Raw genomic sequence first — 72089 nt, forward strand, 5'->3', positions numbered from 1 at the left:
GTGGCTGATGCCTGTACCTGGCTGTCTGTTGTGGCGTCGTTTAATTGTGTGACAGCACAGCGTGGCCGGATACACATGGTCGGGAGCAGTGGGTAGATAGCTGTCTGGTTCGCGGGTGTCTGCCTGTCTCTACAACTGGACGCGTGATAACTGGACAACTAGACAGTACCCGTCTGTGGATACGTCTCGGCTACTGAGTGCCTGGATAACGGCTACAAAATATGGCAACAAATCTCATGTCATTATAAAAACCGGGACTTCTAATTCTCAACTCCTATAATGAAAACTAGTGTCTACCATTGCACTTAAAGGGGTAGTAACTGATCAGTGGGAATCAGTAGGAATGCTTGCGGAAGATTGTTCCAATTCTTGTGGGATTCATTTAAGAGTACGATATATATCTCTTGTTGTTTAAAAATTATTTACTTCATAATGGTCTAATATTGAAGTAATGTGCAGTTTAATGGTTCCAGGCTAGCATGCCTGTACAGTGACGGTGCATTAAACTGTACACTTGAATATGACACCGTTTTGAAGCAAACAATTTTCACACAAAAATAGATGTATACTGAACTCTTAAATGAATCCCACAAGAATTGGAACAATCATGCCCAGCATTCCCACTGATAGCCATTCCCTTTAAGTGCAATGGGAGACACTAGTTTTCGTTATTAGGAGTTGAGAATTAGGGATCGTATAGTTTTGGTTGAGACCTAATTTCAGGTTTCTAACATTTTTAGTGCGATAATGAGAAATCTCTTATGAAATATGAAAGAGCATGTTATTCTATGAGAGATCAACGTTTATTTGATGAAAATTGGTTTTGAAATGGCTGAGATATCCAAAAAAAAGAGCGATTCTAATAAAGTGTGGGACCCACACTTTATCACGATCGTTTCGTTTTACTTTGTTTTTGGATGATTCAGTCATTCCAAACCCGATTTCCATCAAGTTAACTTTGAATTCCTCTTAAAATGGTATGCTCTTGACTATATCATAAGTGTTTTCTTGGTATCTTGCAAAAAGTTAAAAGCCCAATTCTCATCTCCACCAACACTGTGCTATCCCTTTAATTGAAAAGTCACAATATTACAGGGCGGTTACTAAACATCCAGCTATCGAATTAATCTACCAAAAGTACACATCTCTCCGAGAAACAGTCACTTCTTACCGGCTTCTGCTACTAACTCCACATTCCTGCTTTGTACAATGAGTCTATTTTGTTTCTAGTGTTTACATCATAATTCCACACAAAATTTACTTTCATTTCTGAATCAATTCACCTCCACTCTTCATCTATCCGGAAGTGTATCGTAATCATCGTATATCGTATGTATGCATACCGATATATGTAAATCGAATTATCATACATCGTAATAATTGCGAGTATATCGGACTAAAATATGAACACCGGAGTAATTGCACCATAAACTATCACTACGAATAAAAACCTCACTCTCATTTCTTCTATTCAAACGGTTTCACTTTTGTACGGAAGCTTTGAAGTGCCATTCGACTTGGATACTTGGCGAGATAATTTATCTTGTCAAGTCAACATAATAGCTCTATCATGTCGACTTATCTAACTTTATAAGTTGACATGGAGACAAAAATTATCATGTCAAGTCGATTTCTAAAAATTTAAATGTCGTCATGGCAACATAACATATCTTGCCAAGTCACATCTAAAAAGTGACATGTCGTCATGATGTGATAATGTATCTTGCCAAGTCGACATCTAAAAAGTTACATGTCGTCATGGTGAGATAAGGTATCTTGCCAAGTCGACATCTAAAAAGTTACATGTCGTCATGGTGTGATAATGTATCTTGCCAAGTCGACATCTAAAAAGTTACATGTCATCATGGTGACATAATGTATCTTGCCAAGTCGACATCTAAAAAGTTACATGTCGTCATGGTGAGATAAGGTATCTTGCCAAGTCAACATCGAAAAAAGTTACATGTCGTCATGGTGACATAATGTATCTTGCCAAGTCGACATTTAAAAAGTGACATGTCATCATGGTGCGTAAGGTATCTTGCCAAGTCGACATCTGAAAAAGTTACATGTCGTCATGCCTACATAACGTATCTTGCCAAATCGACATCTTAAAAGTTACATGTCATCATGGTGACATAAGTTATCTATCCAAGCTGAATAAATTTGCATGAATTTGCATAAATGAATTTCACTATTTCGTGTAGAAGTTTGGAAGCCCTTACCAAGCCCTATGAGATAAAACAATCAAAATCAAAATCGGCCATGAAATGACGGAGATTAGAAGTAGCATTTTCTAACATTTGAGCACACACGCGGACAGAGGCACGGACGCATGGACGGACACACACACACACGCATTCACTTGTTAAATTTGATGGTTTTGATTTCATTTTTTGGTTAAATATATACCATGGTATTAATTTTGATCATCTTCCTCCTCATCTTCTCTCACCCTTTTTATAGGTCCTGATCAAGCAAGAATCACAAGGATTGTGTGGGATATGCTGTGATAGAAAGAAAGACAGCTTTTTCATTCCATGTGGGCACATACTCTGCCTTCCATGCAGCACATTCCTTGAAGAGAATGAAGGAAGAGATTGCCCATTTTGCAAGCAGAAAATACAGTCTGTTCGCAGTTTGTATTATTAGCTACCTTAGACCCTTAGTTTGTGTCTGAAAGGGATGCATTAATGTATATATATATATATATATATATATATATATATATATATATGCATAATGATCTCCCAGTTCATACCTATGTCGCAGTCCTCGATAAAAGGGGAATTCCACCCAAGTCAGTCCGTGGTTTCTACAGTGTGTTCCTTAAAAAGGGAAACCAAACCTCAAAGGTAAATTATATCACAAATGCATAGTTGTTGGGGTTTTTTTTTGTAATTTGTGTGCTGGATTAAAAAGTAGCTCATTAAGTTGAATTTGACACCTTGCTTGCGTCAACATTGCCATGGGTTTTGTTACAGATCGAGTAAGGTTTCTTTGAAGGAAAATGATACAACATCTACTTTTTCCAAGTTTCAAAGAACCCTAACTCTCTAACTCATGTCAACGTTGACGCAAGCAAGGTGTTAAATTAAAGCTGGAGAGCTACTTTTTATTCCATTATACAAATTACAAGAAAAAAAAAAACTATGTATTGTTCAGTTGACTTTTGAACTTGCCTTTCCTTTTTAGGAACACACTGTATGGAAGACGATGAATTAAAAAAAAAATAATTGATCGAATCATGAGTGAATAAGGAAACTACACTCATTAACATTATCTAGTACTTCATTGTCAGTTATGCAAAATGGCAATGCTGATGAAATCACAGTATTTTTAGGAGTAGTTCTCCATTCACATTTTACACAAAATTTCTCATTTTTCAGAGTATGTATTTTCACATCTTAAACTCTGAGTATATTTAGAACAGTTGTCACTCTTTGTCAAACAACTCCTTAGAGTATAGGGTAGAAAAAAAAATGTAGCTTTCAAGAAAATTTAGAAAATGGGAAATTCTTATGTACAGAGAACGCAATGGAGACTTGATGACCCATGCACCATAACGACATGTAATTTTTTGTAAGTCAACTTGGCAAGATACCTTATGTCACCATGACGACATGTAACTTTTTAGATGTCGACTTGGCAAGATACCTTATGTCATCATGACGACATGTAACTTTTTAGATATCAGCTTGGATAGATAACTTATGTCGCCATGATGACATGTAACTTTTCAGATGTCGACTTGGCAAGATACGTTATGTAGGCATGACGACATGTAACTTTTTCAGATGTCGACTTGGCAAGATACCTTATGCACCATGATGACATGTAACTTTTTAGATGTCGACTTGGCAAGATACATTATGTCACTATGACGACATGTAACTTTTTTCGGTTTATAGTGACCTCGTCTACAGCCACTATGTCTATTTTCCAATTGGTCTACTGGCATATCGTCTATTACCGATTCGTCTAATACCCATTTGGTCTACAACTCGTTTTGTCCAGTACCCATATTGTCTAATAGTCACTTTGCCCACTACCCGTACTGTCTAATACCCAACTCGTCTAAGGAGCATTTCGTCTACAAAACAATTGATCTAATAGCCAAATCGTCTACACTCACAATGTCTATTTGCCATGTCGTCTAATATCTATTTTGTCTACTACTAGTTAGTCTACTCCCACCTCGTCTACAAGTCATTTAGTCTACATTCACTTTGTCTAGTTATCATATCGTCCAACCCTTAGTTTGTCCATACCCAATATGGTCTATACCCATCTGGTCTACTCCCAACTCGTCTACTCCCAACTCGTCTACTCCCAATTGGTCTACTCCCAATTGGTCTACTCCCAATTGGTCTACTCCCAATTGGTCTACTCCCAATTGGTCTACTCCCAATTGGTCTACTCCCAATTGGTCTACTCCCAATTGGTCTACTCCCAATTGGTCTACTCCCAACTTGTCTACTCCCAATTGGTCTATACTCGTCTATACCCAATTGGTGTACTCCCAACTGATATAGTGTAAATTACTCTCAACAATTTACCCAAACTGATCATTTCCATCTGGTCGTGCCAATACTGAATATACCACTTTGTCTAGTGTCCAGTCCGTCTCACTGTCATGAACTATTCATATTAAACCCTGCCCTTGATTAGCACAAAAATCAATATTAGACTATTCTAGTTGTTAATTATTCCGCACATGCTGAATATAAAGACATACCAATCAATGGTGAGACATGACTATCCAGTCTACATTCTGGCCGTAAAATAACTAAATAATGATAAACTAGCTCAGTTACAATCCTCCATCACAAACGAATTGTCAGTCATACGAAACAGAATTACATTTCGACCGACCACCCCAGTCCACCCGTACCTCCGTGCGCATGCATGCAGCGATCTTGGCGGGATCCCGAATGAGGAATTATCGAGTACGAGTGTAATTTGATTTTCATTGCGTTTGGTACACTAGTTAAATTACACATCCACCACAAAAATAACACCGCAAGTTTTTCACACTGTGACATTATCTTTTTTTCCTAAAAAATTGTCATAATTAGAACATAAAAATTTAAACCAAATGGGGCACCAAGAGTGTTCAACCTATTTCACTGGGAAAAAAGAAACTGGATGATGTAGACTTAAATAACAACAACAACAAAACTATAACTAGTAGTAGACCAGTTGGGAGTAGACTAGTTGGCAGTAGACGAGTTGGCAGTAGACGAGTTGGCAGTAGATGAGTTGGCAGTAGATGAGTTGGGTGTAGACCAGTTGGGTGTAGACTAGTCGGGAGTAGACGAGTTGGGAGTAGACCACATGGGTGTAGACGAGTTGGGAGTAGACCAATTGGGAGTAGACGAGTTGGGAGTAGACCAATTGGGTGTAGACCAGTTGGGATTAGACCAATTGGGAGTAGACCAGTTGGCAGTAGACCAGTTGGGAGTAGACTGTCTGGTTATTAGACTAATTGACTATTAGACAATGAGTTGTAGACCAATTGGCTATTAGACAAAATGAGCTGTAGACTATTTTATTCATAGACCTTATGATTAATAGACGAAATGGTCAATAGACATAATGGGTGTTAGACGAAATGTGACTTAGACAAATTGGACATTAGATAAAATGGCTAGTAGACGAAATGACAATTAGACTAATTGGCATATAGACAAAATGGTTGGTAGACGAGTTGGTAGTAGACGAAGTGAGTTTAGACGAGATGGCATTAGACTAGGTGGACAGTGGACAGGGTGGTTGTAGACGAGGTGCCAATTTACCCTTTTTTCGATGTTGACTTGGCAAGATACCTTATCTCACCATGACGACATGTAACTTTTTAGATGTCGACTTGACATGATAATTTTTGTCTCCATGTCAACTTATAAAGTTGATAAGTCGACATGATAGAGCTATTATGTTGACTTGACAAGATAAATTATCTCGCCAAGTCTCCAAGTCGAATGGCACTTTAAAGCTTCCGTACTTTTGGCATAAAAGAAGCAACCTAACCTTCTCACTGTAGCAGACTAGTTTTCTTTCTGGCTCAAATATTTTTCGGCGCATTACGTACACAAAAAGCATCATATATCGAGCTACTTTCGTCCATCTATCATAACCTACCCCTATTGACAATCAAGCGAAACAGGAAAGTTCGCGTACATTTTGAATTCGCCAGAACCAAGATTCACGAAATAAAATGCACAAGGAAGTTCTCGTATACACCATTGCATTGAATGCTAGTGGCAACTTGTAAAAATTTAATGACGCGAAAATTTTTTCTTTACTTTACGAATTTTAGCTTTTTGAACGAAGCGCCGTCTATTCGAGCACTATTCGTTTTATATTGTAACCTTTTTCTTCAACATTTTCTTTATCACTATAGTTTGCTTTTATATCTTATGTGCTTTTTGTTTTTTGTTTCAAAATTTCTTATGTATTTATGGGTGTATATTATATATCCATGTAAACGTATTTCATATTCTTTTTTCCTTTGATTGTTCTTCCATGCTACATATAAATCATAAAAAATGTTTGTAGTAAATTGGTCGCTCTTATTGAAACATACGTAACATTATTAAATCCTTTAAGAATCCTACTGGCATACTGAAATGCCGGTAAAATCTACTTTTCAAGGATGATATACAGGTACTGCATCTCGAGGAACTACAGAACATGGTCGTGGAAAAGGTCATTTCTTGCCGCCTCGATTTCAAAAGCGGAGAGGACAATCCATACTGGTATGACTTGAGCATACGCCTGTCGATTGGCGCATCACTCAGCATAGGTCTGGGTGTCAGACTCCATGGTAAGAGGGTCTATCAATATTCAGTCTCGAATAGATTGGTCACGTTTGTAGATTGAAAAATCATCATTATCTGTCCGACCCATACCAATTTAATCTGACGTTGAACGTGTTGTCTACATTGAAAAACAAGAAAGATTATTCCATTTTCATCGATATCCATTAAATTATTGTTTGGGCTCTTCGAGATAAACTATCACGGAATATGGTAAAGATAAGAGATAGGTATATTTGGGAACATGATAGAAAAAGACTTACTTGAGATAAAAGTGTACTTTAGGTCAAGCAATGTGTAACTTATTGTGGTTATATTGAAATATGTGTTTATGTTTGAATATACAATTATATGTGTATGTATATATATATATATATATATATATATATATATATATATATACACACACACTTGACAGACACACACACACATATTTTAGTGTAATATACGTAGGTATAATTGTGTAAGCCATGAATAGTATCATGTCAAGGTCAGTATGGGTGACTACATTAATTACGTTAAAAAGGAGGTAATTGAAATCAGTAATGAAGTGTGATCATACTTTGCAGATTCCTACTTGTATGAAGACGACCGTGCATTTGTTCGTGCGTACGTACATACGCGCGAAAGAGCGGTAATCCATCGGATTACTGTCGAGCCTTTGCACCTGGCACCATCGAAAGGAGAGTCTGATAGTACGGCATCCGCGGGGTCTGCCTCTATGACATGTACACGTGTGAGTACGACCTATTACGTACTTCTTCTTTTTTTTTTTGTATAACTCGTCAGCACGAAAGTTAAAAGACGTTGATTGTCATTTCATTACATTTCGTTTCATTTCCTTATCTGTGTGAAAACAAAGAATTCCAATATTTACAACAGCACATGACTGTACATTTGGTAAGGTAACAAATCGTCGCGTCGTCGGCCGTTTCACGAACTGACAAATGTGTTAAAGTTCGAGCAAATTTTCACTTTTGAGTTTTTCATAAATTCGTAATACACATGCTAAGATCTACATGTGCGTTGAATTTAGTAGCGTAAAAACACATGGAAATACGAAAAATAGCTAACGCCACTTTGACAAAGAGACCCTTTAGTCGAGTTGAGTGCTTCACGAACTGACGCAAAGCAATGCGTCTTTTTGGGAAATATGCTTGCGGCGTAAGTTCGCGCACAGCGAAACGACTCGGACAATTTCAGGTACGGTGTCCTTAAACTCTGACACGACAAGGCCGCAACATTACACGAGTTGACTTCACGGCTGATAGGGTGTACATGCCATAGGCAATCGATGAATGAAAATTCCGTCCGCCAATGCTTGATACATGCCCTCATTTTATTTGCTGTCTCACACAATCATTCTGGTGGTACAACTTACGTTCCACTTAACTTTCAAGGGATATAGAGATAAAAATTGTTTCATGTTTTAGAAGAGAACAGGAAATGAACAACTCATTTTCTTAACAACCTCGAGTAGGCCTGCACCAAGATAAAGCTACTCTTAGATGAGTTTTCCCGTAAATAGATCTAATTGCGTTATAACTTTGCCTTAGCTTGCACTTGTGGATCTAGTTTTCCCCGCACTCTGTACAAGAAGAAAGTGAACAGTTCTTACTTTCATATTTTTATTATGACTGTAATCAACACCATTCAAATTCAATATAAGCGTAGATGAAATTTAAGCAAACTCAATACTTTAAGTTTAATTGCCCGGTGCGGTAAGATAAGTTTCACTGTTATGTATAAATGGACCATTTTTTTTTTTGCTTTTGTCAAGATACAAAAGCAAAAACTGAAAAAAAAAATGACCATCTACCATTGTTGTATTAATGTTTTTCGCAAAATTCTGCAGATTTTTAATGCAGTGATCGATAATTATGGTGGCCCAACAAGATATTAAGTCCTAAGGAAAAAAATACAATTGTGAAGAAAAAAACATACTGAGTTTATGGAAAGACGCATTAATTTCTGATAATTTTCTTGTGCCATTATAAGTCATGCAAACGTTTATCATGCTGTGTTCTACGTTTTTGTGTGACATGACTGCATTTTGGTTTGGTTAACTTTGTTGAGGAATTAAGGAATGTTCACTTTAAGGCCTACACTTTTGACCAAATGAAAGGAATGTGTTCTCTCGTACGTTAGGTTTCGATTTCTTTAAACACAACTGAAGTTCCCTCAGATTGATGTATGATTTATGAATTTCCATAAAAGTCTGTAGATGACCATACAAATTTGTACTTTCTTGATTTTTTTTTCTGCTGTGTATGGAATTATAATTCATCCAATACATTTGTTTTTTATTCTTGTTCCATATTCCACACTTCGTAGAAGTTCTATATTCCATTTGATTTTAGAAAAAAAAAGTTTATCACAACAGTCAATTTGAAACAAAATTGCACAAAAATGTATAAGGACATAATAAAGTGATGTGTAATAAGACATGAGGAACCCACAAAAAAGCAAAGCTTGTAGGATGTAGATTCACTGCAATAGACCTATAAAGTATACAAGCGAAATCAGCTTCAATTGTTGTAGTTGTAGTTGTAGTATCTACCTGTAACTGTGTAATTGCATCTTAACTACTGGATTCCATTTGACATCTCAAAGGGGTATTCAGTAGATTTCTCAGATTTTCTGTCATTTTTCTCCAGAACTTAGTTTAGATGCAATTATAGGCACCTATTAAGAAAATATTTCGGCATAGCATGTTCTATTCTAATTCCATTCAGTGCTTGTAAAAGCAACAATGGTAGCAAGAATTAAATTAGTTTTTGATGAATTAAATGTTCTGAAATTCTCAATTTGGTCCTAAAGCCATGATACTGCCAATGAAACTTTTCTATAAGTTCAAACACATTCAAACTATAGGACTCTTTATCATAAAATCCTTACAAGTTAGCCCGTGAACAGGCTACTAAATGCTGCAGTTGGCAGAAGTAATATTATTTAGGCAGTAACACTGAGATGTTTACAGATTATAGTCCGTTTTTTTTTCTTTTTCTGCATCACATTATATCATTTTCAGGGGATGCAGGTCACCAGTAAAGATGCTCAGGAAATGGTTCAGAAAGAGTACATCAAGTAGCAAATTGGTCCTATATGACTGCAGTAGCGGTGATTTAATGGTTAAATATCTCTTCCATCTAAATATACCTTCTACCACTTGTCTACTAATGATCATCGAGTACTCCTCTATCAGGGATGATTACTTGTTTCCAAAATATCAAAGGTATTATGATTGTCCGTCAAAACACTGCGACAAGATGTAAAAGAATCAAATGATTGTGACGATGATAGATCGCAACGACTTAAATACCGTATGTTTTCGGGGGAACAGTTGCGTTGTTTGTTTGTTTTTTTTTTGTCAAGGATAAAGGGGATTAAATCGGTGTCGAAAGTCCGTGAGAGACAACAAATAGAGATTTATTCATGTTTTTCTTGTCCCGTTTCCGATGTTAACAATATGAGAAGAAAGCTGGTCAAAAGAAATTTGTGTTTATTTGATTTGAAGAAGTTTTGCTTCTAATTGTGATGTAGTGAAACAAGCTTGGTGTGAGGATGAGCACTCCTAATATGTATTAAACATTAGTGACATGCTTTCCAAATAAAAACGTTATGAACTTGAAATTAGGACTGGATATAGTTAAAAAATGGATGATAATTTTTCAGTTTTCTCATAATGATTGACAAATTTGTAGCGAAGTGAATACATTTTGCAGGCATCTTTCAGATTTAATGTCTGCATTTTTTTTTCAGATAGCATAGAGATGGGTCAGGTTTTATTCCAATTCGTGTTTCTGTGTATCGTGTTTGAGCGTTGTTGTTGTTTTTTTCGAGGGGGTGGAAGAAGGGTAGAGGAAGATGCCTGCTTCTATGACAAAACGAATGTCTCGAGTTTTGGCTTATGATATGTATAGAGTACACAACATAGGTAAAAGGACATGTGGCTGCAATTGAAATTAAATTCAGATTCTACCACTGTATTGCAAAGACTACAACTTTTTTCTGAACGGACGGAAGACAACTCAAGATTTCCTATTCAAGTCGCCGGCAGACAGAGTAAATAATCCCGGTGTAGGCCTACTTTTATCAACTACCGGGTATCTTGAGGCAAGGGATAAACCCTATAAAGAGTGGACTATTTTGACGCACAGCAAGGCGGGGGGGGGGGGGGGGGTAAGGTTCCCACAAGATCTGATTGGCCGTTGATCCCGCGATCGCACCCCCCCCCCCCCAAAAAAAAAAAAAAAATGGCACGAGTGTCACCCACAACGTACTCTACAAAACTAAATCGGCAATCTTTCTGCGATTATTTCATTTCATTTTATTTCAATTTATTTTCATATTTTTCACATATATCACAATAAAGTATATAAATACGAAAATTATACAAAACATAATTTAGATGAGGCTTCATCGGAATGTACAGAAGTTTCATTTGGTATAAACACAAGGTCTGTATACATGCGAATTAAACTGTGGTCATGATGCGAAAAAATATGATGGAACCTGCGTAAAAGCATTAGCTTGTACAACCGCAGGTCCCGTGAAAAATGAGATTTAAAGGGAAGTTTAAAGTGCGGATTTTTTTTTAAGACCAAAAATAATTGGGGAAACCGATTAAAACAAACAAAACAAAAAAATCTAATTGAATAAATGTCACTAAACAAAATACTGAAAGGTCACATGTTGCAGCAATATAACCTATATAACCTATATACCAAAATATATATCTAATTAACTAATCATGTTGATTTACCCATGGATGATAAAAATGGCTGTACATTACCTTGTAAATAAAGTTGGAAAAATACAATCTTACTCTGTTTTAGATATTCTCTTAAGGCTTCTTATTGAATGTATACACTAGAAAAAATGGTATCGGAACTTTTTTCTTACATATTCATTACTTTTTGAATTTCTAATATATTTCATTGTTTTTTTGACAGTTTAATTTCTAATGGTTTCTTTTCCCGCTTAAATCGTCGAGGACACTTCCAATTATAAACAGCATAGAACTAATTAATTTCAATGCGTGAGAATTGAAATAAGATACATGTGTGAATTTTGGCAAGAAACAGAATTTGCATTGCATTTGTGTTTGTACATGAAATAACGTTTTTGAGCAATTTTGGGTCTAATACGTACTAACGAAATATTGCGTAACTTCGGAACCGCATGCCTTGGCGTCCCTAATTTGGTATAACAAGTTGCGCGAGACTTGCAAAACAAAAACGAAAAAAAAAATCTGAAAGGTCGAGGCGCGAGATTTTTACGTTTACATACGGATTTATTGTCGTGAAAAATGTTGGAATTTGGAGGTTCAATCAGCCCAAGTCTTTTTTCGGGATAAGTAAATTAAAATTAAGATTAAAATTAAAAAAAGTCGTCAGCCATTCTTCTTTATATCCGATCAGAGCCAAAACTAGTGCGAATTATTTTTAGCTGGTAGGAATGAAACGAAGTTTAGCAGGAGTATGGACCTCACAGCAGATCCAAAACATAGTAATGTAAGCATTACTTTGTTGTTGTTGTTTTCTTTTTTTTTACCAGAGATATTACTGTGATGCCATGATTACTCCGCCTAGGGCTTTATTTACGAAGGATGCTCATGTCGAAAAAGTTATAAAGTTCACGTTTGGAGGTTTCTCCTAATGTGTCCCGACAACAGAATCACTGGTTGCGTGGTTTGTGTTAGAAGAACTTTCCGCCTCCCTTTCTGTGCGTAGTTCTAACAATGTCTAATGTTGCATATGCGTAAACGTCGTGTGTACCATAGCTGATCTACGGCCAGTCTGCACACATGAACTACGCAATGCTATCGCAAAATATCTTCAAGGGAATTTATAGCTGTCTTGAGTATAAGCTAAACATGACCTCTTCTCCGTAATTCTTCATGTCTTTTAAATCTTCTTGTTCTTGGGTTTTCGTTCTTATTCGGGTATAGTTGCGTGCGCTGAGTGTGTGTATGCGCACATGCACGCGTGAATGTGTGTGGACTTCTATTGTGAGGGCGTATCCCACCAAAACCAAAGTTTACTTACAATGTAAAGTAATATATATATATATATATATATATATACATACATGTATATATATATATATATATATATCTGCATGTGCAGATGTATGACACAAATATAGGTAGTGGAAAACTTAATAGATTACATTAAAGGGATGATTTACCATTTGCAGATGAAACAAAAACAACCCTGCATTAGTGCTTCAAAATAGTTTTAAAATGTGAGTTAGTGATTTTTCTAAGGAAAATGTGAACCAGTTTATTCGATGTTAAGTGTTGTTAAATACATAAAATCTGAACAAAAGTTATAATAATAATGATATTAATAACAAAGATTTTTTCTAGACTAACCCTTGTAAAGATATAGTGAAATAAGAAAAATTGTGACATCTCCTTATATTTTAGGCTTTACTGCAAAAATCTTATATGGTAGGATGTTTTGTGATACAACTGAACTACACATATGCATCAAATTGACATCTTTATTATCTTTTAAATCACTACTCTCAACGGTAAACAGGACCGCTAAATTAAACGAAGTCAATATGAAGTCAAGACACCTGTCGTGCTTGTTAGGTCAGACGTCACGTGATGCGGACATACCCTCAAGCATGTACCAAACATTCGTGAGAATGGCTCAAAATTATATTTATGCAAATAATTCGCGGATAGGTCGAAAAATGGCTGGAAGATATTGGTTGTTTTCGCAGGACATTATGTGCCAAAAAAACCCCAAAAACAAACAAACACTATAATCTAAACCATCGGCATCTGTTTGGGGTTCCGCAAAGGTGTCCGCATATCGCGTATAGATCTGACGGTGTTTCCGCACGTCCGCACTGGTGAGCCCATTACAATATTTACAGCCTAGACAAATTTTGGACTTACCTTTCGCAAATCGTTTGCATAGTCCGTGAAAACAGCCCTTAAAGACGAAACTTTTTATTCTTCTTCGACGATAGATCATAAATCAATCTTGGCCCGAAATGCGTAAGGAGAATGTGGAACGTATATATGTAGAACATTAGACCAAGCTTTCAAACCCTCTTTCCTCATTTAGAGATGTCTCTCAGCCTGAAAATCATTTGACTTTAGCTTCTTTTCCGAAATTTGCAGCTTTTGCAAATCGTTCGCGTGCCCCGTAAAGACAGGCCTTAAAAATGTTAAGTAGTGCATCACTGGGTACTTGATTGGAAATTTATATTTACTTGTTAAACTCTTTGTATATGATTGGAAAATATTATTAACTTGTTAAACTCTGTGTATTTAAAATACTCGTACTTGTATAATACCTTAAGATTTTTTTCTATGTCAGCGTCAAAGCTGACGGTCTGTTGCATGTTCTCCTTCTAAAAAGATCCTTGTTTAAATCTATTCACTATTTGGAAATAGTATTTCCTATGTGTATTTGTCCAATCCATCAGTGTACCTTGTTTATCCAACTTGCATCGCATTTATCTTTCTTAGAATTGAAGTTCTTGGCCGGCAACTGAAAGTTCGTACTTCTGACCAGAAATAAACGTCATCGATCCTGGCATGTCGTTTTGGTATATCATTGAACAGCTTACTACACCGAGGTTGTATGACATTATTATTCGATGCTTACTAGTTTAAGTTTGGCACCATATTCTTTAGGACATTGATCACCGTGGAGGCGAGCTTCGGAACGGAACGTCTGGCATCTCACTCTCCATCCCTCCCGGAGCTCTGGCAGAGGGTACTAGCGAGGTCATAACACTCACCATCCTCACGGAGAAACCTGAGAGTCTCAAACTACAAGACAATGAGATTATCATCAGCTATGGCTTCCAGTGTTCTCCACAAGGACTGAAATTTCTGAAACCTGTGCACCTCCAGATTCCTCACTGTGCAAGTTTATATGGTATCTCCAACGTGCAATCTGTCCTTTACCTCGGTGGTGAAGATGGTAATGATATTGGCGTTTAATTTTATTCCAAAACTTTTCGCTTATAAGAAACTTGATTAAAAAATCATAACTGCATATTTTATTTATTTACATGCTACCTCAAGTTTACATTCAATCAGGCTATCAGAATATTTAAGATTGAAGAGAAGAAGATCCCTTCGACATCTGAGCAACGCTGATATTCTAACAATATCGAGTAATTAATAGACAGTAAAGTATCACATTCCTTAAGTCATCATCCCGCTCCCTTCAAATTAACTAAGAATATTCTAATCGTAATTAATTTACTGAATGATTCTTCAATTATTATATCAAAGTTTCTATGCGCACTGTTTGATGAAATTTATCGGAATACTCTTCCTATACAAACCAAATATCTAATTTTGAATTTCAAGCTAATACATCATTCTTATTGCTGGGTGTGTGTGTGGTTTTTTTTTCTGTAATCATTGTCATTATCATTGACGGCGAAAGTCTAAGTTCAGTGATGTTTTGGTATGTCAGTTGTAAGCCATCCCGTCATTTCGGATGTCCTGTGGTAGTATGTTTTTATCATATGTTTAGTTCGCAAGAGGATAGTAAAGTTTAACAAGGCGCTGAAAGTTCAAATTTAGAAACGTCAAATATTGAGAACATTTGGAACCAAGTAGTAGGGGAATAGTTTGCTGATTGGTCACATTTGCCGACAGTGTGCAACCCATATGCCATCCGATTGTCAAGACACAAACACATACACACAAGCACAAACAACACAAATTGATTTTTTAAAAAAAAAATCTGGCAATGAAATTGCGACTGCTTGTAAAGAAGTAAGCAAATTTCCATAAGAGCATGGAAATTGATGAAAATGGCTCTGCTATCAATATTGATGGAAGTCAAGATCTTAAAGGCCATGTCACACCTTTCCGGGCAAGCTACGCGGGCTTAATTGTGACGAGGAGGTAGTTTCTAGCACGTAGAAGATTTTCCGCGGGCGAACAAGAATGTTTGCAATTTTCGCATTTGTTTTGTTGGTTTTTTTTTTTTTTTTTTTTTTTCAGAGAGCAATATTGGCTACCCGGAGATCCCCGCAAATAGTCCACACGTGACAGTACCTGGAACATACCTCGCCCGTAGTAGCCCGGAGGTGCGCACGCAAATCCTTTTTACCCGCAGCCATATTTAGGCCATGTCACACCTTTCCGGGCAAGCTATGCGGCTTGTTGCTTGTGGCGATTTTCCAGCATACCGGACAATTTCTGAGAGCGGACAAGGATTTGGGCAAGTTTTGCATGTGTCTTACTTGCGGGATGTGTGCTACTTAAGTTCTACCTGCGGATATTCTGTGTGCTCTGTGTGTCAGACGCGTTGGGGCTGACATTACTCAGTAAAGTAATTCCTCTGAAGAAACATTAATTATTTGGCAGATGTTCCAGAGAATGTCATTATCCTGGCCGCAGCCGAGTCTCAACTCTCAACCAGCAGAAAGGCAGTATAGTACAGGACCCTTAACATGCACGCAGGTTAACTGCCTGTGACTCGCGGCAGCTACGGGCCTGTTACTGGTGTTCTGCATGGGCGTCTGCTGGCATTCCCCGGGGGGCACAAGGAAAATTTTTGAGCATGCTCAATACTTGGCTGCGGGTAAATCAGACTTACGTGCGCAACTACGGGCGGGTACGTGTTAGGTACTGTCACTTTTCAGGCAATCTGCTGGGACCTCCGGGTAGCATTGAAAATTGCTCCCCGCAAGTCACAAGCAAGGCTCTATATGATTTGTCCGTTATAACTGTCAAATCATTTTCTTTTTTGGTGTATGCACTGATATTTCCGATCATTTTCCAATTCTTCAGTTCACTCATGATACGGTAAATGGTAACCTTGTTAAATCACCCCTTTTTTCACACAACTTTACAGAGGAGCTAAAGTCAGTTGACTTTACAACTGCAACAAACCAGTCAGATGTTAATTCTGGGCATGATACATTCGTAGACCTTTTTACCGGTGTCTGCAAGAAACATACTTGATCTAGATATAAAGATAAAGAAAAGAAATGGGCAAAGAAACCTTCGATCACAACTGGTATTCTGCGGTCCATGAATACGAGGCAGAGATTGTATAAGAGGTATTTGAAGACAAAACAGTTGTATGATCACAGACGTAACATGCATTTTTGTAACAATTTACCCGATGGTATGAGATTCTCAAGAAAGTCGTATATTACGCACATCTGCAAACTTATCGAAACAATTTGAAAAACAAGTGGAATGTTCTGAAAGAACTACTCGGTAAAACACTCATAAACATTTGCCCTCTTTCGTTTTAAAACATAATAAAAAGTGTTTAGTGAAAATGAGATTGCCAACTGGTTTAACGATTACTTCAGTCATATTGGTTAAAATGTCGCCTCAAATATTGAAGCCTCAGAAGAACACTTCATATCTTTTTTTTTTAGCTTAGATTATATTATGTCAATATCTTTGTATCCAACTGATGAATGTGAAATTTCGAAAGTCACCTAGAAATGAAACGATCTGTGTACACAGGTACCGATGGTATTAACTCTCAGTGTTATAAAAGACGTTTTATCTTATGTCGATTCCTATCACCCTTATCTGCAATTTGTCTTCGAAGAAGATGTCAACTGTTTTTTTTTTCAGAAGCGATGAATGTCTCTAAGTAGTTCCTGTTATTAATGGAGAATAAAACTGCCTCTGCAGATGTAAAACTGACACTAAATAACGATGATATTTCACAGGGTGACAATGTCAATTTCCTTGGTTTGATTATTGATCAGAAATTAACCTGGACCAGTCATACATAATATTATTTCCCGCAAACTAAGCATGAATATTGGTGTTATGCATGAGATACGTACTATGTTACCATTAAATGCCCTGCACGCACTGTACAACACCACTATATTACCTAATTATAACTACTGTAACATTATGGCGTCGTGCATCTGCCTACCTTTTATAGAGACTAGTGGTGTTACAGAAGAAGGTTATCGTCTTTGTACTGGCTCACATTATCGTGCGCATACACATGATCTATTTCGACGCCTCGGCGTCTTATCTCTGTCTGAGATGGTTTTGTATAAGACTGGATTATTTATGTTTAAGTTAATTCACAATTAACTTCCATCTGTTTTTATGGATTATTTCAAACGTTGCAAACACACACGGCATCAATTTGATATTTATCCATTTTGTTTCTGAACAGCTCGTGCCCCAAAACAGTTGATCAGGATTTATGGATCTAATATTTGGAATATTCTGAAAAATCTTAAAAAGCTGCCTTTGTACAATTTCAATCCAAAACTATTATATTCTCTTGCCTTCTCCTCATTCTAGTCAAAATATGAAATTTGAATTACATCTTTTTATCATGTATTTTGCATGTGCTGCAATCGATGCTTTCTCGTATACTTTTAACAAGTATATTTGTAGTCTCGTTCTATACCTCGTTTTGTTTGCTTTGCTTCATGTGGTGTTATTTGTTTTGTCCTCTGTCTCAGTAGGTTTAATTCTTTCCATGTTCCCTTGATGTTATCGGTAACTTTTGTCAATCTTAATTTTGCGCTTGTTTTAATACGTTTCATTCTCTCTGTGCTCCTTTTATATTGTTGATAACCCTTTTCATTTGGTATTTCAATGTTTCAATTGCAATATGTGTGTGATTTGTTTTCAAGGGTACATCCTTTTTTAACATGCGTCTGGCTTTCTCAGAACTATACCTACTAAATTTTGTAAATATTTTACATCCAAACGATTTTTATTAATTTCATTTCATTTTCATTTTGATTTCAATTTCTTTTCATATTTCTCACATATTTCACAATAAAGTATGTAAATACGAAAATTATACAAAACATAATTTAGATGAGACTTCATCGGAATGTACATAAGTTTGATTTGATATAAACACAAGGTCTGTATGCATGCGAATCAAATTGGTTATGATGCGAAAAAGTATGATGGGGCCTGCGTAAAAGCATTAGCTTGTACAGCCGCAGGTGGTCCCGTGAAAAATCAGATTAGGGGAAGTTTAAAATGCGGTTGTTGTTTTTTTTAAGACCAACTATAACTGGGGAAACCGATTAAAACAAACAAAACAAAAAATCCAATTAAATAAATGTCACTGAATAAAATAGAGAAAGGTCATATGTTGCAGCAATATATACTACTACTTAGTAAGGACATTGGTAGAACAACAACTGGGATTGCAAAGATTCAAGGGGTGTGTTGCAAAGATTCAAGGGGTGTGTTGCAGAGTATAGAAAATGGCATAACTGTATGGCATACATACAAAAGAAGAAGGTGGAATGAATAAATGAATGAACTGAATTGAAACGTGTGAGGTCCATATACATTTCTGTGGAAACCAGTGGACGGGAATTTTATCCACCACAAACAGTGCTGGTCGCTGGAAGTATGTGCCGTCTTCACTCTAGTCTGGTTTTCAGACCGTCTTTTCACACTAATTTCCTTTTCAGAACGAATCCCTTCTAACAACAAAAGAAGTAGCAAGTTTGGCTGATGGACCTTAGCCTTTGGCAAAAGTGGTGACTTCGTCAAGGGCTGCGACGAAATCCGCGAAGGGCACATTTTGTAAAAAGAGTAGGGCCTACAGTTGGCAAAGGGTCTGAAAACCAGACTACGTTCAGGCCGTGTTTGTGCCGAGACCGTTGAGAGTCCCCTCGTCTAGACTCGTGCTAAGGCTGTGTAGCACGACATTCACCCCAGACTCACGCCAGACTCACTCCAGACTCGTGCTAGATGATTTGTACTGAGACCGTTTAGAGTACCCATCGTCGGGCATGAACACGGCACAACCTCGAGAGGTTGTGCCGTGTTTGACGGAACTCTAAACGGGGTATAAAATACTAGAACTAACTCTCCTGTTGTATTCAGCGGGACAGAGAGGAGATCAAACATTACTGGGTTCATGACGTTAGTCCACGGATCACACAAACATGCTGTTTCGTGGCTAGCATGGTAATGGGGAAAAAGAAACCCTAAGTGATGCCCTTTTACTTCACATTGATTGATGTGGATATATTTCATGAGGAGTTCGTCATCTAGGACAGTGAAAGAACGATTCGGGTGATTTGATGGATTAGGACACACGTGAAGGATGGAGAATGTAAGGTGACTAGTTATGGTAAAGTCGGTTCTAGATCTGAGCATTGATAAATCTCAAGCATCGTTTCTAAAGTAATATTCTTCAGTTCTGATAGCATTTTTCCTCTTTTTTTGTTTTAGGATATGGTATGTATTAAAAGAAGTAAGGGCAGAATAAATACCGAACATTTTGGTTTCCTTTAAGGTTGTCTGCTAAGCTGTCCATAACAAAGGACTGTGACGCCTGACCTAGCACCTCTTCCTTTAAGTAAAGAATTGTGCTCTCTATTGCTTTCCTGGATAAAGTAGAACATGAGAGTTTTGACGTCATCCGCCTACTTCACACTCCGAACCTTTAAACCCCTTAAATGGAAATTTCGAGGTATTAATTTGTTTTACATATGTCCCTGTAGCTGTGCTATACTTGATTCAGTGTAACATTCCCTCCTTGTTATGCAAATCAAAACAAAGCTTGTTTTTGTTACGTAATTCATATCTACATAATTTGGAGGAATTAATGAAATGGCAAGACATGACATGACATGACATGACATGACATGACATGACATGACATGACATGACATGACCTAATTCCGTCATACAATGTAGGTCAAGGCAAAATGTACATCCTTACTGTCTGTGTTGAACATCGGGAATTCAATATGCAATTTAAAACAGGCAGTACAAAAAATATTGCCGCAAGCGAATTGATATTTTTCCCCTTCTTCAATGTGACAATTTTTTCTCTATGGAGAAAAAAAAAAAGATTTATCAATGTGTTCTAGCCTGTAAAATACGAAGTTGTATCGCATCTAGTTTAAAGATAATAAAAAAGTTGTGGTACCTCAAAGCTTCCCTGAATTTCCTTGTCTTGGTTTGTGTTTCAGGTTAAAGTACGTTGTCTGTGAGAATTACTCGCCCCATAGTGTTCTCATGTCTTAGTAATCATGCAATAATGGTTTCGTACCAGAGCCGACGCTGTACAGCGTCGATAAATATTGTACGAAACCACTGACTGCGACCAGCAGCGTGCAGCCCATTGTACGCATAGCTAACTGCGACCAGCAGCCCCATACGCATAGCGTAATGGGGCTTCGCATTGTAGCATTCAGGATCATGAGAGAATTAGTATCGCGGGTAAATGTCAACTTAAAATCCAAAGATTTCTTCGATTTGAAGACTTACCAATTAAGTTGAAGTATTGAAAACAGGCTTCGAACAACGTTTGGTTCTGCCAATAGTCCCTTTCTATTCGAATTGATGACTGAATGTGACTCGGTCGAGAGGACCTTGGGAGAGCTACATACACTGGATACCATGGCCAGCGCATGCGCACACAAACATCTTATCCATTCATGGATTTGAAATTTGTGTGCATGTGATGTGTTCGCATGCACTGGCTGTAGTATTCAGTGTACTGTATGTAGCTCTCCTAAGGTACTGTCGACCGAGTCACATTCAGTCATCAATTCGAACAGAAAGGGACTATAGGCAGAACCAAACGTTGCCCGAAGCCTGTTTTCAATACTTCAAGTTAATTGGTAAGTCTTCAAATTGAAGAATTTATGGAATTTTAAGTTGACATTTACCCTGCGATACTAAATCTGTCATGATCCTGAATGCTACAATGCGAAGCCCGATTACGCTATGCGTATGGGACTGCTGGTCGCTATGCGTATGGGGCTGCTGATCGCAGTTAATTGCATGATTACTAAGACATGAGAGCACTTTGGGGCGAGTAAGTCTCACAGTGTTAGTTATATGAAAGGTACTTTAACCTGAAACACAAACTAAGACAAGGAAATTCAAGGACACTTTTGAGGTACCAAAACTTTTTATTATCTTTAAGGTCGTAGGGAACTCCGTATCACTTGAAGTGTCTCAAGCAAGAGATAGATTCCTATTCGCTTTTGTTGTCTTAGCAATCTTGGGTAATAATGATAACGGCACGGCCTTCAGGGAGAGTAGAGAATATTGTGCTGTTGAAGATACTGAAGGTTACAATCACTTTTAACATCATAATCATTGTTATAATCATTAACACTTGTGTTATACTATACTACCAGTATGTTAATGAACATTTCCTTTCATTTCAATGTTCGAAGGGATGATGACACGTCAGAAGACACCTTCGCAATCAATCGTTGCTGGTGATCACTCATTCGATGTCTCTCTGACACATTTGTCCTACGGATGGCCTACCATCGTACACAGCATGGAAAGAGTACGACTACGGTGTGAGCCCCTTCTACCGAGGACAACACAAGCGCATGGCCGGAATACTTTGGACGTGTTGATTTACAAGGATATTTGGGGCTGCTGGATGGAGGTAAATCATTAAATTTGGTAATCATGATCGAAGAGAAAGTATTGCACATTTCTAAGTGTTCTCAGGATCGTTTTTGATATGATATTCATTGAACGTGCTCGATGGCTCCATCTGTCTCGCTTGCAAGTTGCAATAAACATATTTAAAGAGGTCTATAAGAGCATATTTAAAGATTAAGAAGCCAATGTGAAACCATTTGAGCAAGTTGCAGCTGATTGACAAATTGCCCTTCATCGACTTAGATAAGCAATTTTTTTTTTTTGTTTTAGGAAAAGTCATGATAAAGAAAAGAAAAAAAGACATGGCCATAGGTTACCGGTTTGGGGAATTCATTAATCAGTTGTAAGTATTGAGCGAATGTTCTGTGTCATGATGATGACCAAAGTGTACTGTTTGGATGTCTCGCTTTTTTTTTGTATATAGTAGGGCAGATAATCAATGTAGCAAAAATTGGTCGAGACTCTCACATCCACTGGAAAGAATGAAACTTTACATATAGGGGTATTTTGGGGTGCTTATTCTAACAATTGCTGGATACAAGAGATCTGACCACGGGGTCGACCGCCATTTTGAATTCCAATATAGTCGCCATCACAAAACAAATTTAAAGATCCCTATCTTCAGTTCTGAATGACCCGTGGCACCAAACTTGGGTACACAAGAGCATATTATTTGATGACAGATTAATTTGAAGTGTCTGACAAACATCGAATGGCCGCCATTTTGAATTCCAATATGGCCGCCTCGACGAAATATTCAAAATCCCTATCTCGAGTTCTAAGTGGTGAGTGACGCTAAAATTAGATGCAGGACAAGTATCTTAACATACTGAGTTAAAATGGACCAGTGTGACGTGTCTGGCAAACGCAATGCCAGCTATTTTGAATTTCAATATGGCTGCGAAGACAAACGTCACGACTAACATTCACGGACATGCCAAAAAGTGCAACAAAAATGAACCAAAATGCACCTTTCACTCACGTCACAATGTAAATACAGCAGCGCGCACTCAAATCAGTTACAAACGCGCGCTCAATCATGTAGCCTAATTATGTTGCAAACCCGAGATAGAGATTTCCTAGACTCCAACATGGCAACTATGTAGGAAAATTCAAATTAGCTGCCTTGCAGCTCGTCAGACATATCAAATAATTCTGGTACTGAAGTCATCGTACCACTACACTTTTATGTATCAGATTTCAATGACTTATTTCAATCAGAACTGAAGAAAGGAATCTATGACCGCGGCCATTTTGGAATTCAAAATGGCGGCCGACCCCGTGGCCAAATTTCTTGGACCTGGCATTTCTTTAAATCAGCGCCCCAAAATATCCCTGTGTGCAAAATTGCATACTTTCCGCCGGATGTGAGCATCTTTTTCATATATCTGCCCCACTAATATGCCCATCGCTTGTGTGCAATATATTATGATGTCTATTGGCCAGTCTCAGAGTTCATGTCAGAGTTTCCCCTTTTTTTTTTCGTTCCTTCCTGTTTTCCATTTTATGTCAGTTGACACTGGTTTCTACGATTTTGTTTCATGTATTTGTCTGTAGTTTCATGAAGTCACTATTCGTCCTCTTATGTATTTCTGAGGGTCCCACGTCGTACAAGCTTGGCTTTTTAGTGGAACCCTCCATTTCCATTCCCATCCTTGTTATACTATGCATATTATAATCTACCTTAAAAATTCAATTTTGTTGTTACTCATCACCTGCTCATGATCACGTGTATTTTGTTAATGTACTTTTTTGAAATTATTATAAATATGTTCTGTTAATGCATTGTATATAATTATATATATTCCCTGTTTATTTAATGGAAATGAAAATTAAGTTGAATTGAATTGAATTGAAATAATCAATTTCATAATAGTTGGTTCTTAAAGAAGATGTTTCTGAAAACAGTTGAATCTTAACGAGAGTCCCAACTTCTGTTACTTCAATCAAACCACAATCCATGGAGCGCATAAGATATTTACACTGATTACTATAGCTTCATTACAAGCGGATAAAAATTAAATAAGTTATACAGTTTGTAAATTGTGTTAATTTTTACAAAAGAGATCTTTAACAGCCAATATGAATATACAAATGAGTGAGTTGATGATGTCATCGCCTCACAGCTTGCCATATAGTTTGTACCAAAAATCTTGAAATGTCCAAACCACATAAGCCCCTGTTTTAACACCTAAAAATCATGTCCGAGTGATAATTATTTCGAAGTTATTGCAGCCAGGAATGACATCATATTTTGCACTTTTACAGCAGAAATACATGTAATATTGGATTTTCATCATATTTCTTTTTTTACATGATCTGAGGGAAATTGCGAGGGCACGTACGACGTCATCAACCCACACCTTTGAATATTCAAATCAAATTGTTCCATAAGTGTTCTGCAAAAATTGACATCCCATAGATTTAGGAGGTTTTAACTCGAAATTTGGCAATTTCATAAATTCTCTGATTTTCATCCCATTTTCATAGGGCTTTTTAGATTAACTTTTAACTGGGGTGAAATTTTCCTGTAACACTTATGTTTGACGCCGGGTTTGACGTTTTCTTTTGCGTTTATTCAGACCCAACAGTACAAGCGGAATGAAAGCAAGCTGCTGCTCACAAAAATGCATTTCTCCCGGTGTTTGGACTTGGACACTGACGTGGTAGTCTTGTACGGGCTTACTGGAAAGCATGTGGAGAAAAAAGTACATCTATCTCTGCGGTATCTGTGTTGCGAATTGAATGAGCGGACATAGTGTAGGAAAAAAAAAAGAAACCCTGAATAGTGTACTAACCTCCCGCTAAGCTTACACGAAATAAAAAGGTATTGATATAACATTGGCGTCATCAAGAACGCAGGAGCCCTGGAACGTCTTTTGAAAGTGTTTTTCTGTGTGTTTGTGTGTGTGTGTGTGTGTGCGCGCGCATGTGTGCGTGCATGTGTGCGTGTGTGTGTGCGTGTGTGCGTGCGTGTGTGTGTGTGATAGAGAAAGAATCTGTGCTTGTGTGGTGCCTCTCAGTCATTAAAGACTCATAGGTAATTTGATCTTCTTTTTTTCGATTACGGGATGTGTTCGGGGGGGGGGGGGGGTGGGGGGGGGAGGTTGTATTTTTTTCCCTTAAAAAATGGGGGCTGCAGACCATCCCCATTTCTCCAGTTCCGCGGCCCCTGCAACATGCCTGGTAGGCTTTCTGTTTCATTGAAATATTATAAAATCAAAACGTAAGAAACTTGTTCCGTGGCCCTCATCAAAGAGATACGAAAGTTTTCATATAATTACGTTATATCCCTACGATAACAAAGTGCAAAAATATAAACTACTACTAATAATAATAATGGTAATAATAATGATAATAATAATAATAATAATAATAATAATAATGATAATGATAATAATAATAATAATAATAATAATATCACTCAATGGTCTTTAGAACTTGTGCATTAAAAGTCTCTCAAGAGAAATAAGATTTTCAATAAAAGTCACATCGATCTTCTATAACTGTTGACGGTAGAGTCCAGCACAAACACAGACATGCACATGTATGAACAGATGGATAGGAATGTAGCTACTTCGATGCATGGCTTGGAGTATAGGAAGCACAGGTCATTATTTCATGCACACATTGAGATTAAACCTAAAGATTTCAATCAATACAATGAACGGGGGATTGTTAATTCTAAACAATAACTTACTGTTTCTGTAATCACGTAATGACCTCTAAAAATTGTTGCACTGAAAAGTACTGAAAAGTATAATACGCTCCGATTCTTGATTGTGACATGATGATTCCTGTCGTTTTCCGCTTGATATAAATGATTAGGCTACTGCGTATACTGTATGTCTTGGTAGCTAACAAGCGATATTATCGTGTATTTTACTATATATATATATATATATATATTTTTTTTTTTTGGGGGGGGGGGTTGAAGCAACGGATGACCAAAATTTTCATTGCTTTGCCACAATAAGGGGGGGGGGGAGGTGGGGGGAGTTGATGCCTCAGAGTCCCTGAACTGTGATTTCATCATGTTCTTCTGCCGAACCGAAAAATATAGAGCTAAGTTAGAGCTTTGAAAACATTATAACGACTGAAATGTCATGTTTGATTATGGCAGATCCGGGGGTGCCCTGATTTTTTTTTTTTGATTTTTTTTTTGGGGGGGGGGGGGGGGGGGGAGTGGGGGAGGACGGAGAGGAGGGGGATTGTCTACATTTACTGCATCTTCGTGATAAATCTCACAACGGATTTTCACCAAACTTGGCAGATAGCATTTTATTGAAGCTTCAGATCCCAAATCTTTTGATTTTTTAGTCTTCTTCTGTCGAACCGAAAAAAAAAACCCCGAACCCATTTTCGGCATGTTCTTGTGAAATCTATGACGGATTTTCACCAAACTTTGATGTTGATGAAATTTAGAGATTTGCACATTTCCCGGCCAGACGTTTGCACATTTGCCGGTTCCACCCAGTGCAGTTATTATGAAAGCACACGACAGATTGGTGTAAATGCTGGAGTCCGTCCTTCGTATTATTTATGCACACTAATCATGTACGCTATATCGCTACAGGCTCTGTGATGCTGTTTAGCAAAATCGACAAATTGGAAAGTCATTCTATCCATTGTATTTTCCTTTTCCGCCTACTTATTTTTTTTTTCGCACGCGTAGTATAATTTGGTTAGTTTTTGTTTTTACTCATCTGTGTTCTGTCTCAATATATGACGGATAAAGGCACTGTGACGTACTGGAAAGACTCTTGACTTTTGACTTTCAATTGGAAGACCAGAGTTCGGTTCCCGTTTTGTGCTTATACGTAATTACCCGCCATGTTCCTCTCGACGCAGGTGTATAGATTCCTGGCAATGTTAGGGTAATAACAATGGCAGGACCCTCCGGCAGAGCAGTGACAACAGTATTCAAAAGGCTACCCTGGATGAGGAAGATAATATTGCTTATATTATTCACACTTGTTTATAACCTATACAATTTTCAACCGACCTGATGTGCTATGTAGACCTAACAATACGTTTATTAATAATCAATGAGCAAGCAAACACATATAGACACACACAGACACCCTCACACATGCACACTTACACACAAATACAGTTGTATTATGTACTTAATACCTGGAGAGAGATAGAGAAAGAGAGAGCAATTGATGTTTGTCAATTTTCCCATTTTTCCCATCCTGTTGTATTTATTTTTAATTCTGTATTTTTGTATTTCCCTCTTATAAGCTATCCATGTTAGTTTATACTTATTATAAGCGCGGTTTGTTTTTGTTGTTTTCTTTTATTTGTTCTTTTGGTAGTGAATGAACTACGGTCTTCCACATGTATGATTGAAAAAAAGAAAGAAATTATACTGAGCATGAAAGACAGTGTACAGTATATCGAGGTACTGTTCTTTTTTAAACAAATTCTGCTTAAACTTCACGACATCAGTCATTCAGCTAGTGTTATTACGAATATTTTATTTGTTCTTCACGGTTTTTATTGAGACATGCATGCGTCATATTTGGATTCCGCAAAAAAAACCACCCTTAATCTTATAAATCAACAGGTATTCCATCCCAAGGAACTATGGCACGTGGTCTCAGGAAAGGTCATCCAATTTCCACTGGATATTCAACATGACTCGTTGACACATCTGAAAGTAATGTCTGGGTCAGAGGAGTATTTCGAATTTCATATGGTCTTGGAGTGTAAGTAGCCCAGACACAATTCATCACAAATACATTATTTGTTTTTGTCATGGGATGAATAGAGTGATTATCATGGAATGGATCTTTCTTACTCGTATCTTGTAAATCTCATGTCAAAAGTGACATGCTTACTCTTAAATGCTATGATATCGACGATTATTCGAAACACAAGCGATATGTTTATTTGTGAATTATCAGTGATTTCGGGTCCATACAGAGTATTTGAAGTAGGATTCAATGAACTTTGTAGCATACTTCTGCACATAGAGTGTATCCATATCCAGTGCTAATGGTCATTATGATTATAATTGTATAACCTATTTACCGGTACGTGTCACCACATTCATTACATTTGACTATATGACTAGAGCATATTTGTTCTAAGCCAACATTGAAAGATGAACGGACATATTATTTATCAGTTGTAGGTATTCCCAAAGACATATCCCACGCTGACTGGATACAACTTCACCAATCAAGGCGAAAAAGAATCTCACCGACTACTTATGAGCTTCAGCACACATCTGGAGGCGAATCTGACTTGAAGTCGTCCTCGGGGCATGCTTCCACGACGAGTTCAAAGGTTGGTGCTATCCAATATTGATTTTTGACTCATTAACACAAAAGACATGGCCACGCTGTTTTCCAGCTTAGTGTATTTGATGTTAGGATGGATCACAATTTATTCCTCGATGATATTTACACAAGTGCTCCGTTTGAAATCGAACGTTTCCGAATTAGTGGACAAACTTATGGTAACTACGCTTAAATAAAAGCTAAAAATCATGGTAATAGTAGCGAGCGATGAAAAAGCTTTTTGAGCTCAGTGAACGTGGTTATTTAATTGTCCAGAAGAAACGCATAATAAAGAGTCACTTACTACTGGTGATTGATATATCAACTGCATGCTTCAACCAAAGGGCCAATTGAGTTGTAAAGTTTGATTATCAGCCACCGTTCATCGTTGGTTATCTGTCTGGGCTGATAATTGCATCATAAATCAGTGTTTTTCATTTTAGCAAAAATCAACGAAAAACACTTCTATGCTTTATCCGACTGAATTTTCATCTTGTGTAATGCTGAGTACAATTTTCGAAATCTATATACGCCACTGTCAACGAAGAGAGGCGGAATAAGTTAGCAAATTGCACCTTTCATCTCTCTCGTATTGCACCACAACACGCTAGAAGCGTTTGATACATGTTTCGCCGAGATACTCCGCTTATCTTATCTTGGGTTTTTTTTTATCATATCACATCATCTCAGTGATTTATGATAAATGTGTAGCAGGCAAAGGATCGTCTATTCTGTCTCCAATTCTCGCAATAATATTCCACGAAATGCTCCTCTCTTCAATGTTTTAGAGGAACACGTGTAGAAAAGTGCTCAAAATGTGCAGGTCTACATTAGTGAATGCTACCATCTCTACTCCTATACCACAGTTTTACCACTGCTGACGCATTCGAATATGGCTGTTCTTTTGTCTCTTCATAATCAGTGTTCACTGTTACAATCCATCGAAAATCTTTTGAAGAGACAATCGGTACACAACACTATGCGACTGATAAACAATGCCTTGAATGAGAGGGCAAAGTGACAGGGAATTTAGGATTCAGGTTTTACATCGCTTTTTTTTTTCTTTCATGTTGTTATTCTATGATAAGAACATTTTGTACGGTGTTGTGAAATATTTTGGTAGAGCAATATCTGTTTCAGTATTCAAAATTTTGAAAGGACACGTTGTAATGAAATACATTCCTTCATATTCATTCAAGAAATACGCAAGCTTGTTAAGAATGATAATCGCTCAAGATTGCATTGTTTAACTTGCTTGAATGATGAACGATGCCTTGTCTTGTTCTTCATTCGATATCATTTTGCCTCAAGTATGCCAGGTCCGCGGCCCGGCCCAGCCCCGCTTCAGTGTAAACGCGCAAAAGGCCAAATGCTAGGCCAAAATTGGCCTCGCATTTGGCCTCGCTCTGGAGGTGGTCTCGGCCGCGGCCGAGCCCGGCCTTTTCTCAGCGTAAACGCAAACTGGGCCAAATGCGCGGCCAATTTTAGATACCGTTTACAGTGCGGGGCCGGGCTCGGCCGCGGCTCGGCCGCGGCCGAGCCCGGCCTCAATTGTGCGGCCGAGCCTCGCAATTTTGTCCGTTTACACTGCTGGGCTCGGCCGCGCTTTTGATTCAAACCTTTCAATATTTTGTCGTAGTGGCGCTCTGCTTGTAAACAAACGCAATTTGGTATTGTGTTTTCAGACCCTTTGCCAACTGAATTCCGTGGCGACGAAGTCGCCGTTCTGGCAAAGGCCTTTGCGGAAGGAAAAAATCCTTTGCAGGACAAAACCACCTTAAACTATACTAGTTTTCTACGTTGAGGGGGTTAATATCCGAAATGTACATGCAGAGGGTTTGGAAGCCAGACTAAAATTGGCCGCGCGTTTGGCCCAGTTTGCGTTTACACTGAGAAAAGGCCGGGCTCGGCCGCGGCTCGGCCGCGGCCGAGACCACCTCCAGAGCGAGGCCAAATGCGAGGCCAATTTTGGCCTCGCATTTGGCCTTTTGCGCGTTTACACTGAAATGAAGGTGGGCTCGGCCGCGGACGAGCCGCGGCCGAGCCTCGCACTGTAAACGGGGTCCTAGTCTGGCTTCCAAACCCTCTGCCTGTACTATTTCGCTAATCAGGATATTAACCCCCTTAACGTCGAAAACTAGCATAGTTTAAGGTGGTTTTGTCCTGCCAAGGATTTTTTTTCCTTCGACAAAGGCCTTTGCCCGAACGGAGACTTCGTCGCCACGGTATTCAGTTGGCAAAAGGCCTGAAAACCAGACAATGCCAAATTGCGTTTGTTTACAAGCAGAGCGCCACTACGACAAAATATTGAAAGGTTTGAATTAAAAGCGCGGTCGAGCCCAGCAGTGTAAACGGACAAAATTTTTGAACCATTAGCAAAAGAGACAGGGTCACCGACCACATATTTTCTTCAGTTGCTGATATCAATTGCAACTTTCTTTGCTGTTCAGGTTTAGTGTCTGAAATGTTAGGATGAATCACATTTTATTCCTGGATATTTACACAACTTATCATTTTGAAAGCTGATGTTTGCGAATTAGTGGACAAGCTTCAAGGAAGCGAAGCTAACAAATGCGAGCGAACAGAGAACCTTTAGAGCTCGCTGAACGTGATTATTTAATTGTCCAGAAGAAACGCGTAATCAATATTCACCTAACTGGTGAATGTAGTACATCAACCGCTTCAAACAATAAAGTTGTTCAGATATCGGCCACTGTTCATCTTTCACCGAGTTGATAATTACGTTTTAAATCAATGTTTCTCATATAACCAGATATCACGAAAATATGTTTTATCTGACTGAATTTTCATCTTGTATAGTGTTGAGTACACTCTTTTTAAATCAGTGCGTTACTCTCTACGAAGAGAGGGGGAATAAGTTATCAAATTGCAACCTTTAATTTCCCTGGTTATTGCTGGTATTGTTACACAACACTCTGGATGCGATTGATACATTTTTTGCCGTAATACTGCTTTTCATCATGTTTCCTCTCATATCACATCACCTTTCAGTGATTTATGATCAATGTGCAGCAGGCAGAGGATCGTCTATTTTGTCTCTTACTCTCGCAATAATATAGTACGAAATGCTCCTTTCTTCAATGTTTTGAAGAACACGAGTGCAAAGGTGCTCTAAACATGCAGGTCTGTATAGTGAATGCTGCCATCTGTACTTCCGCCAAAGTTTTACTACCGCTGACACAGTAGAAAATGACTGTTCTATTGTCTCTCTTAGAGTCAATTTTCACTGTTATTTGATACATCCAAAGAAAATCTTTTGTAGAGACACTCGTTACACAACACTTTGCGGCTCATAAACAATGCGTTCGAATAAGAAGGGGAAGTGATATTAGGGAATAGCGGATTCAGGTTTTACATCCTTCATTCGATGATAAGAACATTTTGTACGATGCTGCAAAATGTCTTGGTAGATTACTGATTTGGAAATCTAAAACCCATTTGAAATATCAAGTTTTCTATTCTATCAGGTAATATTTGTTTAGAATTGAAAGTTTTGGAGATATGCATTGTCATGAAATATATTTCATCATATTCATGTACAGATCAGATTGGTAATTGACATAATTTTCTACTATTATGATGAAAATAAAAGGTCATTTGGGTGTAAATTTGGGATTTATGCTGTCGATCAACTGCCCGGAAATGTTATTGAATATTTTTGTTTAAAGATAGCAGATTAGTTCAAGAAATGTCCATGCTTGCTAAGACACGAAAATCGAAGGCATTTTGCTCAAGATCATCTTTTTTGATAGTCATGTTACTTCTTGAATGCCGAACAATACCTTGTCTATTCCACATGTTATTTGTTCGATGCTATAATCTTCTTCAGATTGGTGCGGTCACAAATATAGGTGACAGGATTGAAAAGCTGTCTGTTCACCAGAAGATGCCCGAGGGTGACAGACAGAAATCCCATGGACCTGATCAGAGGAGTGGTAAGAGCACCCCAAAGGATTCAGTTGAAAATAAAGACAATGACAAACAAAAATGAAATAGTCTGAACAATTAACTTTGGAACTACTTTGTAATTTCAGTATTAATACAGTGCCCCCAGATGCTGTTCCTGTTTGAACCAATTGCTGTTTGAATTTGAATAAAAGTATAGTCTGTGTGAAGCAGTGGACATTATTGATATGGACTACACATGAGTTTGTGCTAAATTATTTTGTTTTATTCCAATGATCTGTCTTTTGATGGATTTGATTTATTCATTTGGGGGCTCATCACACGCACATTTATAACATTGCTAATTATGTCATCGCACCGACTCATCAAAATATTATTTTCCTACTTAATTACGATTGCACACACGTACACACATTCATCAAACTGTCGCTGTATCTGTGCTTTGATCTTTCTTTTTCTTTCTTTTTCTCGTCTGTTTGTGCATGCATCACATTTGTGCAATATTATCCAATCAGTTTGATGCATAAGCGAATGTACCCACTTCAAAACATTTATTTCAACGTCTCTTTCTTTGTTCAAGTCTTTAGAGTGAAGTGTCGACACTTTCTAAGTCTCTCAATCACTTATTGCTGATATGATTATGAAAGCATACATCAGTTTCATGAAATCCATGATTAATTTCACAGTTAGGTTCCAGATTTTGCTCTATTTTCAACTCTCTGTACAAAATTTCACTTTGCACATGGGTCAATGAGTGTGTATGGGAGTGTGTGGTTAACACCCTGACAATGGTCCTGAACAATGATTAGGGTTTGAATGCTCCATTATTTATTCATGAGAAATTCCACTATCACAACTAGTCTTTTTCAGCCTCCGGCAGTATCTGTGTAAAGTCAAACGCCTGCCGATACTGTCGTTGGGTCTCGACAGTGCTCTCCCAACTTCTGAAAAACGAAATTACAATGAATACCTTCTGTTCTATCGTAAACATGGTGACAGGAAGCAAAGAAAATCAATTAGAGTATACACTTGTGTAAATGGAGCCTTAAATAAATCTACTGTGAAACATATCGCCCCAATGATAAATGCTGCTGAACTCTTAACCAAAAATATTTTTTTTAAATCAAAAAGTGAAAAATTTGTCAGACTATTTAATTAGTAGACAGATGTATTAAGATCATTTGTTGCTTATTTATATCCCGAATTTAGTGATATGTGAAGCAAGAATTGAAAATGGTTGCCAGCTGGAATGGAATGTGGTGTTTGCAAGCACATGGAAACGTGTGCTTCCTTTTTCCATTTGCATGCAGTTTACTCTTTACCGTGCATGAATCCAGACTAGCAGTGCCCATGGCAATCCACATGAATTATTGATTAAGCATTCATGTGCCTGGGAGCACGAGACTGACGCCTAGTCAACAGGTGGTTCAGGCATGTCCATTGTTCAGGGCCATTGTCAGCACACACTCACATACACATCATTGGTTTCTGTGCAAGGTTCAATTTTTGTACAGAGGGTTAAAAATTGACCAAAATCTGAAACCTCACTTCAAAATCAATCTTAGATTTAGTGAAACTGATTTACGTTTTCACATTCAAATTACCTCCGACCAAATTGTACACTATTCAGCTATTATTTATATCAATGACAGTTTTATCGAATGAATAGTTTTTGAGCTATTAATGATCAAAAGTGGGAAATGTTTTTTGAAACACCTAGTATATCTACGGAATAAAAAATGGAATGGTTTAAACAGGATAAAACAATGATAAATAAAAAGGACTACATGAAACAATATTAAATCATGCAACTGAATTAATTAATACTTTCAAGATAAAACCAACTTAGTTGTTAGGAATCATAAAAATAAGTTCGTAATTTGAAGAATATTCAAGTAAAAATCATGAGTCATAAATGAACGGGTACGGTTTTTAAGACAAAATTTAGTTACATAATATATAAAAGAAGTATAAACAATATAAGATCGGCATGGTGATACAAATGGTTAGTAAAATTCATTAAAGGCAAGAGAATACATAAAATAAAACATGAAGAGGATTTGCAAAAGCGTTGATGAAATTAACACAATATAATTACAACTAGAACACAAAATAAATATATTTTTCAATGACAGTATGATAATTTAACGTAGTTAACCAAAATTTTATAATTTGTGAAACATGCAAAGTACAAACAATAGCAGACAAACAAGCAAGCAAACAATTTGACTGAAACAAGTGTGAAAATGTAAAGTACAGAGAGGAAAAGAAGTTAGTAATAGAACAAATTTGAGTTCAACAACTACGAAGTGAACGCTAGTGGGGTTTCCTTACCTTAACCTGAGAAGAAGTAACAAATAACACAATTATCTGTTCAACTTTCTGAATAAATTGTCTAAAAAGTTAAGCTTCTGAGAGAGCGAGTAAAGGAGATGACATTCTTTATGCTCCGTATTTCTTGAGATAAAGAATTGAATAACTTAATGCTGCTGTAAAAAAATATGCTTTAAAAACTCTGTTTTAGGTTTAGGTAATTGCAGTTAAAAAAAAACTGTTTCTTATTTATCAAGTCATCCGAATGACGCTCCTTGAATCGATCATTTTATGGATTTAAATTAAGGTATATTCTTGGTGAAGGAGTTGATCTTTTTATACATACATATATCATGTACAAACATCAATTGAGATGGGGATTATCTGCTACCGCAGCGCCTCATCAAAATGCTAATATCTTTTTGAAATATTATTACACACACATTATCACACCCACTGAGGTGTTTATGTTCATATTCAAAGACTCCAAATTCTTCAAAATAGATCACTGCGTGCAGTACTGAACGTACAAGCTAGGTTCCCAACTGACCTATTATACACAGCACTCCCCATCGATAAACTGGATAAGAGGCGACATAAACATACTCTACAAATTATGTATAAAATTGCACACAAGTTTTGTCCGAAATATTTGCTTGATATGTTTCAACTTAAAGTTTTCAGCTATAACGTAAGGAATTCATCGTTAAATTTTGTGTTTATACCTTTGATTAAGACTTGTTTCAAACATAAAAGTTTGACATATTCTGGATCAATGCATTGGAATAAGTTACCATTGGAATTGAAACAAACACCAACGTTTGTAAGCTTTAAAAAACGCACTTGACCGAAACTGTTAATTGACAACTTTTTCAGTTTCCCCCTTTGTATGTGCTTCTCTCTCCCTATCTCTCCTCTCTCTCTCTCTCTCTCTCTCTGTTTCTCTTTCTGTCTGTCTCCCTCATTCTCTCTCTCTCTCCTGAACTCTCTTTTTTTTCGTCTCTTTCATTTTAAACTACGGCGATCATTTGTATAATTGTACATGGTTATCTTTGATTGATCATGTTTGTTTCTGTCGAAATGTGTGCCGCAGTTTCATCAACCTGTTATTGGGTTTTTTCTATATGTTTTTCTCGGTTTTTAAGTATGAGTTTTGTTTTTGTTTGTTTGTTTGGTTTATTTGTTCATTTCTGTATAAAATGTATATCTATGTTGTATTTTTTATCCGCACGGACCTGCGGAAGAACAGCCTTCGGGCTGAAGTATGTGCCGTGCATAAATAAATGAATGAAATGAAATGAAAATGAAATGTATCAACGCTTTCATCTTTTGTTTTTTTTTAAATCTTATCCCGTCTGTGTCTGTCCACTCATCAAATTGGAGTAATTATTAAATGACCACTAGTCTTTTAAATTTGTGCAAACTATGATCTTTTTGGTCGACTCACTTCCGAAACATCTATTTGAGCACCTAGTTCATCGTTTACGTGAAATTTCATTATTTCTTACCTTTCTCGTTCTCTTCCTCCAAGAATGATTCGCAATGAACAGACGTCTTATTTTACGTAATGTAATTGTTATTAATATGCCATATATGGTTTCCTATTTGTATTTTATAATTCCTTCATTTTGTTTGTACCAATGAACTTCGAGAATGAATGCAAATCATTTGATTTCAGCAAAGGATGATCTTCTATTAGTTGAGAAGAGAATCGATCACTATGGAGGTGAGCTTCGGAACGAAACGTTTGGCATCTCACTCTCCATCCCTCCCGGAGCTCTGGTAGAGGGCACTAGCGAGATCATAACGCTAACAATCCTCACGGAGAAACCAGAGGACCTCAAACTGCGGGACGATGAAATGATCGTTAGTTATGGCTTCCGGTGTTCTCCACCAGGACTGAAATTTCTGGCACCAGTCCGCCTTACCATCCCTCATTGTGCAGTCCTGACTGATCCTGCCAAAGTCGAGACGGTCCTTTACCTGAGTGATGAGAATGGTAATACCAAGCCCTGATCTTGCTCACGAACATCTCGTTGATTTTGGATTTATCTTGGGTTTTTTTTTCTTTATTTATTCATGACTATATGTGACCGTACATCATAAAACCAACAAAAAGTCGCAGCCCTTGATTTTATATGAGAACTCAAAAAAGAAAAGTGAAACCAGTCAACCAGGTCAATTTTAAGTTTTGTTAATAATTTTTGTAAGAGCTTTCAGCCAGGTCAATTTTAAGTTTTTTTAATAATTTTTGTAAGAGCTTCTATTTGTCTACAGTATTCTTAGCTTTGTGATCATAAAATGAATGGGAAAGTATATTTTTGAGCAGTTTTTCTGCAACCTTTTATTTTTTGGTAAAAAATAGTGAGATCTCGGAGGTCCCTTTTTTGTTCTTGAAAATTCTTAGCACACTCTTGACCTTTAACTCTACTCTCTAAAAAAAAATCGAGTGAAAATATTCACTCTTATAGGAGTGAATTCAAAAAAGAGTGAATTGTGAGTGAAAATGAACATTTTCACTCAAAATTCATTCCAATTTCACTCTAAATTCACTCTTTTTTCTATTAATAACTTTGAAAAGATAATGCTACTGCTTTGAAAGCTTTGATTAATCCCGGACATAATATTTTAGTACATCATGCTCAATATCAGCGTAATCTGGTAATCCCCTTTTGCTTTTGCTTCGGTGGTTACATCCTGTTTTTTGTCACGTTCATCGCACATCTAGCACGGCTTGGTAAAGATTAAGCGCTACATTAGACACTGTATTTTAGAGTCTTTTTACTCAGTTCACACTTTTCCAGATTGTGTGTTTTCTTTCTATTCTTTAGAGGGGTAAGAACAGTCTACTAGTATTTGAATTGAGTTTTACATCATTTTAAAGCTTAGAAAATGTTCTTTCAGGCTCTGTCCTTGACTAGAAATTCATGACTGGTGACTTCATGTTGGTTTTATGGTGCAGGGTCTGCTGGTAAACTTCCTTGAAGATCTTCAGTCACGGCATCAGACATCGTCGATTTAGATGAGGGAGACTTTCTAACAAGCACTTCTCCCAGAGTCTGCCAACAGTTATACTGTTCTTATTTTTTGTTGTATTATTTTTATACCTTCGCCACGAGTTGTCGCCAGAAACATTATGTTTTCATAATGTCCGTCCGTCCGTTATTCCGTCCTTCCGTCCATAATAAACGTAGTAAATAATTTGTGAACAGCGTAGCTAAAACAAGAAAAGAAAAATGCTTGAGGTATCTCAGTAAGATTAGGCATATGAGTGGACGAAGTCGTGCCAATCACATTTTGCGGTGCACATGGTAAGGTCAAAGGTCAAAGGGAAATTCTAAAAATGTTACTATGTCCCCCATATTATTTCGATGCCTGAAGATATTTTCTCGAAACCTATCGTATACATGCATTACCACTCTGATAAACATTTTCTATGAAAGTTACGGGCTATGGGGTCAAAGGTCAAGGACATATGCATGTACCGTCTGACAGTGATTCTCCTTGGACTTTAGGGGTCATGGGGTCGAAGATATCAAAGGTCAAAGGTCGGGTTCAAATGCTTAAATTCTATTTGATGCCGGAATTACGCCCTTTTCCATGCCTTGGTGGTTATTTAATGCATAAAATAAGTAAACGAAGGTCCATAGTTAAGTAAGATTTTGGCCGTGGGGTAGAGGTCAAGGAAAATTTTCAAATGTCACCATTTCCCCTATAGTTTAAAAATAGTCCAAATTATTGTCATGAGAATGGATGTTACCAATTAGTGCTTTGAAGAATTGTGGACCATGGGACCATGGGTCATAGCCTTTTTTATCCGTGTTTAAAGAAAACAAACAACTAACAGACCTTCTATGGAGCGACGATGATTATGTTGAAACATTCAACGTTTAGGTCCTACCTGTTATCATTATTTCATTTTTGGAAAATTTGATTTCTTTTTAAGTCGTGGGTCATCGGTCTGTAGCCCCCATCCGCCCCCCCCCCCCCACCTCCTCCGATAGATTTCCAGATGCAGTGCGAAGTAATACTATTCGACGTCAATAGCATAATTAGATTTTTCATAATAATATGGAAATGTATAAAAATATAACAAAATATCAACAATTCATATAACTCCCCAACTGCCCCCAAATAACATTGATATGTATATATCTCTATATATGATATAATTCAGCCATGAAGTCAACTAGAAATATTCAACGTTGGGGCACGATGGTGTGCAGGAGGTGCGCCAAGGATGTGATTGCGGGAGGGAACAATAGCGCAGAAAATGAGAAACGTCATGTACAAAGTACCATCATTAAACCGAGTGGAATTCAATGTGCCTATGAAAAGCTCAGATTAAGGGGTTTTTTTCCCTCGATTTCAAATGAAGTGTAATCTTTAAGGCACATTATGCTACGTAATTGCTATTCTCAGATACTCCTGCTAAAACCACAGACCGAATTCTTAAGTCGTTGTTATATCTATACGGCTCCCAAATATTTTATTCTTTACCTCCGGAAAGAAGGGAAACTTACAATATGAATTTAATCCTTAGAAAGAGTAAAAGCAATATTCTTCCCTTGTAGGCCTCGACACAGCTTTACTGGTATCATTTTTTTTTTCGTAAGATTCGTTTATCTGATGTCAACATAGATGCACGATTATATTTTTCAGTGCACTGTATTGTGAGCCCCTTTACTTTTTATTTCTTTTTATTTACTTTGATTTTAGCTACAATAAGGAATTCGAATTCACATAAGATTTTTTCAAACTATCATAGATTCCCGCTTTTCTTGGTCGTGTCCTTAATTTGTTTTTACAATCTTATTACCACTGCGGTATAACTTTTTTTAGAAATTATTTCAATGTGTTTGATTTGATGTATACGTTATCTTTAATTTTTCAATTATTATTATTATTCATGTTTATCGAAATCGTGACTCGCAGCAGTGAGATTGCTGAATTGCTCACAATTTTACATAAACGACGTGATGCATACACATAGATATAACAATACTTTCTGATACCTGTACACCTGTACTGCAAATTTAAGCTGTGTTCAGATGGAGGCAGTTTTGGTCGGAGTAACTTCGGAGGATAGGTCGAAGTAGTGCCCGTCTGAACAAAGTCGTGGTAACTTCCTTCGATCGGAGGAACTTACCACGACCTCTTCCTCCGAATCTCGCTACCACGACTAGCTGGTCGGAGTAAATTACCCGTGCGGACAAGTCCTCGGAGTATCTATGAACTTACATGCCTTACGACCTATGTAAAACTTCCTAGGTCAAATCGCAATGTTTACATTTTGCGACTACAAGTGCGCGTGTTGTGCAATCTAACCTAGTCGATTACGACGAAGAAGCTAAATGCAGAAATGCAGAAATTTCAGTCAACAAGAATGGAGAAGACAAATGCCACTGGTAAAAAACACAATCCCATGGTCGACGAATGCGGCGCTACCACTTTCGGAAGTTGCACCGACCCTCGCACATAAATTGGTCGGAGTTTCTTCCCACGACCGCCATGTGGCTACTAGGGTCGTGGTAAGATGTGCATTAATTTGAATTTTAATTGCCGTGCAATAAATTTTTACTCCGACTAGAAATACGTCTGAACATGGCTACTCTGATATCTGAATGGAATAAGAAAGATTGGTAGGTTCACATATCTCAAATTGACACTTACAAAGAAACAGTTGTTTTGTTTTTGTTTTTTATGTATGCCTGTTAATGAAATTTGTATTTTTTATATTGTTAACTGACTGTTTTGAGTGCACCAGGTGGGTTGGGGAGGATGGCCTGAGGGCCTAAGTCATTTAGTTGGCTCTTTCCAGACCCGGGCTACCCAACCTGGTGCCCCCTTACCACTCCAATGTACAATTTTCTGATTTCGAAAAATGTATTTGTGATTGAAAGCCAAATAAAATAATAATAATAATAACAATCATATAATTATAAAATTCTTTACACATACAGATAGAATGCATAAAAATATACATAGCATTCCGATACTTTGCTACAAAATGCCTCTTGGTGCATTTCAAACATCTGCTGAGGAGCGTGAGGGATGTGTCTTTAAACATGTGTGTATATAATGTGTATGCTGTTATGTGTGCGTGCATTTTGCGTGTTTGTTCATGCTGAAATGCCCTTACTTGTGATCAAAGAACATGCATACACAAAACAGAACAAATTCAATTACTACACTACAAGTACAGCCACAAAAACACTTCCTTCCATATATAAAGCAAAATGATTTAAAATAGATATTAAATTCCCATTCTTACCACGCACGAGGAAACAACCTCTTACTGTATCTCGAACATGTGTCGAGGCGCTTGAGAGGTGTATCTGTGAGCATGCGTGTGTGTGTGTGTGTGTGTGTGTGTGTGTGTGTGTGTGTGCATGTGTGAGTGTGTGGGGTGTGTGGGGGTGTTGTGTTTGTGTATGGATAAAATTGCTGCCATGAAAACTGAGACAGTAACGAGACAAAGGATTGACATCTACGGCATAAGATTGTATCAGTAAAAATATACCAGTCCCTAGGATAATAATCGCTTTACAAATAATACAGAATTATTTCAGTCTATTTGTGACTCTGCACCTCAAAACAAACAAAAAGTCGCCAGACATGAATTTTTAGTTAAGACCATATTCTGAAAGAACAGACTTTAAGCTTTAAAATGATGAATAACTCAAATCAAATGGACTCTCCTAACCTATCTTAATATTGGAAAGAAAGCACAAACTCAGGAAAAGTGTGAACTTAGAAAAGAGGCTCTGAAGTAAAGTGTCTATTCAAGCGCTTAATCTTTACCAAACTGCTCTGGCTGTGCGATGAATGGGACAAAAACACGAAGTAAACCACCAGAGTAACAACAATGAAGGGATTATTGGATGAAAGTGAAATTAAACATGCCTCATTAACATATTCTGTTCATAATCAATGCTAACTTTCAAAGCAGTAGCACTATCCTTTCAAAAGTTATTAGAGTTGAAAGTGAAGAGTGTGGACAAGGTTTTTCAGAAATGAAAAAGGGATTCTAAAAACACACATAATCACACTATTCTACCAAAAATGTTCGGGATAAACTGCTAAAAAACACACTTTCCTGCCCGTTTTATGATACCAAATTTTAGCATAATGTAAAAGAAGACCCGCTCTTTCAGAAAATATGAAAAAGTCAAGTTCGGCTAGGTTGACACATTTCACTTTAATATTTTCAGTCCTCACGCAAAATCAGTGTGTGCGACTTTATGTTCGTTTTGAGGTGCACGGTCACATTTTTTCTTCTTTGCATGCCTTTTTACGTAAGATTTTTTTTATTTTTTTTTTATTTTTTTTTTTTTTTTTTGGGGGGGGGGCTGTCTTTGTAAGGGTCCATTTGAAAATCAGTGACTGATGAAAGGACTTCCAGACCCCAAATGGAAATTTATTATTCTATTCAATTCTTTCCGATTCTATTTTATTTTGTTCTGTTCTATAATAACAGGAAAACCACTTAATATTGGTCGGCGCATAGCAGTGGTATTCGATGATGGACAGTCTCAAGAATCTGGATATAGAAGGATTACCTCCTCTGGAAAAGCTAGCTCCTTCCAAGGTCAGTCGTGACTAATCAAGCTCCAGAATACTTTTGTAAATATTATTCAAGTGCTTCATTCAAATATAAGTCATCAAATAAGCAGTATGCATGGAATGCCTCTTCATTTTCCACTTCTTTTATACTGAGCACCGTCTACAAGTAATAAATGGTTTCATTCCGACAGATCACCTGTTATTTCGTCATCACAGGAAGAGACTCGTTTGCTATCCTCCAGGTCATCGACAGTACTGGCGCCCGACTTCTCTGTTTATGGGAGCAGGCGTCGATATGCATCCATTGCAGTGTACAGGTTGTCATTTGTTCCGACACGCTGTACGGTGGCCTGGTTCCTTTGCTCTCCTTTCCTTTGTGGAATATGCATTGGTTCCTCTGCCCTTCTTCTGCCATCAGGTATGATGGTGATTCTGTGGTTCGTGGAAATATGGCTGTAATTTCGTTTTTCGCGTTCATTTTCTCACTTGCGTCGCGGAAGCGGGATAGCCTGTGGCGTCGTTTTTGTCGTCGGCGTCATCAATACTTTTGTAGCTGTACTCTCAATTACTTTCCACAGTTTTGAGCCATGACCATGAAAATCACACCATAGCAGGGACCTGACCTTAAAATGTTGGTATGATTTAAGTGTTGATGAAATTCTTCAAGGGCAAAGGTAAAGGTCAAGGTCAGGGTCGGTATTCTAAACAGGCCGTTAATGTTTTGTGGAAATCTCCTTCTTATACGAAGCAGGAGACATAATGTACACGAGATCCTACGGGGGCGGATCCAGGGAGGACCGCAATCGGCGCACGCCCCCCTTTATTTTTTGTTGAAACAAAAGAAAAAAAAAAGGAAAAAAATGGGGGGAGGGGTGCGTGCGCCCCCCTTTAATTTTGTAAACACGCCCCCTCTTTACGGAATTCCTGGATCCGCCCCTGTCCTATGTATAGCAAGCAGTTACAACAGCCAGGGTGAGTGATGCAATTTAGTCCCCGTAGCAGGTGGCTGTTGGCGGAGGAGTTCCCTTCTATAAACCTCAAAATTATTACTTTTCCAGATACATGGTTTTCGATTCTGTTTTCCGCGTGTTCCAACTCACTCCGGATGTTGTGGCTCTCTAGAAGACTATGAGAATGCAGGAAAAGCAAATCCAGAGGTATTATGTTCGGAACTATTGGCTGTTGGTGGGCTGCATGGTGACACATCGGAAGCACACACAAAGCTGTGAGATGACCATCTAACCTGACTGATTTACGAAGACGAGCCAAGTCTTTTCATTTTCCTGACTAACAATCTAACAGTATGTGTATTAAAGGACGCCTTCCCTTGCAGTTGTAATTAACTGTTGTTTGCGTTTCCCATCTCAAATAATGAGCTTTTTGGAAGGTCACGTATCCCGGACAGGACAAGAAGAGGATCATCATAACTAAATCTTGATTCAGTGTAAGAAATACGTATGTTATTATGCATTCGATAAACGAAGCAGCACACACAACAAACCGCATCTTTCAACTCTGGGCAATGTAAACAGTAAAGTCTGAGGGAACATTCGAAAGCCAATAGGCGTAAAGCGATACTGTTGATAAAGTTCCCCTTGACCCTACTTTTTCAATGGTTTTGGCAAAGGGCTTTCTTGCAATCCGTAAAATGCTGGACGATGTCGGGGTGAAGTGTAAAATCGAAGCACGAACAAAACACGGCTTCAACCAAACATGCCAGCCAGGAGAATTTCTTTTGAAGTAGGTTGGCACAAATAAAACCTTGTTTGTTTGTTTGTTTGTTTGTTCATTTCCATCTGAGAAGATGGATGGATAGTCTACATTCAGCTACACTAAGCTGGTCTTCCATGGGGTCCAGTTGGATGTGAGGTGGGACCATTTCACCGGGTTAAACATCCTGCTCTTTGCGATGAATGAATAAAGCGGGGTCTTTTACGTGCATGAGTTGTTTATACTCTCTCATACACGGGACCTCCAGTTTATGTCCTACAATTTCCTTTCCGAGGGACAGAGTGTTTGGCCTCTTGCTAGAGGGGACGGTATGATTACGAAAATTGCTTCAAAGAAGCAATCTATTAAGATTTCTGCCAAAATGAAAAACAAAAACAAAAGACAAACAAAATAAATGTGGGGAACGTATGCAGCGCCAGAATGACATCTATGTAATACTTACATTTGAAGGTCAGATAACGAATGACCATTAAAACGTTGTATTTCAACTGAATGGCTGAATGTTGATGTAGCATTGCAAAAGTTTAGCAGTAAGTTGTCCCCAGTATGTTTGACCCTGCAGATGCCCCCTCCTGATATGTACCCCCCCCCCCCATCATCAAGAGTGGAGCAGTCGGCAAGTAGCTTAATTTACATATTTAATCTCAAGCCAACCAAGAGCTGCTAGAGAGTTTTTTGTGGGTGCACAAAGGCCCAAGTAATTTGCCATTGTTCTAGCTGCTCTACCAAGGTGAACATCTCCCACTTAGCATCTCCTCAAACCCGAAATGTGCCCAGAAAATCTGCTGCCCAAAGGTTCTGCAAACATGGAGCCAGCAGAATTCTCGTAGTTCTGTAACTGGACATCCATGCCAGTTACTGTATATTATATATATATGAGCACAGGCTAGGTAGCCATGGTGAGTCTCATAAAGATGTTTGTTGATTTATTAGATCATTGGTGTGAACATACATTTTCTAGACAGTAGAATTTATGCAATTCTGTACACTAAGTGTCTATGTTTCAGTCGGATTATCTGTAGGCCTACAGCAATCCAGAGCTATGATTATTTTTATTGTTTCAATGGTTTCTCATGCTTTACTTGCATTTAGCTATGATAAATGGGAAATAGTTTTTGGATAGAGGGACTAGTTGATGTGTCAGACTACAAAGATACAATCATTATGGAATATTGAATATAATGTATTGGTAAACATTGCTAACGCCTAGTTTACAGTTTACTGATATTGAAGTCTAGTTGACATGATATTCTTTTTGCTTTGTCAGTTTGTTATCTTCACTTTTGTTGAGTGAATGATGGGTTTGATAGTCTTTTACATACACTGTTTCATATGGACTTATGCAGTGATGCATTGTGGTTTAATAGCTGGCTTAGCTGAGAATTTTTCATTGAAATTATTCTTTTCTTGTACATGGTTACGTACTATGATGTATTGTACAGTAAACATCATACGTTCAGTTTGTTATTCACAGTACATGTAACCTCTTTGGTGCAGTAACACATGTTACAGCCTTTATCTTTCTCTATGTTGAATGTGCTTCAGTAACTTTGTAAATATTCATTTGTGTTTTGTTTGTTTACTCCAAACACAGTGTTTTTTATTTATTTTTTAGCGGAATAAAAAGAGAGGAAACGTAACTTCGGCCTATGAGTGCGTTTATCCTGCGTCACATTGATTAAAAGAGATTATAGCAGTCCTAAAATTCTGTTTAAAAATATTGAAGACCATTTTCATAGACTAATTGTGTATCGTATGAAGCATGATGGACTGACAGAACCCTTTTTTTTTTTTCAATTCTATACGCGGTACGGAATTCAAGCAAATATCATTAGTTTTGTTTTGTTTTTCCGTCGATTTCAATTCTACAGGGGGGATGCCGGGACAGGAGACAACATCTGAATCATTCAATGTACTCGGAGACCGATTCGAAGTGTTCCTGACTCATTTTTCCAGGGGATTTATGGCCATAGTTTGGGACTGGCTGTATGTGCAAGGCACACAACTGTTGTGTATGCCGTATTTACCGAGAAAAATGCCCACGGATCGTTGCCCTGTGTTAGACGTGTGCTTCTACAAAAATAACCGGGGTGTGAAGGAGGTAGAGCATTCATACTCTCTGTCTTTCTAACAATGATGTGGCCAGTGTGTTATACACTGCATGGCTTGTGCAACAGTTAGTGGGCTGTTGGCCTTGCAGTCAAGAAGTCAACGAATTGAACTATGTAGATAAGACATGGGCGTCACTTCAGATCCTAAAAAAAAAAAAAAAAAAAAAAAAAAAAAATCAGTCTGCACCAGGGACACACACACACACACACACACACACACACACACAATCGTCGGCAAAAACAATTCGCACCCCTGGTTCTGGCAGCACTGATTTTATACATATCTATTAGTATTCTACAGTGTTTACTATTTATGGACCGTACTGCACATCCGTATGATACGGAGCACTTATACACGTTTGCATGTACGCGTATACTTACAAGTATGTAGGGTCTATGTACGTTACTTCTGACCAATCCATATTGCCAGCCCAAGAGCGAGCCTTAGCCTCATTAAAAAAAAAAAAAAAAAAAAGTGGAGGGGCAAGCATATTTTAGTTTTGCCCTTCCCCCCCCCCCCCCCATAATTAATAATTCCCAAAATGAGAAGATTTTCTTGCTTTTGAAAGAAAACAAAAATGTTGCCCCCATAAAAATATTGGAAGGCAAGCGCACCATTTGCCCCACCCCACATAATCATTATTCCCGCGATGAAAAGATTATCTTGCTTTTTTGTTAGAATTCAAGAAAGCTGTCCAATTATTTCACCCAAAAGCAGTGGCGTAACTACGGAGGGGGGGGGGGGGGGGGGTGCGCCCCCCTCCCAATCCGCTGGTAAAAAAAATAAAAAATACCGAAATAGTAGTTTAAGTGTTAGTAAACTGCTTTTGAATGAAAGGGTGATCCAGAAATAAGATATTTTTCGGTGATTTCTTTTAACCATAATTAAATAGGTATATAGTGTGAAACATTGTTCACAAAGCCCGGACCCGACAAAAGATTGTGATTCCTGGTTGGCATTCTGCATATAAGCAGGATGTGCGCAGTGTACTCAGTACATCCGAACGAAGAGTCGCTACAATGTTGCGCAATGTGTTGTAGAATGTACACCTTTGTACCTTACGCTTCGTTATATCAAAGCTAGATCATTGATTTTGCAGTGTTGCTTTACATACTATAGTCTATATAAAAATGTCTTGCATTGCCAATAAAAAGACTTGACCTGGGCTAATTCCTAACTTTTCCATGTATATAATACACACACACAAACAAACACGCACAATTAGTTTAGGGGATGCTCTAAAGTGCAGATTTTGGACATCCTTTCCCCGCTTGGTCACTTCGACGCCACCTCGCTGGTCATACGTCCCCCAGTCATGAACATAAACCCACACCCTTGACTACCAGTGGCGGATCCAGGGGAGGGGCGCACCGGGCGTCCCTCCCCCCTTAATTTCCAAAGCGAAAAAAAAAATAAAATAGCTGCAAACGGCAGTTTTTGGACAGTAAAATGTCAAAATTTTGTAAAACGTCAAAATTTTCAAGCTCGCTCGCTCCGTTCGCTCGTATTCTTCTGATGTTGCTGCCAGTAATTGCCTGCAGTTGCGCCCGGTGCGCCCCCCTTAATTTCCAAAGCGAAAAAATATGGCTAAGAACGGTAGTTTTTGGACTGTAAAATGTAAAATTTTCAAGCTCGCTCTCTTCGCTCGCTCGCATTTGTGTTATGCAATTCACCTGATGTTGCTGCCAGTAATTGCCAGCAGTTCCGCCCGGTGCCCCTTCCCCCTTAATTTCCAAAGTGAAAAAAATATGGCTAAGAACGGCAGTTTTTGGACTATAAAATGTAAAATGTAATAATTATGCTCTCCTAATATTGCTGCCAGTATTTGCCAGCAGTTGCGCCCGATGCGCCGCCCCCTTAAATTCTAAAGCGAAGAAATATAGCTACAAACGGCAGTTTGTTTGTTTTTTACTGTAAAATGTCAAAATTTTCAAGCTCGCTCGCTCGCTCGCTCGCATTTAATTGTTACGCAATTCTCCTGATGTTGCTGCCAGTAATTGCCGGCAGTTGCGCCCGGTGCGCCCCCCCCCCCCTTAATTTCCAAAGCAAAAAATATGGCTACAAATGGCAGTTTTTGGACTGTAAAATGTCAAATTTTCAAGCTCGCTCTCTTCGCTCGCTCGCATTTAATTACTATGCCATTCACCTGATGTTGCTGCCAGTAATTGCCAGCAGTTGCGCCCGGTGCGCCTCCCCCCTTAATTTCCAAAGCAAATAAATATGGCTACAAACGGTAGTTTTTGGACTGTTAAATGTCAAAATTTTCAATTGTTATGCAATTCTCCTGATGTTGCTACCAGTAATTACTGGCAGTTGCGCCCGTTGCGCCCCCACCCCTCCTTTATTTCCAAAGCGAAAAATATGGCTCCAAATGGCAATTTTGGGACTGTAAAATGTCAACATTTCCAAGCTCGCTCTCTTTGCTCGCTCGCATTCAATCATTATGCAATCTCCTGATGTTGCTGCCAGTAATTGCCTGCAGTTGCGTCCGGTGCGCCCCCCCCCCTTAATTTACAAAGCAAAAAAATATGGCTACAAACGGCAGTTTTTGGACTGTAAAATGTCAACATTTTCAAGCTCGCTCGTTCCCCTCGCTCGCATGTAGTCGTTATGCCATTCTCTTAATATCGCTGCCAGTGTCGTTTTACATCGTCATTCCATAATCCATTTATAGGGGGTACAACCCCCTCTGGCACTTCCACACCCTACCCCCCCCCCCCACCCTCGCTCGCTCCCTGGCATACTACCCCCCCCCCCCCGCCCCCCAAAGATGAATTCCTAGCTACGCCGGTGCCCTTTCCCCGCTTGGTTTCCCTCAAAAAACAGTACAAGTCTAGGGATTGAGAGCTTCCTATATATTCCAAATGTCTGTCCAAAATATCTCGCAAACATTAGTGTCAAAATGCACCCCCCTTGAAAAAAAGCTGGTGACGCCCCTGTAAGACCAGCAGAGCCAGTTACAGTATGTGTGTTAAGGTGTTGTCCCTCTCTGCTATTTTAAGCAGAACAACTTTTCCTTTGTTACATTGATGGACTGTTGACACTATATTCCATAGTTACCACATGCACACCATTACCTCTGGCGTACAGGAAGACAAGTGTGTCATGTTTAATGTGTCACTTTCGCCAGATATTATGTCGAGTAGTCTAACTTAAGTTGTATTTCCAACATTTACCGACCATTTGCAAGTTAAGATACATATTCATTTATAAGAGCGTATTTCGTTTGGCATGCCAAAGATGCAAACCATGAGAAAGTATGCAAATTATGCTACAGGTCTAAGTTCATCTACAAGAATTGTGTGCATAAAGATGGATTTGGACTAAATTCAATAGTTACCTATACGCACAATCTTCATACGGACGCGCGAAAAGATGTGCAAAACATCTACGTGAAAACACATGTGCATCATTTGTTATTTTAAAGAACATGGCACCTTTTTGCTAATTTGTTTGGGGCTTTTTTTTTTTGCCAGAAATCCATAATGTATTTTGATCATGCAGCGTGATGGAAAATTACGAAATTCATTTTCTTTTGGCTTACTGTAGACAGCAAGTTTGTGTGTTTGTTTGTTATTTTTTCTGTTGGACGAAATTTACTGATTCATCCTTCCTTGCTTGCTACAAGTGGGGGAAGTGTGTTTACAGTGGCTATATCGTAGTCGATGAAGAAACGTGCGGCCAGTAACCATGGTAACGATCAACACACATCTCTCATCCGATAAGATCGCGGTATTTACTCGACTTGTCATGTACGATACAAATAAGGCATAGGTTTGGATGGGTCGGCAGGAAATATAAGTGCAAATTACCTCTGAATTGTTTGTTATTAAATTATTGTGATAATTCAGGGCTGCTGCGTGTAGACATTTCCTCACAAACGATTATAAAAACCTAAAACTTATGAGACGTCTGTTTATAAGGATATGGATTAAAAAAACAAATCGTAAAACTACTTTGTGATGTGTGCTAACAGAAGTTTACAGAATGCATAAAAATATCTGGTAATTATTTTTTTAAAGTTATTTTGATTGAATACTTTTCTAACACTCCACCAACAGTATGCATCACATTGGAGAATTAAATTTAGGATATTGCAAGATTTCCTTCGTATGAGAGGGTTTATACGGGACTCTCCTGTCCTGGCCCAACCTAAAGACTGAATTTTGGGGATTAACAATGATATTTCCCTGATATTCCACTACATGTGTGCACCAGAACTTTTCATTTCAATTCTATAAGTGCTAAAACTCCCTTACGTGGGATGGGGACACCACGTCTCACATCCTACCTGCTCGGCCCGCCATAGCTTTATATAGTAAATTTTTGGAATTTAATGTTTAATGTTTCCCGATCGCCCCGTCACTATACAGACATGCTAACCTGGAAACATTAAATGCACATTACTTGAATATGAGACCATTCTGAAGCAAATAATTTTCACACAACACTCATGCTATGTGTGTGAAGGTTTGCAAAATGAGTTACTTTTTTTTCCACTAGTGCGCGATAGGATGTGTACAGTAACTGTCCCTAGCGCGTGTGGCAATGACTATAGTTAATGAAAGTATTGCTCATACAAATTGATGCACGGCTGTCGACTAATCAGATTGCAAAAGTTTCTCGACCCGTCCAATAAAGAATGAATGTCAATATGAAATGCGTTAGAAATTACAAATAAATATGATAGAGCGCGGGGCAACATGCACGATGGGTCACTCTTATAACGGGAAATTTGGTGCCGCAGGCTTCATCCCAGGAAGTATTCACAAAACTGTTTCGCGACGCAACGGTTCATTAGGAACTAATTACCTTTTGAATCTCCATATCTGATATGGAGAGTCTGTACAAGTTCAGCTCACTCTCTTGTATATACGATATCTCGACAAGTCATAAATCCATTGTTTACTTGTTGACTGAAAGTGCATTTCCGTACCGTTATCAAGTTCCCATTGATAACTAGAGTAAAATTGAACATATGGACTAGTAGAAAAAAAGAATAAGTTAACACAAATACAAACAGCAAAACAAACAAACGTTGACAGGGACCTTACAGGGCTACTCAGTTTTCAAACTTTAATTTCACTTCAGTATTAATATACCATACTGTTTCGTGTTGTATAATCAGGGGATGCATGCGTTTGTACCGTGTTGTCATTATGTATTTCTGAGCAATATGAATTTTTAGCAGGAGTGGTTGCTCTTCTTGGACATGCTTTACACGTAAATATCAACTCCACTATGTGAGAGTACGTTTTGAGATTACTATCGAAGTTGGAACTGTCGATCAAATAATGAATCTGTATTCGTCAAGAAAGTGACCCCTATATTCTCATTCAGTCAGGTAATAATTGGGTTTGTCAAAGCAAGTGCCCGTGATTTGTCAGTTGGTCAATATCGATAACGACTTTGCATGTATTGGTTCAGTCTGAACAGTACAAACAGCACGAGAGCGACCGAAAAATCGCACAACTTACTGTGGGCCACGAGTTCCAGCTGTCAGGGGAGACTGAGGATTTGCTTGTGACGTGTGGGATAAATGGCGAAGAGGAGATGAAAGAGGTATGCTACCTATAAGAAAATCTGGTGGAGTACACGGGAATTTTGTCAGCCATATGAGTCATTAGCAAAAGTAACGTAAGAAAATAGCTGAACATTTTACTGACTTCTAATATGCCAATACGAAATGGAGCTGGTTGATATCTTATGTAACCATATTTCAGTACATCATCTCTTTACAAACTGAATGTACTTGGGCGCTGTGACAAGTGTGTGACAGGGCTATACAAAAAGATTGGAATCTGTACATTTTTTTTAGAATCACTTTTCCAAGATGAGCTGTTGGATTGTGATTGCCGTTGGTGTAGCATTTATTGAGCATCATATTGTTGTATCATAGACGAAGGTATCTACTTACCTGTCCTACTTTTTGTTCGATTGCAATGTTTCTTCCTGAGTTCCCGGGGTTTTGTAAAGCATGTCTTGTGCATATCTTGTGTGTGTGTGTGTGTGTGTGTGTGTGTGTGTGTGTGTGTGTGCGTATGTGTGTGTGTGTGTGTGTGTGTGTGTGCGTGTGTGTGTATGTGTGCGTGTGTGCATATGGTGACATATTTACAGCTCATTTAAAGATTTAATATGAAGAAATTGCTTCAGGGGAATAAGTACATTTTGCCTGTCCAACGGATTACATCAACATCCATGTTTTATAAACTCACAGAAATTGAATAAGAGGGAACTAGCGTCTATTGGCACCGAGATGGCTGTCTATTTCACGGTTAATTTCCAAAACAAACCTGATGACAGCCGGATCCGAGTAACACTTGATGGAAAGCGAAATGTCCTCTTCAATGCGGAATTCGGAAGTAAGTGATAGTGAAATATTTTTGAATATCTGCGAAATATTCGTTGTAAAACACAAGAAAACATTCCATTCCACTTTATTTAACTAATACATTAAAACCTTTTCAATCAAAATCATGTAGGTGTTTGTCATAAATGACTTGTACACATTCATTTTTGATGTAGCGGAATTGAGCAGAAATAAATCGAAATTAGATATATTCTTGATCATGTACATTCTTGTGTTTATTCAATATTTTCAGAAATACTGAATGCAGCACATAACTAAATTGTTCCCCAGAGATGCACCTTTGTACGCAGAAAATCTCTTACCACAATCTGTTTTAGGACGTAACATAACAATGGAGAGTTTTCCGATCTTGTGAAACAATGTGGTTGACATCCTGTTAAAAAAAAAAAATCATTCAAATGCAGAAGTGCAGTGTGATGGACGCATCAATAAGTAAACGAGCTAATCAATGCTTTGTTTTGCTGACGTGCTATTAATCCAGTTTTGATGATTAGCACAACAATTTGAATGGATTTTTATTCCCTCTTTAAGGGGAATGTAACTCAAATATACAATGGGTGAATGCAGCGATATTAGTCAATACAGTGAAGTTTGAGGAAAATTGGACGATCCGTTCAAAAGTTACGAATTCTTAGATTTAGGTGCAATCATCCGTGGATGAGAAGACTACTGCAGTTAGCGCGTCAAATAAATAACCATGTTAATAAAACAATGATAAAATGTAAAGAAAATTCATTGAGATTTACTTTTTTTGGGGGGGGGGTGAAAAGTACACGTGGACTCTAATTGCTGATAAGAGTAATGTTATACCCAATGCTTTCCGAATGAGTTCTAGTTCTCTTTAATTACGCTATACATGCCATACGTATTAGTCTTCTCATCCAGTATTGGATGGGAGGGGTATGGCTGGAGGGGATTACCCCCTCTAGCCATACCCTTTCCCCGCTCGGTAATTTCACTCCCTCGTATATACACACCCTCCAATTTTGGCACCCCCTCCCTTTCCAAACTTGAAATGGGATCGACGTCCGTGGTTCAGGGCGAGTTTTACGATTCTATAGAATGACGTGACTGTAGTAATCTAACAGTTCAATTCATCGATTTATGTCTCTTAAAAGGTACCTTATGACGCAATATTTCTCACCCTCCTGCCTTATTCCTCTCGTATACTGATACAGTCGTTTCAACACCGCCCTCAAACACAGGTAATACCAACCCAAAGCCCACGGCAGCACTCCCATCTGCAGATAGCGGGGCTGCTGTTTCTCCGTAAGTGTACTTTGTTGCCTGCATACATTGCAGTAATGTGGCAGTGTGTTCTATTGGCATTTTATTAGATAAAAACAAAAAGGGAGATCACTGAATAAACAACATGGGAATGGGTGAAGAAGGCAATGGCAATTTTCGTTATTTACTAATATATCTTGCGGGACTCACCAAGATATATAAGTATATATGGCAGCGCCTTGGAGTGGTTCAGAGATTACCTCACAAATCGATCACAATTTGTACGCATTAATGATTCTGATTCAAGCACAGCCAATATAACATGTGGTTTTCCACAAGGCTCCCTTTTGGGACCACTTCTTTTTATTGTGTACATAAATGATTTGCCCAGGTCGTCCGCACTCCTTTCTTTCCTCTTGTTTGCGGACAATTCAAGTTTTTTTTTTTTTTTTTTTTTTTTTACTCACAAAAATCCTACTGAGTTACTTGATATGCTTAATTGAGTTGAATCACGTTAATGATTGGATTCAAAGTAACAAATTATCCGTAAATCTAAACAAAACTAATTTTATGGTGTTTAGTAATACACTTACTTGTTTACCTGGCTCGATATCAAACAAAGGGAGTAAACTTACAACAGACAAATTCAGTTAAATTTCTTGGCCTTTTAATTGATTGTAAATTATCTTGGCAGGAACAAACAAATCGTTTATGTAAGTTGCTATCAAGAAATTTGGGTGTTATACAGAAGCTTAAGCATGTTTTCCCCATATTGCGTACCTTATGTTCGACTTTGTTACTTCCGTATCTTCATTATAGCATACTGGCCTGGGGAATTGTTCCGAAATACGCTTGGAGTCTATCTTCAAAATACAAAAGCGAGCTATAAGGATTATCAATTGTACAAATTATTTAGCACCAACAAGCCCACTATTCAAAAGTAATAACCTCTTAAAGATTTTTGACATAATTCTTACTCCCTTGGGATATTTATGTACCAGTTAACTAAAGACGATTTACCTCATGTTTTCACTCCCATGTCTGTAAAAAATAAAGTTATACATTCCTACCCTACAAGACAGGAAAATTCACTTCACTTTTCTCCCGTAAGAACTGTATTTGCTCTTAAAACAATAGTACATACAGGTCCGACATTTTGGAATAGCCTTGACTCTAACATCACTGAATCGTTGACACTGAATTGTTATAAACGTAAATTTTAAAAATCCCTCGTGCAGGCTTATGTCTAATCATACAACATGCAATTCTATTCGAACTCCCTCTTCTTTATCAGATTCGTCGTATATTAGGTATTCCAGGTTTGCTTTTCGTTCTTTTTACTGAGTCATTTACGTCAAGGCTATTCCTGAATTGATGAATCATTATGTATCGTGTGCATTTTGGCGCATTCTTACAGTTACGTAACTATGTTGCTGGGTGTAAGCGCAATACAGGCGGCTACTTAGTATTTCGCTATGCTCTCGTATATTTTATTTCTTTCTCTTGCTCTTTTTGCTCTCTTTTCTTTAAGTGTACGTCCCTTTTCTTCCTTTCATAGTTTTTGTTACTAGGTTGTTTAAGGAGACCAACATGTTCATTTATACAGGGACCTTTACATTACAAGCTCTGCTTTTCGGTAGGTCCCTACATTTCATGTTTGTAAAATTGTCTTCTCTTGTATTCTTTGCAATTACGACGCTATGTCCAGTCTTATGTTCAATCAATTGTATCATGTTATTTTGTTTTGAGATGTGGAGAAATAAATCAAATCAAATCAAATCAAATCAAATCAAAAGGCCCATGAGTCAAACATATGGCATTCAGAAAAAAAAATGAATGATCGTAATTTACCATGCAAGTAAGCAACGCAACATTTCATTTCGTTTATTTTGATCCCACCACAAGAAGGTTCTTGAACACAATTCCAGCAGTTCTAGCAATTCAACATAATACGTGTTGGCAATTTAGTTACAGCTCGTTATTCCGAAGGTTCGTTGTTCCGAATTTCATTTTCAGATTAACGAATCTTCGGAATAACGAACCTTCAGAATAACGCCACAAATGTTCGAAGTAACGAACCCTTTTTCTTATTCGGATTAACGAACCTCTAGGTATAGGGAATTTGCGTGTTTCGGATTAACGAACCTTCGGAATAACAAACCTTCGGAATAGCGAACCTTCGGAATAACGAACAGTACCCGGTAATTTAACCTCATGGGATACAGAAGAAATGTTGATAAATGGTGTCAACTTCAGACGAGATATTGTATTTTTCCCTTTTCATGTTCACTTCAGTACCACATTCAAATTGTTGACAGACGAAGATTTGGTTAATCTGTCGAAGAAGTTACCACTCCGCGATTACAAGACATTTTCCATTCTACTCGGACTGACATCCACCGTGGTTGACAATGCGCTTGTAAAGAAACATAACAATTATCAGGATGCTTATTTAGAGGTACTCGATATCTTTAAAACGAAGACACCAGCTGCAGAACAGATGGAGAAGCTGAAGGAAGCCATGAAGGAGTCAGACCTTGAAGGAATATTCAATGAATTGTGGGAAGACAGGTAGTTGTTACTGAAAAATGTCATGCTAAATCTAATACAATTTTCTGGGTAACAATCTCAACCTGAACTGACAGAAAAAATGAGAATCGTACTCTGGATCTGAGATAACGAGGCCTTTGTTTGCGTGATCACCGTTATCATATGATTACCTTACAAGTCCAACATATTTCGTGTCATGGAGACACTTATGGCAAAAAAACTGAAAATATCTGGTTGAAGCATTGTATTGCGCAAATGGAGATCGGATACTTTTATGTAGAGTGGACAGAATTTCCGGCATTATTATCAGCAAGTAACAATGATCGGGAAATGAACGCAGTCACGTTGACCGAATATGTTTTTTGTTGTTGTTGGTTTTCTTTTCTTATGACATAACAGTCATGTCCTGATTGCTAGCTGCTTACTTAAAATGATATCTTAAAGTTTCCAAATTGTTTGAGATGTGGACGAAATTACCTCATCAATGCTGGAGTTTGATGTGCAGTGTTCACATCTTCTGTTGATATTGACTTAACAGCGCCACCTTGTGGTACAATGTGGTCAGCAGTGTAATAAAGAACAATAAGGCTCTGCAAAATCTTAAGAGCTACATGTGTAGAGGTGTCCTGTCTGAGGAGTTCTGAGTTTAAGCATAAAATGTAGTTGTTTAGAGTGACCCAAGGAAGGCCTGAGAAAACAAATGCTAGAGCAAAACAGCCTTTGTCATCTATGCTTGCCATGAAATCATGTGGAAGGCACAAACGTTGCTTTCACCAGCGGTCTGCATTAATCACTGATGCCAAATTGCTGAGCCTCTGTAGTTCTGCACTTAATTTCATCTGTTCTTGCTATTCTCAGAATAAACAGGTCTGATGTTGTGAGGATTCATTGTTAAAGTATTGACAGTAAGGTCCCAAGGACTAATGACATGGCCGTATTAAGATGGCAAAGGACGTCCTCCTGTAGGGTATATCTTTCTGCCTTGCAGCTATTCACGTTGTGGGCTGTATTTATTGGAAATTACTAACTTCCAGGAACAATTACTGATTTTATCATAATGCATGTAACGGTATCACGATGTAGGCCATGTTATGTTAAACAGTGGTTCCACTATTCGACATGGTGTGCATCGATATGTTATGTATACATCATTCATGTTAGTGTCAAGAACAATGTTGCTGTGATACTTCTGTAATAGCTGGAAAAGGATATATAATTGCAAACGATTGAGAAATATTATTATTGTAGTTTGAAAATGTGAGTGTATGACAATTTAGGGACATACCTATGCATGTTGCCCCGTGTGAACAGAGTGGTGGCACTTATTTAGGTAATACATGCAACCAACATTGGTGATTAACCTGTTGACGACAGGGTGTGGGAATATTGGAGTAGTGGTGTGATTGGGTTTGATTATTAAAAGATTGGAGTACTTTGGGAATTTAGGAGTATGGATAAACCCTGGAATACCACTTTACAGGCTTCAAAGCCAGCGACTGGCACTGAAATTCTGTAGTTATTGAGATAATGTACTGTGGATATTATTAGAGCTTATCGTATGAATTAAGGCGTTTTGAATGCGTTCAATGTACGGATTTGCCACATGCGAACATGTGGCCATGAATTCATTTTTTTTTTGAAGGATGTTACTAAAATTTGGTGTGGAGATGTATGAAATAAATCAAATAGACAAAAACATCTAGCCGTCTATAATTTTTGTTAGTGCATGGCGCACCCGCTAAAATTGTTCCGTCACTATGCACACCATAATGATCGACTTTTTAGCGTCTGCTTGTCTGCATTATTCCGGCCACATTTCTTGACAAATTTGTTGTTCAAGATTTGTACCAACATGTATTATCGTCAGTTCTTGACTTGTAATAGACTTGGTTAAGCTGCCCATAGTGTTCAGCCTTTTACAGGGTCGAAGACCGACACCATAATGTTTGTTGTGTGTATTTATCATTCACATTTCTTGAGGATTTTCTGTCATAAAAGACTCGTGAACCTAAACCACGGTGACATTTCCTCCTCTAGTGATCCTGGTAACTTGATAATGCTGGCTGCTTATGCTCCCCGTTCCCCCGGAATAGGGTTAGCGGTCATTATAACGTCTAAAAGTTGCAAGAAAATGGCAGGGTTACCCTGTTTGATCAAGTTTACTTGTGGAAAAGACCCAACTGGTTTATATCTTCTTTTTATTATGCACAATTTAGGTGACTTAGAAGCTGAACTTTATAAGATGTATTTCCCTATTTTGAGAGATATCAACGCCAACAATAAGATAGCTAGAAATAGCTATGTCTTTTTGGGCTGCATGTATTTCATGAAAGTTTGACGCACGAGTGTACAGTAACTGGAAAACTGAGAAAAATAAAATGTAAAAATGATCTCAATCATTATTTCTGCTAGAAACTGCTCAGTTTTGTGTATTGAACATTGTTTTGAGCATGACGCTAGTAGTAAGCGGTCAGATATCCGGCAGTCAGGCTTTGAGATTATCTGTGTTAGTGATATGTATTTAAAAGTGTCTGAAGTGTATCTGAAGTGATTGTAAAATAGAATGAAAACTTAATGTGACGTTTCGTATTAGTACAGTACTTTGCATATTCAAATAAAAGTCAGTTATAACGCATAAAGAGTAGAACCGAGAAATGATTAGGATAATTATGTAAAGGAAAATATCATGTTTCAAATTCAATATTCATTGAACCTTCACTAAAGATAACAGTGTCGATTACTGTTACACAAGTGCTACTCATGTGATTCTTACTTTGTTCATAGTGTACTCGATGTGCATGTTAGTGTCTTGGAAATCTTCGCCTGTAAGTGAACTGCAGTGTATAATAATATCATGGCTCATTTTCCGAATTCTTCTGAAAATGCTCTGTATGGAATCTTTTTGACACAGTATGTAATGATTTGTTTCGATACAGTTTTTCTCATTTTTTTTTTCTGAATGAAATTCTGTCTTGCTTTGAATTTTTGCAGTTTTTCTTTTACTTTTCATACTTTTGTTCTGAAACTCTACGTGCCTCATGAATGTGGAAGTCTTTTGTAAATACAAATGCAGGTGATTTGATTCTGTGTCATTAAGTAGTCAAAAATGCTCCTACGCTTTGTTTGTCTACCTGTTTTTATTGTGAATTTGATGTCGGAAGTCATTCATGACATATGTAACATAGTAATTTTTGTAAAATACCAATTTTAGACGCACAGAGCGTTTTTTTTTTTTCATACAATGCCGAAGTTAGAGTGGCTTTCATTGCAAGATTTTTGTGTAAATCACAATATTATTATGTCATACTTACAGTTACCCAAAATACCTATAAGCCCTGATTAATCATATTTTATATAAGCACATGTAATTATTTGTCCTAAAGTCGTGTTTTTATGACTCCGCCATAAAGTGTCGCCGGAAGCATAATACTTTCGGGCCGCCCGTCCGTCCAGCAATCCGAAATCGATCATGTAGACGAAGCGTTTATCCAAACGAAACTTGGCATAATGTATGAGTGGACGTAGCTGTGCCTATCAACTTTTGGACATTTAAACTTGAGGTCAAGGTGAACTGTCACAATGTAACTATTATGCCCCTACATCTCCGCAATGCCTATATGTCTTTCGATGACACTTAGTGCATACATGTATTATTACATTACCATTCTCTGAGGAAAGTTCTTGGTCATAAGGTCAAAGGTCAAAGGTAAAGAGTAAATGTTGAAATGTTGTTTTCCGCCATATCTTGGATATGGCTTAAGGTATCTTCATTAAACTTAGTAGGTTCTACAAATTGCCTGAGATTGATCGCCGTTGTAGGTTTTGGGTAGTAAAGTCAGAAGTCAAAGGTCTATGGTCAGGTAAAGATGCTAAAATTACGCTATGATGAAATTTCACTGTTTTGTTCATACCCTGCATGGAACTGAGTGGTATGTACACGTTTGCATGTTTACAGTGTAATCATATTTGGTATGGTGCTGCATGCAGTTCTTCAAATTGATTACGTGCGGAAAGTTAGTGGTCATGGGGCCAAAGATCATTCTTTGAAGTCAAATATATTGAATTTCACCTGTTTCCCATAATTTGAAAGGTGGTGCACTTATCTTCATGAAAAAAACAAAACAAATGTGTATAATTACCATGTATTATTGTTTGCCAAATCATGCGAAATTGTTGTCACACACTGGCAATGTGTATTGCAGACCTATCACTGCCTATTGGGAAAATAATGCGATATGGTGGGGGCATACCAGTCGTTATATAGCTACATTCCTATAGTAACTTTTTCTTTCACATTGAGACTGTACGAAACCTCAGTGATTGCGTGCTTTTTAAAGATGGTGTCGTCGATGTTACGAATAGTTGTCATGTTGAGTGATAACCCTGCCAGTTGGTAACTGGTAGATGTTCTCCGGCTTCGTATAGTGTGCTCTTAACCAGTTAACAGCTAAATAGGTATTAAAATTATCGTGATCTTTTGTGATAAACAGAAAGAACGGGTTAGAGTGAAGGAGAGGAGAGAAATAAATTCTTTGAGAGAAGATGGGCAAGATTTTATGCGAGGTCTTGAGTAAAACGACCAATTGTAGAGAACATAATGAAAATAGAATTTGATCAATTTGAAGTAGGGATAGATTGTGTCTTGCTATGTATAATGGTATTAAGATAAATAACTGTACATGTACTATAATATTGTCCATGTAACGCCAATTTCTACACATCCTCGTAATTATGTGCCTTAGATTTCCAAGATCGTTAAAAATACTGTTTTATCTAGTATATTTGTTTGCTTTATTGTCTGTTTTTAGTTTCGATTCATCACGCTTGCTTCAAAATTCAAATGTTACTGTTTGTAGTATGTATCTCTGTTTTTTTTTTTCTGTGAGAGTGAGTGGTTCCCGAAAAAGAGCGACTTTGGAGTGCAAAGCCCAAGTGTGTATTCCTGTGTGTGAGTGTGAGTGTGTCTTACTGTGTCATTGTGTGTACCATTAAACTAATAACGACAATCGGAAGTTGAAATCCATTAGAGCCGGAGACATAAAAGGCAGAAGAGAAGAAAAAAAAAAACGGAAAAAGTTGTTTCGGCGAAAATTACAAGAAATGTCTGTTTACAATAACTGTTACATCAAGAGTGATCTAGGAGTAAGAAATCTAAGTACACATCCAGAAGTCATTTGGTGAAAGAGAAGATATATATTGAACGTCTAAATGGAGCAAATATTTGTTTTTTTTTTTCCATTTTTCAGATTTTCCTCAAATATTCAACAATGAAATGACCTGCTCTCGATGTTTAATTCGGGAATACCACGTGTCCGTCAGGACACAAAATAACATGTTTTTTTCAGTTAGGTATACATACAGTATATACATATACAGTATATATATATATATATATATATATATATATATATATATATATATACTTACTTCATATATATATATATATATACATTCATATATTGTAGAAATTTAAAAAAAAGTATATATATTGCCGAAATACCACGTGCATGGTTTCATAAGCTCATCGAGTTAACACGTTTCTGCTAAAACTATGCTAAAGAAGGCAGCAATATTGTTGGAAAATGAAATTTCGAATATCTTGAGAAATGTCTGAAAATGGTTCACTTAACAATTTACATTTGTGTTTTTGTCTGTGCGTGTGTGCGTGTGTGTGTGAATACAAAGAGAATTGTATTATACCCACATGCAGTTGGCGTGTCATGTAAAAAAGTGATTAATTTCAAGAATGATTGTAGCGTTGCAAAGATGGAAACTTGTTTTTCGAATATCTCGAAAATGCCATAGAGTAGATACGAGGATTGCCAAAAAAAAAAAAAAAAAAAAATTGTGTAGGTTTCGCAATGGACGGTAAAATTTGACTCGATTTAGGAGAGCTAGTACAATCATTACGACAACCTAAGCAAGAATGATCCTTTATTGACATCCAGTGGAAAGAAGGTGAATGCAATTAGGCAAGGGTAGCTAAAGAGAAAGTTGCCACCTCACGGTTATCAACGCCTCCGTTTTGTATGTTTTAATCCTTGGCTGACAGCATACTGAGAAGGAATGGATAAGACTCTCAGAAGGTCTGGTACTGGGAGGAACTCGACATCTGGTGGCTGAAGACGAGAATGGAGAAGCGCATTTACAGTCCTGAGCTCGTAGGGGAAGTCTTGCAAGGGGCGCATGCTTTTTGATGGGCCTTGTGAAATGACTGACGATAATGATATGGCTTTCATGATCAGTAGTCTCTTCAGTGTTGGCACTGCTCTACAACGAGACTAAAGCAATCTGCCACATTAATTACCGTAGCGTGTTAGATACCCAGTTATGTGCCTTGCTTCAGACAGATATGGTGAGTGCGGATCCATGACACTTGCTCCTGCATGAGATGTCTGCAGGTTAAGCGATTAAAAAATAACGCTGACCCTTATCCTTATCCTCACACGAAACGAAACCTAGAAATCTATCAGAACCCTAACCCTAAGTCCGTGGAGAAAATAAGACTGGAACAATCGCCGCAGGAGGAATGTCGTGTAGCCAGTGAGTACAGGTATCTCGTCGAAGGACTTAGATTCGAACTCGAGGCATCCCATTAAAAAGTCAAGAATATTTCTGATTACGCCAGTGCCCCTTATGCCTTTGAGAGGGGATCGTGTAACAACAGCAGAATAATGCAAGCATCTTGGCGATGCAACTTCATCTTTTAAGCGCAGAGAAGTATAGATAGTGTTATGTTATTAACAAAACATAGCCGCAGACCCTTTTGTGGATTTTTTTTTGAATTTTTGATTGTATTTCATTTTGTTTAATGTGGAAGATGTATTGGACTGACAGGTGCTACAACTCCTAAGATGAAGTTTGTTTGTTTTTTCAGACAATACTCTGTGTGTGTGTTTGTACGTGTGTCAGCGTATTGATTTTCATAATGTTTTTTTTTTTTCAAGAGAATTGGAGAGATTCCATAGGAAGCGTAAGATTTGAGCAAATTCATATATCAAAAGATATTACAGTTGAAGATTTCGGGTAAGATATCAAATGTTCTAATATGAAATCAAAAATGATTAATGCATACTTTGTTACACATTTTCAAGAATTGCATAGTTTGAAATAAAACGTGGTGAAAGGTAGAACGATATTCCTAATAAAGAAATAAGACTATTTTATATTAGATAAAGAAGCACATTAAGTAGACACAGGGATATTCAGTTTAAGTTGTAACACGGGGTGATGTACATTATCATACAGGCATTTGTTAAAGTTTCGTTTTGTGAATGATATCCTTCTTATTTCTGATAATATGAATAATAGTTCTTGTCAATCAGAAAGCTTATTTACATAATATAAGCTTTGAGTTGCGTCAGAGTAAAGCCGACGTGGCAGTTTCCTATTGTCCTATTGAGCATTCTGACTTGACTGAGTCAGAGGATATGGAGTGGAGGGATATTTTCTTGGGCTTAAATGACCATGGATGACAGTTCAAATAGAATCATTGATGTGTAATGCTGTTTTGATGAGAGTTGAGTAGAAAATGATTTACCCTCGAGGGAAAAGATACAGATTTTTCCCCCATTTTATAGGGAAGGAAAAGAAAATTGCGGCAAAAGTAGGGAAAAGCTTGGGTTTCACTTGCTTGTTGAGATTTGGTAATTCAATGAACATCCATAACATTATGGTTGGTAAGGGAATAGATGTACAGATGGATGGTCTGAATTATATATTTTGTTTATCATTTTCAATCTTTTCCCCCACTTCAAACGTACTGACGGACTCGGTTTCTGTGTGATCCTAGGAATTGGGTAGACGCTATTTTCATGGTCATGGTTGTCAGTTTCAATCTCGTCTTTTTTATCGTCGAACGTTCGGTCAGTATTTGGTTTGTGGTGTAAGTCTAGAAAACGGGTAACCACGGTACGTAATGTATGCAGTATGATTTGGTTTGTTTGTATGTGCGTATTAACAGTTGTTATTGTTGTTGTTGAGTGTTGGTGTGTGTGTGCGCTCTATCTCTCTCTCTCTCTCTCTCTCTCTCTCTCTCTATATATATATATATATATATATGATTATATATGTATATATATATATGATTATATATATATATATATATATATATATATATATATATATATATAGCAACCCTGCTTTCAAGAACATGTGATATTTATCTACAACCAAAGGTAAGGGAAGATTGTTATTCCAGCTAGCCTGAGAAAGGAAAAATAGACACACAAAAAAAATAAAAGATTCAAAATTTTTATATACTGTCCAATGCGTCCAACCTATAGAAGCTTATGGTTTTTATTGTGTCACTGCATAAGTTACCCCTTGAAACTGTTTAGGAATTCGGCACTTGATGGAATGTGTTGCCTTCTCTTGGGTGCTGGTTTTATGTTCCTGGGAGTGTCGGTCACACCTTATGGATATTTTTATGATAAGCTGATCGGAAGCTCACTCTGAAACACTTCTGTGAACAAAAAAAAAAATGAGATTAGTCTTCAGTCTTGAATACAGACTATGACGAGTACAACCATGAAAATCATCCCCCTGGTACAATTTGACATTTATCCTAAGCTTTTTTAAACAAATGATACCTCGGCGAATATTGCCCTCAACGTTCATTTGGGGGGGGGGGGGGAGGATCCTTGGCTGGTCTTGTCGCAGCAGATCGCAAACGAAAAAAAAAGCAAAAATGAAACCCCCAAAACACTATAATGTTGGTGTTTTCATAACAGTGTTGCAAAGTTACGCACGTAAGAAAAACAAATATAGCAATGCAGTCTACCATGATCTTATTGTGCCAATACCTTGGCGGCAAATTGCAACATAAATATTCAGGTAGTCTTTATCCATACACGCATTAGAAAAGACATTAGTGTGCAAACACTTCAGACATGTATTCATGAATCTTTACAGAGTGTGGAGTAAATGCAATTTCGTGTTCTTACCCAGGATACTGGGCCTTTCAGCAATGTTCCCTATTAGGTGTATAAGAATCCTAACGTTTCTAAAACATGTTCTAATCATTTCCACGGTGTCCAGCGTCACTTCCTTTATGGGGTTAAACAACGGATTGGTCTCAGCTGTATAAGATTTATTCCAGCGTAATTGAATCAGTTGAAGGAGAATCGTACTTTGATGCTTAATTTGATAACTCGCTTTGAGTTTTCATCAGGAAAGCACACCATGAGAATGTTTAATTGTTTTGACATCGAAGACGTTATACAGACATATTATTGTAAATGTTATGGGACAACATTCAAATTGTACAGGATTGCGAGAGTCTTTGTAGGATATATATATAGATATATATATATATATATATATGTATATATATATATATATATATATATATATATAGATAAATATATATATATATATATATACATCTATATATATATATATATATATATATATATATATGTATATATATATATTGTGACGAACTCGCCTTCTCGTCGTGAATTAAGAGAGTGTATTTGACTGTCTGTACAAATGTCTCCGCGAGCCGTGTCAGGATGGCCGAGTAGGCGGGGTTCGTTTTGTTGCAGTTTACAACGATCCCTTTAAATTATTAAAACTACTAGTCTTTATGCTACCATGTATTATGTTGTGTCAGAAGCAGCTCACCAACACAAGCGGCACACATACCAAGTTCAGCATCACTTAAAGTATGTCACTCCCAAGCGTCACTTGTAGAGGATGTTGAATTGGTAACACTTATTTTGTTACCAACTTTTGCTACCAACTCTTGCTACCAAGTTCTACTACCAAGTTCTGTTACCAACTCTGCTACCAACTTTTGCTACCAACTCAGTCACGCTAACGTGGAACACCTTTCACAACCATATGGTGGCACAGGTATCGTTGATGGCACGGGGTAAAGTGCTATATTGCACCGTTACCAACTTCTTCAGGCGGCGACTGGAACTTGGATTGGGCACGGACTATGCGACAAGTCACATTACCATTATTCCCGAAATCCATCGGCGACTGCTGGAACTTGGATTGGGCACGGACTATGCGACAAGTCACATTACCAATAAACCCGAAATCCAACGGCGATGACTGGAACTTGGATTGGGTACAGACTATGCGACAAGTCACATTACCATTATACCCAAAATCCAATGACTTGCTAGTTGGTCTTCTCAGGAAAGGCGCTCCAGCTCAGGAACATGTACCACCACTCTCCAAGCTGTTGTATTGTGGTAGAATTCTCAAGAAGACACATTGAAGATAGTAGTTCAGGAACATATGTACAATTTATTGCACAAAGAAGTGAACATAACAACACATTGGAAATGTATCATACACGGGCTACTTGTTGCGGACTATGTCACACAACGGCCATTTTATATGCCTCTCCTCCTATCGCGGAGTAAAGAGGCAATCCCGCACGGCCGTGAGCAACGCGGTAAATACCCGCTGTAATCGTTCAAATTATTTACAATGTTGGCGTGGTTACAAAATTCGTACAATGATCATACGTTTTAACAATATCTCTTGTACATGGTTGCTATATTTCGGCATGTATCATCGGTCTAAACCGGAGTTGGTATTAAAATAATCCAAACTTGCCCATGACAAACAAGTAACCACATATCTAATAATAAATGTTTAAACTTATAATGATGCACTACCGCCCTTGAAACGTTTGTCCACCGTTTCGATATTGTGCCCCTTCCTATGTTATACACACTATCGATCATAACAAATACTAATCGAACAGTTAAATCGAATCGGTTCCACTGACTTTCGTTACATGGCTTCCCTCCCCATGCAGGCTTCGTCCCTGGAGCCGAACACATAGAGAGCAAAAAATGACAACAAAATGTACTACTACAAACATTATTGAACGTTTTGCTCCTTTGCAAAACTCTGCGTACAGTCCATAACAACGTTATGAGACAACTACAGACTTTAATTCAAAGCTGTCCAATTGTCATAGACTAAATTGTTCGTCGCAAGCTCATATTTTTAGAGTTCAACAGTCTCTTCATTTGATTTCCTGACCTGGCTGCTCCCTTGCAGCAGACAGGTCGACACGAAGGATGTCGCATTTCACCCTGGCATGGTGTGCCAGAATGAATCCGATGTATGACGAGATGAACGGGCGTGCCCCAACGGAGAGCGGCTCCTCGATCGGGGTAGATAATCAGGTGGTCTTCCCGGTGACCGAGAATAGCGTGCAGGTGAGGAAGAGTCGTCACACCGGCGATGTCCACTAGGTAGCTTTCCCGCAACCACTATTGCTGTCGCGCTGACGCTGACACGTGTCCCTGCTCGGCCTGTGGAGAACACCTCTGAGTCGTCTCTCAGAAGCTGGTATGCCGATGAATTGCTTTCTGGGGGAGTTTCTGTCAAACTGCATTGCCAGAAGTCCACCAGATGTGGCGGCACACGATTCTGGGGTATGCCTCCGTTGAGAGGCGTTGTCTCCGTGTCGTCCTCAGCAAGGCTGGCAAGGTTGGCTACCTCTGTTCCATTTACCAATGTTGGTGCTGTCGTTGCTGCACATATCTGTTTCTCATTGTTTATACATGGGAGAGATACCCATGGAGTATGCAGCTGCATGTTCTCGAAATCTAGCGTGGTTTCCAGACCAATCAGGAGATCCAGACCGAGGATGCCCTCAGCTCCTATGTCAGCTACTACCAAGTCAACATGGCACAAGCAGGAGCCAAGCTGAAGTTCCATGGTTGCATGTCCCTTTGTTTTCAGCCGAGATCCATCTGCTTGACGAACGATGCTTGTCACTGGTTCAAGTGGTGGCTTTCGCTCAGGTCTCATTCGCAGGTACATTCCTTCTGAGACATACGACTGCGATGCACCACTGTCTACGAGAAACATCACCTCCTGCCCATTCACGTTCAAATTCACGTACAGTCCTTTCTGGAACGTGGATGACAGAAGTGAAGCTACGGAACTAGGTAGTGGTGGTTGAGATGTCTCTGGTTCGGATGCCTCTCTGGCTGGTGTGCACCCGTCGTCTGGAGGATTCGTACCCTCCTTGGATGTGTCTTCCTTGTTGTCAGAAGGCTGACTGTCCTCCTTCTGTTCGCTTTTAGGGAGTGTCTCAGTCTTTGATGCCAAGTCGTTTCTCGGCACTGGCGCTGGTTGCTCCTTCTCCCTCTTCTTTATTAGATCGCTCACTGCTTCGATCATGAGAATGGTGTTGTTTTCACACACACCCATGGATTTGTCAGCAGTGTCTTCATCCTTCACAGCCACTACGTTATCTTCCTTCTGTGACAGCAAGACACGGTTATACTGCCGACGGTCGCTCTCCATCCGCAGGAAGGCTTCTGTGTTGAGAGCAGCTTGGATTGCCTCGTCGAGCGTACGAGGCTGAGCCCGGAAGAGGCCGATTCGGATATCCCGGTCAACTATAGCATCGAGAAAATGACCTCGAGCCAATTTATCTTGGCCCGCTTCCTCGAATTCAGGATATGCCGTGGATGTCAGCTCGCGAATGCTCTGTCCTAGCTCCTGCAAACTTTCCTTGGGCCTGCGTCGCCTGGTGCGCAGTTCTGCCAGGAATACTTCTGAATGCGAAACAGGTCCAAAGCGGTGCTTTAGGCGGTTCACGAGTTCTTGGTACGTCAATTTGCGTCCCGTCTGCTGTGCTAGTACTTTGACAGCAGCTCCTTTCAAGCTGGCAGCTAAATATTGAAGAGCTTCCACTTCCGTCCAGCGGTTAACTCCAGCGCAAGCTTCGAAATGACAAAGATAATCCAGCACAGGTCCTTTGCCATCATATCTGTCTGGTATGACAGCCGGCTGGTTGCTTCTGTTGGTCTGAACATCATAATGACGTCTCTGGTCCCAGAGCTCTGTTCGACGTCGCTGGTTCGGGCCAAACTGGTGTGGCATTACATCTGGTTGTCCTCCAAATGTAACAGGCTGGTCACTTGTACGAGATGAATGCAACTGCTGCATTGGAGTTTGATGCTGCTGAGGTAGTAGCTTTGCCGATGGCGGATCTGACAACTCCACCTCTCTATTCGCATCTCCAAACAGCTGAGGTGACATCACTGGTGAGGGTGGCAGTGACGACTGGTTAGGGCGCCCTCCAAGTGTCATCGGTGAGCAGCGTAAGTTAGAAACCGAAGTTGGTGCTACTTCAGTTTGTTTGCGCACCGACTCTGACACCTGAGCAATTAAGTCGTCGATTTCGCTGATCTTGCTCTCCAGCAAAAGTGACAACACCAACAATGGCGTTTCGCGTGCCATAGTGAAAACACAGTTAACTACAATTAATTCATACAAAAGTTACAAATAGGGATCCCACTCCTGACACCATGTGTGACGAACTCGCCTTCTCGTCGTGAATTAAGAGAGTGTATTTGACTGTCTGTACAAATGTCTCCGCGAGCCGTGTCAGGATGGCCGAGTAGGCGGGGTTCGTTTTGTTGCAGTTTACAACGATCCCTTTAAATTATTAAAACTACTAGTCTTTATGCTACCATGTATTATGTTGTGTCAGAAGCAGCTCACCAACACAAGCGGCACACATACCAAGTTCAGCATCACTTAAAGTATGTCACTCCCAAGCGTCACTTGTAGAGGATGTTAAATTGGTAACACTTATTTTGTTACCAACTTTTGCTACCAACTCTTGCTACCAAGTTCTACTACCAAGTTCTGTTACCAACTCTGCTACCAACTTTTGCTACCAACTCAGTCACGCTAACGTGGAACACCTTTCACAACCATATGGTGGCACAGGTATCGTTGATGGCACGGGGTAAAGTGCTATATCGCACCGTTACCAACTTCTTCAGGCGGCGACTGGAACTTGGATTGGGCACGGACTATGCAACAAGTCACATTACCATTATTCCCGAAATCCATCGGCGACTGCTGGAACTTGGATTGGGCACGGACTATGCGACAAGTCACATTACCAATAAACCCGAAATCCAACGGCGATGACTGGAACTTGGATTGGGTACGGACTATGCGACAAGTCACATTACCATTATACCCAAAATCCAATGACTTGCTAGTTGGCCTTCTCAGGAAAGGCGCTCCAGCTCAGGAACATGTACCACCACTCTCCAAGCTGTTGTATTGTGGTAGAATTCTCAAGAAGACACATTGAAAATAGTAGGTCAGGAACATATGTACAATTTATTACACAAAGAAGTGAACATAACAACACATTGGAAATGTATCATACACGGGCTACTTGTTGCGGACTATGTCACACAACCGCCACTTTATATGCCTCTCCTCCTATCGCGGAGTAAGGAGGCAATCCCGCACGGCCGTGAGCAACGCGGAAAATACCCGCTGTAATCGTTCAAATTATTTACAATGTTGGCGTGGTTACAAAATTCGTACAATGATCATACGTTTTAACAATATCTCTTGTACATGGTTGCTATATTTCGGCATGTATCATCGGTCTAAACCGGAGTTGGTATTAAAATAATCCAAACTTGCCCATGACAAACAAGTAACCACATATCTAATAATAAATGTTTAAACTTATAATGATGCACTACCACCTTGAAACGTTTGTCCACCGTTTCGATATTGTGCCCCTTCCTATGTTATACACACTATCGATCATAACAAATACTAATCGAACAGTTAAATCGAATCGGTTCCACTGACTTTCGTTACAATATATATATATATATATATATATATATATATATATATATATATATATTGTATACACTGTCAGACATGACACAGTTTACAATTCATGAGGTGTACATGGAAGATCATACATGATCTTTGAGTCCAGAGGGACGGTCGGGGCCATGTCCGTGCAAGACATTGGTAATGATTGACATTAAAACAAGAATACAAAATATATACAACCATATCTTTTGATTGGAGAAGAAAGAAAAACAAAAACAAGGTGATAGACGTCACTCTGACGAGTGGGATAACAGTGAATAGAGCAATTTCTTTTGAACATGTGGATAAAAGCAGATGGTAATTCATTAGTTGTTACTTTATACATGAAAATTCCGAGATTATGATAAAATAGGTCTGGAATTTTCAGAATTCTGTTCTGGTGAAAAAAAAAAAGCAGTTGGTATGACCAAATATCCGGCGTGGTTTATGACTCTTATTGCACGCTTTTAAATGCGAAGAAGGGAATCTAATAATGAATAAATTGCATTTCCCCATGCCAAAATTCCATAATTAAGGTGTGGAGATATTAAAGAAGAATACCCATGCTCTGCAAAATAAAGACAGGGAAAAAATGTTTAAGCTTATTTAAAATTCCGATATTTCTGGACAAGTGATTTTATGGTTTTCAAGGTTTCTCAATAAATGGATGATGTAGTTTTGAGTAAGATGGCAATTCACATTTCTTCTTTTTGCGAGATAACCAGAAACCACTTTTGTTAAGTATAACAAAGATATAATTCCAAGAGAAATGGTATATTTACTTGATGAAAAAAAAAAAGGTTTTAAAATGGCAGAAATATCCAAAATCTAAGTGAACGTGGTCCTAATAATAGTTGGGTCCAAATTTTTATTAATTCTTTTTTAATATCTCAGCCATTTCAAAACCGATTTTCATCAAATAAACAAATTCCTATAATATTCATTTTTTGATGTATAGTATAATAATCATAATATGCTATCTAATATTCAAATATAGATTGGTCCTAGTTATCTCACAAAAATTTCAAACCTGAATCCACATCTCCACCAAAACGGTACAATCCTTTTAACCTATCTACACAAAATAATTAATGTTTCTCAGCATTGCTATAAAAGGAGCAACCTGTCAGACATCAGAAAGATAGATAGAGAACAGAAATACT

At 38.2% G+C, this 72089-nt stretch overlaps 1 protein-coding gene across 1 annotated transcript; it reads left to right on the top strand.

Annotated features, from left to right (window-relative positions):
* Window positions 1-13391: 13391 nt before the first annotated feature.
* LOC139728149 (uncharacterized) lies at window positions 13392-43006 on the top strand. Its single transcript, XM_071639115.1, has 9 exons — window positions 13392-13472; window positions 14482-14773; window positions 21984-22207; window positions 24789-24914; window positions 27779-27920; window positions 28343-28503; window positions 32347-32452; window positions 36415-36735; window positions 42217-43006. Exons 1-9 carry the CDS (start codon window positions 13392-13394, stop codon window positions 42336-42338), a joined length of 1575 nt encoding a protein of 524 aa, XP_071495216.1. The 3' UTR covers window positions 42339-43006.
* The last annotated feature ends 29083 nt before the right edge of the window (window positions 43007-72089 follow it).

Source organism: Diadema antillarum, unplaced genomic scaffold (genome assembly GCF_040938485.1).
Source record: "Diadema antillarum isolate AM-2024a unplaced genomic scaffold, OU_Dant_1.0 seq00000166_RagTag, whole genome shotgun sequence".
NCBI classification, from domain to species: Eukaryota; Metazoa; Echinodermata; class Echinoidea; order Diadematoida; family Diadematidae; genus Diadema; species Diadema antillarum.

Excerpts from the sequence above, each read along its gene's own strand:
- LOC139728149 (XM_071639115.1), top strand. The coding sequence starts at position 13,392 with ATGAAGTCAAGACACCTGTCGTGCTTGTTAGGTCAGACGTCACGTGAT. Across the intron at positions 14,774-21,983 it reads TTACCTCGGTGGTGAAGATG|GGATGATGACACGTCAGAAG; the intron begins GTAATGATATTG and ends CAATGTTCGAAG. Across the intron at positions 32,453-36,414 it reads TGGACCTGATCAGAGGAGTG|CAAAGGATGATCTTCTATTA; the intron begins GTAAGAGCACCC and ends ATTTGATTTCAG.